The sequence below is a fragment of the Paramisgurnus dabryanus genome, chromosome 2, assembly GCF_030506205.2.
Source record: "Paramisgurnus dabryanus chromosome 2, PD_genome_1.1, whole genome shotgun sequence".
NCBI lineage: Eukaryota > Metazoa > Chordata > Actinopteri > Cypriniformes > Cobitidae > Paramisgurnus > Paramisgurnus dabryanus.
Genome location: NC_133338.1, coordinates 49,355,310 through 49,426,294, shown reverse-complemented (window position 1 = coordinate 49,426,294; position 70,985 = coordinate 49,355,310). Strand labels below are relative to the sequence as shown.

Sequence of the window (70,985 nt, the reverse complement as noted above, 5' to 3'; positions counted from 1 at the left end):
CAGATTTTCATGATATGTCCCCTTTAATACATTTTTTAAATCAAGTGTTGTAACTGTTAACATTAATTAATGCACCATGACCTAACATGAATACCTGTATTGACATTAAATAACATTAACAAGAATAAATACATGCTGAAAAACGTCTCGGTTACGTATGTAACCCTCGTTCCCTGAAGGAAGGGAACGGAGACGTCACGTCGTGACCGACGAATTGGGAACTCGCTTAGAGAGACCAATCTGCTTCGTACTCTACTAAAACGCCAATGAACTTGGCATTGAGATATTTGCATAATGCTGGCGCCGCCCCGCCAGGTGCGTATATAAGCCACAGGTGCAAATATGGAAATTAGCTTCTTTTTCGCTGAGAAAGCCGGAAAGTGTGACCGGCCGATAAACAGCAGGGAGCAGCCCTGTGGCGACGGGACGTGACGTCTCCGTTCCCTTCCTTCAGGGAACGAGGGTTACATACGTAACCGAGACGTTCCCTTTCAGTCGGTCACTACGACGTCACGTCGTGACCGACGAATTGGGAATCCCTACCAAAACGCCACTGAGGGCTGACCTCTTCCAGTGTCTGCGTAAAGCCCTCCGGTTCCACTTAAGGATAAGGAGAATTAGGTTTTAAGGCAGAAGGCCGGGCACTAGATGTTCCTTTAACCCCACAGTAGTGCCAGCGACTGGGAAGCGCCCTATCTGAGCGGTATAGGGACGCTGCGGAAGCCACCGCCCCGTTAAGGGCTATTGGTGGGCGAAAGTCAACCGTAGTTGAGGTATAAATGACAGCCGTGGCTGTGTAAGCAAAGCAGTGCTCTGCTGAGGGAAACGTGGGCTAGTAGGATTAACCCCACGGAAAAATACTCACAAAGGAACCCGGTGGGACGCAATGTGGATGCCCGAGCCAAACACAGGTTCGCGAGGATGCAGCTAGTGAGAGGCTGGCAGCGGATGCTCCGCAACATCAGGCTGCCAAGGCAGCGGAGGAAGGCAAAACAATTTATTACGCGTTTTTGCCTCGAAGGCCTTCCATACTGAGCTCAGTTTGGAGCAGCAGTCGGAGGCTGCAAGCCGACCTGCTAGCCTGTTCTCTGTGCTTCCCCTAACGAGGAAAGAACACGAGAGGAGACAGGCTCGACACGAACACTGTAAAATCTAATGAACGTATTAGGTGTCGCCCAACCAGCAGCTCTGCAGATGTCTGTTAGCGAGGAACCACGAGCGAATGCCCAAAATGAGGCTACACTTCTAGTAGAGTGAGCTCTCAAATTAAATGGACAAGGAATGCCCTGCAGATTATAAGCAAGGGCGATAGTATCAACTATCCAATGAGACATCCTCTGCTTAGTGACAGCTTTCCCTCTCTGCTGGCCACCATCACAAACAAGAGCTGGTCTGAGGTCCTGAGGCTTTGTGTGCGATCCACGTAGATGCGTAACGCTCGTACGGGGCATAATAAAGCCATGGTTGGGTCTGCCCTCCTCCGGGGAGCAGCGCTTGCAAGCTCACCACCTTATCTCTGAAGGGAGTGGTGGGAACTTTGGGCACGTAGCCTGGTCTGGGTCTCAGTGAGACAGCAGGACCAAACTGAAGGCACGAATCGTCAACAGAGAATGCATGTAAATTCCTTACTCTCTTACGGAGACCAATGCTAGCAGGGTCAGAGTTTTCATTGACAAAAACTTCAGACTCGCAGACTGCAAAGGCTCGAACGCGGAACCTGTAGTAGGGCTTCAGCACCATGGACAGGTCTCAGGAGGAATAGAGGGAGGGCGCGAGGGGTTTAGCCTGCGAGCGCCTCTTAAAATCTAATAACCAAATCATGCTGCCAACTGATCTGCCGTTAATAAGCGAGTGATGAGCAGAAATAGCGGCGATATCAACTTTAATGGTGGAGGGTGACAGCCTACCATCTAACCTGTGTTGAAGATATATAAAAGCACAATGTTAAGCATTCTCTGGGGTCCTCGCGTTGCGAAGAGCACCAGGTGACGAAAAGGGTTTCATTTAAGCGCGTAAGCCCGTCTTGTGGACGGTGCTCGTACCGCGTCGATGGTGTTAGATACCGCTTGCGATAAATCACCTAAACCTTGCGCGCGCTCAACGACCATACATGGAAATCGCACAGGTCGGGGCGCGGGTGCCAAAATGTGCCCCTTCCTTGAGAAAGAAAGTCCTTCCTCAGGGGAATTCGCCAGGGAGGGGCTGTCGCGAGGAGCATTAACTCTGAAAACCAATTCCTGGTCGTCCAGTACGGGGCGACTAATAAAAGGCTCTCCTCGTCCTGCCTGACTTTGCACAGTGTCTGTGCGATTAAGCTCACTGGAGTGAATGCGTATTTGCGCATCCCCCGCGGCCAGCAGTGTGTCAGCACATCCACGCCGAGGCTGTCCTCGGTTAGTTAATAAAACAGGCGACAGTGGGTATCGTCCGGTGACGCAAATAGATCTATCTGCGCACGACCGAACTTATTCCAAATTAGCTGGACCGTCTGGGGGTGGAGTCGCCATTCTCCGGGGCGCGCAGCTCGGGAAAGCGCGTCCGCCGCTGTATTTGAGCGTCCCCGGAAAGTGAATGGCACGAAGGGACCTCAGATGCTTCTGACTCCAAAGGAGGAGATGACGAGCGAGATGCGACAGGTGACGAGAGCGCAAAAACCGCCTTAACGGTAAATAACGCAACAGTCGCAATGTTGTCGGTGTCGGCTAATACATCCTTCCCTCGCATCTCCATAGCGGAGCGTACAAGTCCCAGATATACAGCGCACCGCTCGCGGCAGTTGGGGTGCTATGCACACCCCTGAGACTGCAAGCCCGTCATACGTGGCTGCTCATCCCGTGCTGGGGGCATCGCATGCTACAGAATGCCAGGAGACCCGACTCAGAGGCATATCTTGCTATCAGAAATGCTGGGTCTGACCACGGGGTAAAATAGAAATGACACGCAGGTGTAATGGTACACGGTGTATGCCATTGCGCCACGCTCTCCTCGAGACTCGATCGTAGAACCAATGCTGAAGCGGTCTCATATGAAGCAGCTCGAGCAGATGTCACGCCGCAGCTGCTGCCATATGCCCAGGAGCTTCTGAAATTGTTTCAGAGGGACCGCGTACTTCCCTCGAATTAAACCGAGGCAAGTCAGAACTGACTGGTTGCGCGCTCTTGTAAAACACGCCAATAAATCGATCGAGTCTATTTCCATACTGAGAAAAGGATCCTCTGCACGGGGCAAAGTTGCTCTTTTCCCAGCTGACCTGATGACTTAAACGAGCGAGATGCTGAAGCATTAAATCTCTGTGTTCGCGCACGTTTGCCAAGAACGAGCCATTATAGTTGACGTAAATATAAGCAGAATGCGAACAACGCTCTCACTCTCGGAGATTTAAATGCCGTGACTAGCACATGGAGACACGGGGAGAGAGAGAAAGCTCGAATGGTGTACTTAGTATTAGTATGTCCACTCCATGAACGCAGAGCGAAAAACGGTCTAAGGCGAGGGGAGATGGACACATGAAGTACACGTCTACAGGTCTAAGCTGCAAACCGATCTGAATATTGAAATACGAGCCTCGGCGTATCATCCTAAAGGATCAGATTTGTAGAGCCGGTGCGTAAATAAATCGGTCGTAACCCACCGCGTATTTTTGGGTACTATGAGATAAAGGCTGGAAAAACCCTATCATCATTCTCGGTAAGAGGGACCGGCTCGAAACGTCCTTCGCCAGCAGGACATCGACTTTTGCACGCAGTACATGTGCATCGGACGCTTCACTATAGTGAAACGAATGCCCGAGAATTTGGGGGAGTGCCGGTAATTGTATTACGTAACCGAGGCGGATAGTGCGTAATACCCAACGAGACGGGCTGGGAACTGAAGCGAAGCATCCCGGGACCGTACGAGGAGAATTAACGACACTACCGAAGTACCCGCGGTGGGGCAGCGAAGCGAGACAGGTGATACTGCCGGTGCGTCTGCTGTGACAGCATAAACATCTACAGTATGTGTGTGTGAGACACTGACCTGAGCCCGCTGAGGGTGACGGTCGTCTGGTCTCCTCTGCGGAGAGCGCAGACTCCGATGAGGGTGCTGGTGGTCCGGTCTGCTCAGTGGAGAGCTCGGACTCCTCAGGACACCCGCTGGCGATAGAGGAGAGGTAGGGTGAGCAGGTGTACGCTCACGGCTCTCTCGATCCTCCGGAGACCTGGAGAGGAAAGAGGAATGCACTCTTATGTGTGGTTAAGTGGGTACCGGCTGGACAGCCGGTGGAACATATGCAAACCAAGGATTTTCCACCCGACCCTCTACCGGGGGAAGGAGCGAATCACTGTCTCCTGAAGAGTGATCCTCTGCCACTCCGGGTCGCCCGTCTCTGGCCACTTAAACTCCCGATTTTCACGGGAAGCGGCTAAGCGGGCGGGGCGAGCTGCTGACGACCGGTTCCCCTGCGCTGCCGAGATGGGGTCCGAGGAGGGGAACGGAGGTGGCCGCCGCAGGACGCAAACGGCGAGAGGCAGACTGAGGAGCCGGCGTTGGTGGACCAGGGCAGCTCTCATCCGCCGGGGCACGACCTAGGAGATCGCCTCAGTCTGCGCAGCGGAGCTGTACGACTCCCCGGGCTCGCCGAAGAGGCCGGTCTGTGAGACAGGAGCATTCATGAAGTTGTTCCGTCATATAAGTCAGACATAGCCAAGGGTGGCGATCTTGAACACTGTGGTGGACATCGCACGACTGAAGGTCGCGGCTTCCCTCGTATATCTCTAAAGCCTCGTTTGGTGAACCTGCAGTACGTTAATGCGTGCAGGGCTGAAGCCGCGTCTCCGCATGCCTGATGGGCAGCGCCCGTAACCGGACGACTGTCTATACAAACACGGGAGGGAAGGGTTAGTCCCTCCAGGAGCGCAGCTGCATCGCAACCCCCCGCTCAACTGAAGGATCCCCCCTTAGCGGCTCCGTTAGTGAGGGAGATGAGGGGTGAAGCTGAACGGCCGAGACGGCCGCAAATCACGTCAGCTCTTCGTGCCGTCGGGAAAGGCAGGCACAGGAGGTGAGGACCGTAGAGGCCCGGGCAGCTCCGAAGTACCAATCATGTGGGCGGGACGGTTCGGGCGGAGAGGGATTAACCCCTCCAACTCTACCGTTTCCGCCGCTCGAGCGGGCACGGCCGCCATCTCCGGGAAGACTCCGCATCGGAGGGAAAAAATGGGCACCCCTCTGATGCTGTAGAAGTGACGGGACCAGAAGGAGGTCCAGTGGATTCGGCAGAAATCGCAGAACACGACTCTGCAGTCTCCACCGGAGCCTCAACCGGCTGAGGATGAGAAGGCCGGTAGGTGAAGGACGCATCCTCCGTCCTACTCAGCGTAGTGATGCGAAGAGCGTCCTGCGAGCGCTTGACAGCCGCACCATGGCGGCGTTCAGTACTGCAAAGGCGCGGACACCGTTCCCGTAGAAACGACAGTCGTCTCCGCAATCCAAGAGGGTTATGCTCTCACAGAGAGAGCAAAAGCTCTCCACGAACGCAGCCTCGGAGTGCTCGATGCCATAGCACGAAGACAGCGCTCGTGACCGTCACTGGAATCCCTGTACTTCTCGCATCCAAGATCGCACGGAGGAAAAGCTATCCTGAAAAGGACGCTGATCTCCGAATATACGAGAGAGTGGCTGTCTTTAAAAAGACACAGAGCTCTCACGTATCACTCTTTAGGGAAATCACTCTTAGGTGCTCAGCTGATGATGCGCACAGGGAGAGGCAACGCACACACTAAACTCAAAACAAAAAAGATGCAGAGCAGTGGAATACTGCGAGCGTCCGCTGTGTCAGTACTGCTTGTCAATCAACTTCAGCAACCGTTCCCAGAAGAGCAGAGAGTAGCTTCTCAGTAGCAGATAATGCCGGCTTTCGAAGCGAAAAAAGCTAATTTCCATATTTGCACCTGTGGCTTATATACGCACCTGGCGGGGCGGCGCCAGCATTATGCAAATATCTCAATGCCAAGTTCATTGGCGTTTTAGTAGAGTACGAAGCAGATTGGTCTCTCTAAGCGAGTTCCCAATTCGTCGGTCACGACGTGACGTCGTAGTGACCGACTGAAAGGGAACTAGGCTGTATTGTTAATTGTTTATTTATGTTAGTTGATGCATTTACTAATGATACAAATACAACCTTATTGTAAAGTGTTACCAATATTTTGAATGTTTTGTTAATGTGTTAATGTACGGAACCACTAAGGGGACTTGGAGCAAAAATGAAATAAAGTTTAGTTTCATGTGCTCACGTGAAACTTTCATGTTCTCACGCGAAACTTTCATGTGCTCACGCGAAACTTTCATGTGCGATAGTTTCACGCGAGCATGCGATAGTTTCACGCGAGCATGCAAAACTAAACTTAAAAAAAATTCTGCACATGAAGGTTTTGCGTGAGCACATGAAACTAAACTTTAGATTTTTTTTACTCCAATGTCACCTTAGGGGCTCGGTATTAATTAAAGAGGAAGTTCTGTAGGATTTTATAAATATTTTATGTAAATATAGCATCTGTATAGTCTTCAGTTTTTTTACCCACGAAAAACAACGTTACTTGTAAAAAAAAAACTTAAATAGAAAAATAAAAACGTGTACATTTAATGTACTGGTTCTCAATGGATGGGTGACACATGTCTACTCTGATAGACCTACCAACTGGTTAAAGATGTGCAAAGTTTCATACAGAAGTAAAATTAATATCTAAATAAAATTATTTCAACATTTACTCATCCTCAAAGTGTTTCAAACCTGTATTAATGTCTTTGCTCTGCTGAACACAACAAAAGAAATTTTGAGCAATGTTTGTAACTAAAAAGTCTTGGAGTACCATTGACTTAATACATTTTATTTTAGTAGAAGGCTTGTTTACTCACTATATAATAAAAAAATGTCACTTCTTTTTGGAAATATTTCAAGTCACCTTTAAAAATGTGTAGGGGTAATTTCCCGGACAGGGATTTTAACAAACATGCCTTGCTAAAACATTACTGTCGTGCATTTTGAGGCTAACAAAACATATTTTAAGATATCTCTGTGCAAGTTTTTTTTTCAGTTTGAACAGCTCTAACATTTATTTTAGTCTAGGACTAGTCTAATCCCTGTCCAGGAAACCGCCCCACAATTTAAAGTCTGGTTCCTGAAGCAAAACCACCTGCTAACCAACCACTTCTTTTGCAGTTCATCTTTGAATAAAACATTATGAAGCAAAGCCGACGTCTCTAATGCATAGATTCTTTTTTTAATGTGTTTTACTGGTTTCCATGGCAATCCTTTTACTTAGCTTTTGCTTAATGGAAGATAATTATTGCAGAAAAGAAATTGACATGGCAGAGCAAGGGCTTAATATTTCAACAACATTTCTTTTGAATGCCGCTTTGTAAGAACCCAGATTCGTTTCCTTTTCACAGAAATTTTCAAAGTGATAAAACAGATACAGTGGTCCTTAAAGTACAACTTCTAGACTTTTTAGCACTGCACACAGCTGTCATATCACCACTATAATGTGATCACACACTTTTGACTGCTCATCCCTTACTCACTTTCCATAGTAAGGACGTTCACACACATGCATGCGTTACAGGAATAAAACACTGTTTTTCAATATTTTACTATGTTCTTACCTCAACTTAGACAAATTAATGCATACCAATCTTTTATCAATGAGTGCACTTAATCTTTGTACAGCGTGCCGTGAAGGTGTTAGCATTGACTGTCCCAAAATATTTTTGACATGTGGGTGAATTTTCATTTTTGGTGCATTAATCCTTTTAATGTCCGTCTTGCAAAAATGACAGATGGTACACAAATATCTCCTTTAAAGACATCTTATTATAAAAAAACAGCAGAAAGGTTCACCCTATGTAAAGGTTGCATCCCTTGTACTGTGAAAATGAACAGATCCTGTGAAGCGTAACATTTTCCTTTTCCGCTCTTACATTCTTATTCTTTGGTCTAATGGCACTCAGTGATTCATCTGTTGAAATAGTCAGCCTTTTATTGCTGGTGCATTTATTATATCCAGTCACCAATCCAATAGCCATTAAAGTGCCCTGTACAAAAGAGCAAATAAGTCTGCTTAAAAAAAAAGGCTTGTGCAGAAGTAATTACCAAAAATTGACTATGTGCATTCAGCTATATTTGATTTATATGATGCCTGGATGCATTTTTAGGCCATTTTAAGTACTCGATGGACACACTGAGTTTTTGGATCTGTGGAGCAAAGCGTTGTTTAGAGCTTGCTGCATATAGGAACATATTGTGCAGAGGAAGAAGTGAGTCATCAAAGAGATTTAAATAATTTTTTTTATTTCTTGACTAAGCAGTAGAATTGATGAAATGTACTTTCAATCTGAAACGCTTCAGAGCAGATGGCACTTTGTGTGCTGGCTGGCAGAATGACACCGGCGGATTTCCATTATACTTTGTGTCGGCACAGTGACCTACAGAAAGGCTACGATCATCTGAGGAAGTACGAGATTCATTACTTTTAATGAGCTTTATGAATCAGCCCAACTAGACACACTGGGCAAAAGACAAACATTTATTAAATATCCTTTGTACCCTTGAGCAGTGAGCAGTTTAAAGGCTGGGTTTTTCATATAAGATCTTTTATTAAATGAGAGCCATTAAAGTCTTTGCAGGTTATAAAGGCATGCCATAGGAGATCTTCATCAACACGATTACTTCTCAACAATGACAGGAATTAGAGGAAAGTAATAGCTTCAATCTCATGTCTCAGACGAAAGATATCTCTTACTTTTCAGTGTAAAAAAGTGCAGCATTTTTGTGAAATCAACATATATTTTTCTGTTACTTTAACTTAACAAATTTAGTTAAACAATTTAAACTTGTTTTTAAAAGTTATGGGAAATTATCACAGGTCAAAACTTAAAGGGTACATATAATGTAAATCTGACTTTTTCCATATTTAAGTGCTATAATTGGGTCCCCAGTGCTTCTATCAACCTAGAAAATATGAAAAAGATCAACCCAGTAACTTAGTTTTGGTAAACCATTCTCTGCAAGCATGTGAAAAAATTGACATGTTGCTCTCCTTGTGATGTCAGAAGGGGATAATACAATGCTATCACACAAGAAATCGTACATATTTTACGAGTTGGCTAATTCATATTAATCATACGACCACATTGTGAAGTTTTGGTATGATTTGCCTTGACCTCTGTGACATTGGGGTTAGGTGTGGGGTTGGGGGTTCGGATTCATTGTTGTTGTTGTTTTCATGAGAATCGTATGATTTTGCACAATAAACTTCGTATGAATTAATACGAATTAGCCAACTCGTAAAATATGTACGATTTCTCATGAGATCAGTCTGGATAACACCAGCCCTTAATCTGAATTATCCAACCACAGCATTCCCATTTAGTGCAAATATCAACTAATTTGCATTTAAAAGGACACACCCAAAAACGGCAAATAGTTAAAAAAAACTATTTTAGTCAACTGCACTCTAAAAATGGTTGGGTTATTTTTAACCCATAATGGGTAAATATTGGACAGAACACATGCTGGGTTCAAAATTACCCAAAATTGTGTTGCTGTTAAGCAACCATTGGGTCCCAGTATTGGGTCAATTTTAGCCCAGTAGTGTGTTCTGTCCAATATTAACCCAACATGGCTTAAAAATAACCCAGCAATAATGTTTTTAAAAAATAATTACCCAACTAGATCTAGAAGTCGAAATGCTCAGAGATGCGTGTCAGAAACCCGTATTCAAAAGTTTATAACTTCTCACAAAATCTGTCGAATCCTATTACTCTTCACTGTGACATGCAATAAATGAAGATACCCCAGGCCAGTTAATACTTCAGCAGAGCAGAGCTGATGTTAAAAAAATGCTGTTAAGTCAACTCCCCAGGCTTGTTATGTAAAGCCAAATCTGCTTTCTGTATTCGTTCCACACAAATGACAATGCCAATTTTTCAAGCCGAGCCTGAATGTCACAAAAAAAGACATTCTTCTTCGTGAGGGAGAGACAAAGAGAAACAAAAACGCATCAATTTCAGTCAGCCCCAACACTGATGAGGACGTTTTTGTAAAACAATAGTAACCATCTGTAGCCATCTCTGATTTTGGCCTCTGAGGATGTTTAAGCATTTCCCCACTTTTTAAATTTTACGTAACACGCGACTTTGAGATTCAGTTATGAACAAAATATAGCTCAATCAACCTTCTATTCATTCAGTCTAAGGGCGTAGATTTGGTTTAAGGGAAGGGGTGTCAATTGTATGTTTTTCTTAATCATTTCATAATTATTGTGGTGGTGGGTTGTAAATGACATGCCTATGTGTTTTCAGTATTTCCTAGACCAACTGCTATTGGACCGAGAGTCCCCATGCATGAAATCAAAATGTTTGGATTGTATTTTTATTTGTCAAATAAAATGGCGACTAGCATATGTTTTCAATTGTTTCAAATGAAAGTGCTTTTTAAAAAAGGCTGGCGTTTTTTTTTTCGTGCAGGGGTTACTCACCATTAATATTTATTTTCTAGTCACCATTCGCAACAAAGGAAGTAACACAAGAAACTATATCCTGTAGACTTAGTGAAATGCACACACCGTGTTTTTTACAGCCTGATCTCACGAGAATTTGTACTTATTTTACGAGTTAGCTAATTTGTATGAATTCATACGAGGTAAATTGCGCAAAAACTTACGATTATTATTATTTTTTAAAACAATAACGAAACCCAACCCCTAACCCCGACATCACAGGGTTCAATGCAAATCGTACAAAAATCTACAAATGTGGTCATATGAATTAATACGAATTAGCCACCTCGTAAAATATATACGAATTGCTATGAGATAGTGTTGGTTTTTATATGGTGGTCCCTTCAAGGAAGCAATTTTGCCATTTCTGACCATGTGACATCCCGTGATTCAGTTTTAAAAATTTCACAGTATTTTTAACCAACATTTTACTTACGTTTTTCATTTGTTTCCCTTTACTTAGCCTTTAATAATGTAAAAGTAGAAGTTGAAACACACTTTAAATAACGACATTAGGATTTATTTGAGAAATAATTATTGAAGAATAAATATTTGCAATTATTTTTATATAGGAATGTGATAGACTGAAAGATGTGTAATGTGCAAAAATAATACCCAACTTTGGAAATCTTTACGTATTTGTCCTTGTCTATTCAAATATCATTAAATCAACTATTAGAAATTTTGTGTTGTGTTTAGAGTATAAACTAAAGCTTAGCTTTGCTGAGAATTAAGGCTTGGCAAAATATTAAACACAACACAAGCAGCCTCTTGAGTCAATGCCCAGAAGAATGACTTCTCAAATGTAGTTAAAAAGAACAACAAAATATGAAAAACTGATTTATTTCCTTTTAGCTGTTAGTCTTTCAATGCATTTTTGTATATGTAGAGACAGATCACAATGTAAGTGACTCTAGCAGCTCTACTTTCTCATTATTATTTTATTTACATGTAACCTTTTGCAATGAGGCTTGTTGTCTAAAAAAAAAACATACTGTACATGCAAAGTAAAATCTTCCCCTCACCTCTTTTATAATTATTTTAATTTGTTGTAACTTCCTTCCCGTTACAAGAAGAACAGCATTCCTCTTACACATTTGAGAAGTTGAAACACTTATGCAGGTCACTGCTACTTACAAAGCAGAAAGAGTCAAACTGAAACAATCACATTGAAGGTAAGTCTGATTTTAACACAAAGTCTTTCTCATAATCTGTAAAACTTGAGTGCTATTGATAAAGAAGAAAACAATTGTTTTAATGAAATCTGATATGTTGAGCAGATACATTTTCATACACACTTGAGAGAGACTTAAAATCTGATGCAGGTGATGACAAGAACCTGCAGTTAACCGGGAGAGTTGTTTGTTTATCTTCCAGAATTTAAAAGTAATTAGAAAAGTTACGTCAGGTGAACAAATTTGATCGGGCAAGTGATGTTCCAAGAGATTTCCTATAAATGGAGCAACAGTGTTTTTCTTTTGCTCCGGTATCTAACGAAGCTAAACTTCCCTCACCGGTGAGCTTGGAGTGGAAAATGGGAAGCCTGGAGGTGGAGATGAGTGATTAGAAAATGATTTTATAGGAAAAATATCAGAATAGATGTGGAGATACACATGCAAATACTAGAACTGAGTCTGTGTTAGATTGGTCAAATGTGGTTGTCAATAAACAGACCATTTATTGTCATCTTCAAAAATGTATAATATTATCACATGATGTGTTCATTGTTACAGGATGTCTTTGAGTGTGTCACAGGGTGAAGGATTGACCGTATTCCCTATCACCACAAATCCAAAAAGCAAATGGCCGACATTGTGTCACATCCTGGGTAATCTGTGCCTAAGTCCAGTGTCTTCAACACCTCATGACCTCAAAACTGCAATGTATTGCCCCACAGCAGTACTAGGGGTGAGCAAGACTCTGATACAGCTTACATTACTGTAGCGATTCAGCGGGAGGAGGGGAATAAAGTTATTTGAAACAATATAAACCTCCGACTGTAATACTACGGGGATTCCCAAGGGAATCTTAGATTTTAGCTCAAAAGGGAATATTATGTATAACTAACTGTAATTAATTATACAAGTTTATCAGGTTTTACCTGGCGTAGCAGAATTAATAATAACAATTAATTAATATGTTCGTCCACCGAAGACATATATCCATAATCGTATATTAACGTCTAAGAAATGTTAATTTCATGGCCTTTAAAATTAACCTTCTTACTGATATACAGTGCTACTCGCAGCGTGTAGCTGGATCAAAAGGCAGAAATAGTGACTTTAATTTCGTGAGCATTGAACACAGAAACAATTCAATTGTGAAAATGCAAAACCGGTTTATTAACTACAAAACGAAGTACACACAACGACTAACTAAACATACACATATACAATAACATAAAACATAGATGAGAAAGAAAAGACTGAAAAGCTAGAGAGAGAGTAAAAGATTGGCAAAAACACTATTGCTTAACATCTGCACAAACCATCGGAAAATCTCTAAGGATCGCCTTAATTTTCATAAGGGGTAAAGCTTAAACATCAGCGAGTAGAACAAGGTTAATACTTGCATTTGGCTCTTTATGATGTAGTACGACGTGTCTGGTGCGCGCGGGTGCGAGCAGAGAGAGAGAGAGAGAGATAATCCAGGTGTGCTCGTAAGTCCGTTTGGTTGTTCCGTATGGCGGAGTGTTCCGCGTAAATTGTCCGAACTCGAAGTGCAAAGTGCAAGCCAGGAAATTACTGTCCCGAAGAGTAGGACAGGGCTCAGAGAAAAGATGATGAATCCGAGGGACTCTGGGTGAGTCTCAGCGAGTTTCCAAACTGCGCTGACGGGTTACCTGAGTAACCGAGCGACTGAGCGCTCCTGGGTGATTGAGCGATTGAGCAACTGAGCAATGATGGCTTGGACGATAGGCCATTTTGACCTTTCACGCGCCCAGCCCATTTTAGGTGAAATGACCAATGTGCGAAGTGTTCGATCGCGCGGGAAACAAGCCTTTGTTCTTTCAGACATCACATTTGCGTAAATGCCAAATGATAAAAGTTTGTTTCCATAACTCTTCAAATCGATATTAAATGACATTGATGCGGCTTATGGTAATATGATACATAGAAATGATTAGGAAATAAAGAGTGGATTAATTTGATACTAGACAAGACATGGGTTTAAGATCACGTTGAATAATAATTTCATACCTAAGATATGAACCATGCTACAGTGAACAAAATCTAACTAGAGTGTTAACACACAGTTACATCACACATACACGATCATGCAGTAAAGGGATATAAAATATATACACATTTAAACAGCTCATTGTGATCTTTAAATGTGGTTTCATCAGAGACATATAGTCCGTGCCCCCCCTGCTGTGTCTCTGGCGACTGTGGATTCCTTTGAACTTCCTTTGAAGACGGCATTTGTTTTAATTGTCGCCCACTTTACAGCCTTGATAGGTGATAGAGGAGACAGGGTTATCTAATTATCACAATTTTAGGGCTGTTGAAATCCAGATGCCAAATGGCCCCAATCTGACTCCGAGCCATTTGCTACATATCCCCCCTTCATGGCCACCAGGGTCTTGAGAGACTTTGGTGGGCGATGGTTCAATAGGCGATGGTTGGACAGGTCATTTGGTCTGGATGGCAGGTGTATCTTAATTTTCTGCAGCGCTTCTGCATGCCTGCAGAGGGGTGATTTCGATGAGGTTGGGCTCTTGCTCGGCTTGTGTGTCTTGCTTCCCACGGTTCCGCTTGAAGGCTCGAGGGAGGGCAGCTGTGCACTTGTTCACTGTTTCCTGCATCCCACTGACTCTTCGGTACAGGATGAAAGCGAGGCCAAGAGTAAGGGCATATCCTACTCCTGTGGAGAGGCACAGTACCGTGTCAGCGGCGGTCCAGGCTCTGACAACAGGGAGGCTGTGCATAGCTGGCATCCGAGCAAGTGCCTGGAGGGCAGTGTCAATGGGCGTGACATCAATTAGTTGGGTCCCCCCTTCTGCAATCCTCATCTCCAGTTCAGGGTCTAAAGTGAAGTTGTGGTCCCTGAAGAAAGTTGAAATTTCCAGTTCGGTGTGGTACTCCTCACTGGGAAGGTGATAGAGTGCGAGTTCATCGATGTGAAGAATCGCATCCTTTGGAACTTGAATCCACATCGTCTGGTTTGGTAGACTGATGCGGGTGGCTGTGTCGTGTTGGTCGTAGGTCAAAATGGCTGTGCTGGCTGGGGTGTTGACCAGCCATCGGTCACCTACGATTTCTGCTTGGGTGTTAGTGACCTCGGCTCGTGGTTTAGCTGAGGCAGGACAACGAGAGGCAATCTTCATGGGCCGCAGCCCACAGATGCCGTCAGTGTTGTCCCGAAGGAAAGGTTTGCTGGGGCAGAGATAATGAATGTCTTTAGTGAGGCTGCACATGCGCAGGTTTGGTGCAAGGTACAGCTGTTCATTGCTGTCATGGTAAGCCACAACGTCGGGGGTGCGTATTCTGATGTGGGTGTTTCCCTGCCAGAAGCCAACATTGACAATGTCTTTGAGTCTGTAGATGTTGTGTGACTCAATGATTGGCAGGTTTATCAGAAAAGCAAGTTCGCCTTGTTCAGGGGCTATGCTTAAGGGAATTGCGCTGCCTAGGGAGTAGGCCAGATGAGCCTGCAGAGTGTTTGTTGGCCCTGCAGTGGCAGAGGATAAAATGGTCTGTACCAGGCTTAGGGGTACCAGGTAGGGTGGAATTCTACCCATGGCTAGACTGTCCACAGAGGAGCTCACCTCGCGCAGCATGTCTGACATCAGAGCTGTGACCAGTTGAGAATAGGCATGATCCACCTGCAGTACTGAGAAAATCTGTTTCAAAGAGTTCACTGTTTGTTTCAGTGCGACACTGTGTGTGTTGAGAATTACGACAGTATCTTTTAAGGATTTTCCCATGGTTTGCAGTGATTTGCTCTGAGCTGTCAGTTGTTCTCTCAGTTGAGGTATTTCCTCCTGGATCTCATTCACATGTCGTCTCACCGTGGCTATGCTGACTGCATTGACACTGGTGACTCCAATGTTGAACAAAGTTCCGACTGCTGCGGCGGCTCCGAGTAGGGCCCCCAGGAACCGCTTGGGGCGCTTAGTTTGTCCGCTGAGATCTGCTTGTGTGACAGTCATCTTCTGAAGCTGGTACAGCATGTGTTTGATGTCGGCCTCTGCGTGAAACATAGCGTTCTGCGCCCATCGTTCTCCTGCCCAACTGGTTTCTGGTGCTGATGCTGTGTAGTGTGCTCTGTAGACATCACTGGGGTTGAGTCGGACATAGACTTTTTGGCTATGTGTTCTGCAGTTCGTGATCAGGAGTCCAGGTTGCTCGTTTAGGACGATGCCTGAGGCTGGACCCGGCGACACGATATCAGGTTGCGACCACCCCCCTTGTAGGCTGATGTACAGGACAGTGATCCACAGCAGCATCCTGGTGAGAGAGAGAGAGAGAGAGAAAGAACAATAGGTGAGCGCTACAGGTCCTTGTTTGGTCAGGACAGCTCTCTTTCTTTTCATTAGCGGCTGTTCCCTAGGTGGCAGAGTTTTAGTGATGAGGCAGTGTGGAGGGAGTTTGGCCTGGTTAGTGCTAGTCCCCCCTTTACTGTCATGCCACAATGTTGAGTGTCTCTTGACTTGGTTCCGGTGGACCCCTCTGAAAATTGGTTCCTTCTGACTCCTGCCCATCTTGATCCGGTATGCGACGGGAGAGAGTTTGTCCACAATCTCATGAGGTCCTGCCCAGTGTGGCAGAAATTTCTTTGACAGCTGCTGGTGAGCTGTCTGAATTGGCGGGGCGAAACTGCAGTACCAGATCTTGGTCGTTTGAAAAGCGAAGGTCGTTCCCAGATGAAGTTCATCCAGATACTGGTGAGTGGTGTCATTGGGTGCTGGAAAGCATTCTACCGACTTTGTGAATTGGCAGATGACCGTGAGAAAGTGTTTGTTGCCCCTCGTTGACCTGGGTAATGGTCCAACCCAATCTATCTGGAGGTCTAACAATGGGAAGTTGACACCTCTTTTTTGCAGTGGTGCTCCATGGTTTGGGTTAGCCGGTTGGAACTGGCAGCAAACCAGACATCCCTTGATGTATTGTGCTACATCCTGCTGCATTTCAGGCCAATATGCCACCTGTTTCAGTGTTTCATACGTGGCTTTTGTGCGATGGTGTCCAGCACATGCTGTGTCATGCGCATGCATCAGTAGGACCCCCCTATGGGCCTGAGGAACCACAAGCGCAGGTGTAGTGCGGTCATCAGGGACATACCAGAGGATGTTGTGTTGTATGCACAGCAGGTGCCTGACATCGTTGAGACGTTTGGGGGTTGGAGCAGCAGACATGTCAGAGTTTGTGATAGGGTAGGTGGAGGGGTCTGAGAGGTGGTTTAACATAGCTTGGGTAGCGATGTTAAAGGCTTGTAGTTTCTGATGATCTGCATCATCCTGCATGGCATCTGCATCTTTTACATTTTGTTGAATTTGTGCGTCAAGTCCTGGGTATGGCTCTGAGTCTTTGGCTGGGTGCAGAGTGCAGAGCGGTGAACTTTTGGAGTTTAGGTCTGAGACGAAGTTCCCGCGGCTGGCTGGGGGGTCGTCCATGACCTGTGTGACCTGGCAGTTTACCTCAGATGATCTGGCTGATTGAAAGGGTAAAGGTTCTCGCACTTGAGCCCAAATTTTTAACTGTTTAAAGTCCATTAAGGGTTCAAAGCGGTCTAGCAGGTCTTTGCCAATGAGGAGAGGATATGAGTCCATTGGTGAGATGTACACAGGGTGTATGATGCTCATAGGACCGATTGTCAGGTGGATGGGAATCACCTGTTGCAGTTGAACTTCAGTCTGGCTGTAAGACTGCACATTCAGCATACACCTTTGGGGTTTAAGGGTCAAATTTTGGGCCTTAGCTCTGTTCTGGAGTCTGGTGAAAAGCTGGGATGACATCAGCGTTAGGTCAGCTCCGGTGTCGACGAGGGCTTCTAGTTCGACCTCATTTTCCAAGGTGATGGATAGATATAGCTTTTTGGCTTCTCCTCTTTCGATCAGGTTTCCCAGGAGGCTTGGTACTGGGGCTGTTGTATTAACGGGAAGGCAGTTAAAACTGGTTTCCTGTGACTCTGTAGGGAAGGAGACAGTTAACACAGCACTCTCTGGTACTTGCAGGCTTTGGTTGGTTGGTGTCTGAGATATTGTTTGTACGCCAAAGTCTTTGGTTTGTGAAATGAATAAGGAGTCGGGTTTGTCTTCGTGGTCCTGCTTGTGGGGCCTCTTTTGGATTAACTCCTTCAATATTCTCAGAATCTCTGCTGATTCAGACGTGTCTGTGTCACTCTGTTTCTGGGGTAGTTCAGACTTAGCCTTGCTCTGTGTGTATCGAGACTGATCTCTCTGTTGACTGTTTGGACTGTTACCCGTTTTTGATCTGCCAGGTGCAGGACGGTTACCTCTAGGTCGTCGGCCAGGTTCCCACGAGCCGCCACCCTTCTGGTTGTCTGATGAGTTTGGCCGGCTCCATGACCTCTCGGCGCGTCCCATTTGGTGCTTGGGACGAGCCCCTTCATGGCCGTACCATTCCTGGCTGGCTGTAAAGTCTCTTGACCCTCTGTTGAAAGGTCTTTCACTGTGGCGCGGTCGTGCGCCCTCCAGTGGTAGTTCAGGGTACAGTTCAGAGACAGGGAGAATGACAGGGTTTTTAACAGTCTTTTCAGAGGCCGCTCTTTGTTTACCATAAGCTTTATGGGCCAAGTCCCGCAGCTGCCTGGTTGTCATCGTGCGAGGGCAGGCCATAACCCCTAAGTGTTGGCTTACTGTGAAATGAAGATTTCGCAGAAAAAGGGTCCTGAAGTTAAAGTCCTCCTCCATTCCTGGCTCATTCCGTGAGCCAAAGTAAGCTCGCCTGAGTCTGTTGTAGTAGGCCTGTGGAGTTTCGTTTCTGCTCTGTTTGAGGTCCATTGCTGTAACTAGTCCATGTTCTGACTCTGGATCCGCAAACTCTTCTATTAAAGCCTTTTGCAGCTGCTTGTAATCCATCTTGACGTTTTCTGGCTGCCGGTCAAGGAAACTCCTCACCTCACGACTGGAAGTAACCCGTAGCAGATACAGTTTGTCTCTTGTGGTTACATTTGGCAGTGTTTGCACATAAAAGTCAATGTCCTGCAGGTAAGAGTGGATATCATGGCCACCTGCAGGCTCTGGGGTAAATGTTGGGATATTTCTAGCAAGCTTGTCGAGGTCTTTGGGTGCCACGCCGGGCATGTCTGCAGGTGACCTCGGGAAATTTGTTTGTTCCCACCCCTCTGTGGTAGTGAGAGGTTCTGGGATGCTGGCTGATGTCTTTAACAATGGGCTCCCGCCCCCCTTTTCAACAGAAAAGCTTTGGTGGGGGGGTGCAGGCTCACTGGTTGAATGAAAGGGAAAGGTTGCTTTTTCCCTTACTTGTTCAGCTTGCAGTTTATATGCATAAATGAGTTCTCTTTGGGCGGAGTCAAGGTCGTCCCTCGCCTGGTCTCGTTGCTGAGCCAGAGCTCGACCTTCATCTCGAGCCGCTCGCAGGTGATTCTCACAGGCCTTCAGCTTGGCATCACGTTCCTTCAGTTCTGCCTTTGCTCTCACCAGAAGATGTTCAGCCTGCTGAAGCTTTCCAGACAGCTCTTCTCTGGCTGTCTTTTCCTGTTGCTCCTTGTGCTCTGTGTCTGTGCGGAGTTTTGACAAGGCCTCTTGGAGTTGTCCAATCTCGTCCTTTAGCCTCCAGTGTTCCTCCTCCGTCGATGGGTGTTGATCCTCTAATCCCTGTGTCAGCTGATCTAGACGATTCTGCGCGTCCTCCTGATTCCTCCGTGCCTCTGCCGCTTGGAGCTGTAGAGCTGCTGCATCCTGTTCCAGTTGGGCGACATTCCTTTCGCCCAGTTTTAGCTGGATGATGAGGTTGTGAGCGATGGCACCTGTGATCTTGGCTATATCCTTGTGACTGTAGCTCCTCGTTGGGTCGAGGGTTATGAACTTGTCCAGGGTGTCGTCGAGTTGCTCTCTTTCCAAGTGTTGCAGTTCATTGGCGAGGTTGGGCAGGAGTTCAGATGTCACAGCGCTGAGCCAGGCCTCTAGCTGGTCCCAGTGGTTGACAGGGCTTGGTGATCTGGACATGTTGACACACTAATAGAAGAGAAAACACAAAGAGCCAATGCGAGTCCGCACAGTTCAACGAGCTACGGCAATAAAAAAAAGGTATATATATATGTGTGGGCTATGAGCTTATTATCAGGGCCTTTCTCCAGCGGCACAGATAATCAGTGTGGGGAAAAAAAAAAAGGAAATAGTTTAGTAATTTGTCTTTGTTAAAACCTATAGGTCGCCTTGGACATTTGGTTTATCGAGCGTATTACTAATGAATTCTCCTTATGGTTTGTGCAGTTTTGCTCTTTCAGCCCAAAAATAAAGTGAATCAAAATAATTAAAATTAATTAATTATAATGATTAAAATAAAATAAAACAAAATAAAATAAAGAATGAGGAGGATAGGTTGCTGGAAATGAAATAGGAACGGAAAAGAGAGGAAAGAAAAACAAATAAATAAAAAAAACAAACAAATAAAATGAAAATAATACTAATAAAATAAAATGAAAATGGGAATTGAGACAGCCAACAGACGAAGTCCTAAGGCTGGGAAAATGAAGAGGATAGGAGGTGGAAAAGGGGTTTCCTGTTTCAGCTTAGCAGGTTCTCTACCCTAGATTTGATGACAGGGCCTTACAGGGAGAGGGCACTATGGAGTCATGCGAGCTAGGGGAGTGGCTTAGCTAGAGTGGCTGGGCTAGACCCAACGTGAGAGGGATCTGGTGCCTCTAGTGGCTACAGAGGGGAGAAAAATGCATCTCTTTTACACTAACACCTGTTGACTATTTAAGACAACCCAGGGTGGAACACAGAGACAAGGCGCTTCCCTGAGCACGCAGCCAAGAGTGCCGGGCCTTCTGCCCTCCCCACCTCGACCGCTCAACAGTCACGCCCTTCACACCGCCAGGCCGCACTCAAAGGTGTCACCCACCAACTGGCACTGCTGCTAGGGCTTTGTGTGTCAGCTGGCACGGTTAGCGATTGGAGTGCCCGGTGGCAGAGGTCGCACTGTGTCTTGCTGCCTAAGGTGCTAAAGGAGGGAGCTACCGCAGCACCCCGACTGTACACACTCGAGTCAGTTCCGCGGGACCGGTCTCTTGTAGAACTCACCTCTGGCGAAGTCCTGATTCATCTATCAAGTGTTAGCTTTAAAGAGATGCACAGGGGCTTATCCTATTGCACCAGTTAAAACATAAATGAATTCACTGAGAATGGGACTTATGGGGCTGAATTCTATTCACAGTAAAGAATTGATTCAATTAAAATTTAAAATAAATCAAACTGCATTAAATTTAAATTTAAACTTAATTAAAATACAATCTCTACAATAGAAAAGAGAACAGGAAAGTAAGGAGCGAGAGAGAACAGCAAAAATGAAATAAAATAAAATAAATCAAAATAAAATAAAAATTAAATAAAGAAATAATAAATTAATAAAGCCACAGCACTATTAATTATTATTTATCATTTAAGACCATAACATTCAATACGTAGGAAATAAAACTACAAAGTAGTAGAATAACCCAGTTATTGAAGTAAGGCCAAAATTCCAAGTTTGACTCCTGTCATACACTTCCCAAAAGAGTTTATGAGAGGGCCAAACGAACTTTCCCCACCAGATGGCGATATTTCGCCCAACAAACAAAGAAAGCGGAAGTCAGGCGTAGAGTAGAGAAGAAGGAGAAGTGTTAGACACTCAAGACTGACATCTAGTGTTAGAACTAGGTAGTACGCTTTAAACTGACAAAGATTCGCTTCTATTCAACAATTACATCGGCGGCCGCTCCGTTGCTAAGACGACGGATGTAATTTGCTCATGTTTGCGCTGCCTATTTTAATTTTGGCTTAGTTACCGGGACACGCAATAAACAAAGAGTCCAACGTGCTTTATCGTACGTTGTGACTATAAATACTTGATCAAGTTTTCATCTCCTTAAAAAAAAAATTGAAGTCTTACCCTCGGTGCTTTCAATTAAAAAAAATCCACGTACGTGAATAAAATGGAAAAATACAATAGACAGCTTCTCTAATTGCAAATCATTTCCTGGAGATTAAACAAAAAGGCCTTATCAGATGGGAGTACTCACTCGACCACCGCTTCGCTCTACATAAAGGAATTCTACTCTTTATTAGGCGGAATCAGACAGTAATGCAGCGTATCAAAGTGTTTTTAATACGGTTACCTTAAAGACTGCAGTTAGCTATACATAACAGGGGCGCGAGTCTGTTACGTCCTGAAAATGATACAGGAAAATACATTTTCATTCATACCAATATAAGAACGAACACAGTTATAGCTGATAGTTCTTTTCATTCACACAATGCAAAACACATTTGACCTGTTAACTGTTTTTGCTCAGAAATAATGTTTAAATCTGCCCGCGCGTTCTCCACCATTAATATGTAGCGATTCAGCGGGAGGAGGGGAATAAAGTTATTTGAAACAATATAAACCTCCGACTGTAATACTACGGGGATTCCCAAGGGAATCTTAGATTTTAGCTCAAAAGGGAATATTATGTATAACTAACTGTAATTAATTATACAAGTTTATCAGGTTTTACCTGGCGTAGCAGAATTAATAATAACAATTAATTAATATGTTCGTCCACCGAAGACATATATCCATAATCGTATATTAACGTCTAAGAAATGTTAATTTCATGGCCTTTAAAATTAACCTTCTTACTGATATACAGTGCTACTCGCAGCGTGTAGCTGGATCAAAAGGCAGAAATAGTGACTTTAATTTCGTGAGCATTGAACACAGAAACAATTCAATTGTGAAAATGCAAAACCGGTTTATTAACTACAAAACGAAGTACACACAACGACTTACTAAACATACACATATACAATAACATAAAACATAGATGAGAAAGAAAAGACTGAAAAGCTAGAGAGAGAGTAAAAGATTGGCAAAAACACTATTGCTTAACATCTGCACAAACCATCGGAAAATCTCTAAGGATCGCCTTAATTTTCATAAGGGGTAAAGCTTAAACATCAGCGAGTAGAACAAGGTTAATACTTGCATTTGGCTCTTTATGATGTAGTACGACGTGTCTGGTGCGCGCGGGTGCGAGCAGAGAGAGAGAGAGAGAGATAATCCAGGTGTGCTCGTAAGTCCGTTTGGTTGTTCCGTATGGCGGAGTGTTCCGCGTAAATTGTCCGAACTCGAAGTGCAAAGTGCAAGCCAGGAAATTACTGTCCCGAAGAGTAGGACAGGGCTCAGAGAAAAGATGATGAATCCGAGGGACTCTGGGTGAGTCTCAGCGAGTTTCCAAACTGCGCTGACGGGTTACCTGAGTAACCGAGCGACTGAGCGCTCCTGGGTGATTGAGCGATTGAGCAACTGAGCAATGATGGCTTGGACGATAGGCCATTTTGACCTTTCACGCGCCCAGCCCATTTTAGGTGAAATGACCAATGTGCGAAGTGTTCGATCGCGCGGGAAACAAGCCTTTGTTCTTTCAGACATCACATTTGCGTAAATGCCAAATGATAAAAGTTTGTTTCCATAACTCTTCAAATCGATATTAAATGACATTGATGCGGCTTATGGTAATATGATACATAGAAATGATTAGGAAATAAAGAGTGGATTAATTTGATACTAGACAAGACATGGGTTTAAGATCACGTTGAATAATAATTTCATACCTAAGATATGAACCATGCTACAGTGAACAAAATCTAACTAGAGTGTTAACACACAGTTACATCACACATTGGCGTCGAAAATGGCAAAGTTCCAAAAAAACATTTTTAAGTGTAATGTAGGTATTTACATATTGTTGTGGTGCAAAGGTGCATTCAATGGACATTTTGTAAATGACGTATGAATTTGTACAAAGTGAACCTTAAAATAACATGCAATTATCATAAGAAAACAACCCCTACGTCAAAAGGGGGGAAGCAAATCTTACAAAATGTACCTAGTAAAATATGTATTAATTGTGATAGCGTTGGTATAAACTACATTGTTCTCTTATTCATTAGGTCTTGCAGATTTTGGTGGGAATCCTTAACATCATAACAGGGATTTTGTTTGCAAACTGGGGGATACATGATTACATTATGATGATTTATGCTCCATTTTGGCTTGGTGCTTTGGTAAGAATTGAGTCTTTTTCTGCTTATTCTTTATATTTCTATAAAATAAGTGAGTCCATTAAGACAGTAAATTATATGACACTTGGTTGTTTTGATTAAATTCCCACACTTGAGCATTAAAGTGCCTCTCAGTTGGATTTTCTAAAATTACCTTTATTGCGTTGTGTAATGTAGCCGTCCATCAATGTAAATGCTCTGCAAAGACGTTCATCGAAAAAGTGCACGATAAATAAAGTTATTGTGTTCCAAAAGAAGAAGTCGACTCTGAATCACCTTAACTCTTTCCCCGCCATTGACGAGATATCTCGTCAATTATGAGAAAACGCTTCCCCGCCAATGACGAGATTTTCCGTCTTTCCGCAATACCGCAACTTTTTAAAACCGGAAGTATTGCCCTATGGCAAGCGGCTGCATGTCCGTGTCTGTTTTAAAGATCGCTCTGAATCGGATCTCTATGAAAAGTCCGTCAATAAAATGGAATGATCTCTGCTTTTTGCTCAAAATATGGTGTTTTTGCAAAAACCTACCCATATTCAAAAGCTGATTGCAAAAGAACCACTAAAGGTAGGATGAAACGGTTTTTTTTTTGTTTGAAAGCAGAGGGTCTGTTCTTTCATTTGGTATATTGTATGTTTATATATTTAAAGAAGAACATTTTCTGGAAGGCATTAAACTTTGGTGAAAATCATGAAAAACGCTGGCGCTGGCTGGCAACTTTTTTTTAAAACGCTGGCGGTGAAAGAGTTAAAGGGACACTCCACTTTTTAGAAATTATGCTCATTTTCCAGTTCCCCTATAGAGTTAAACATTTGATTTTTACAGTTTTGGAATCCATTCAGCCGATCTCCGGGTCTGACACTTTTAGCATAGCTTAGCACAATCCATTGAATCTGATTAGACCATTAACATCACGCTAAAAAATAACAAAAGAGCGTCGATATTTTTCCTATTTAAAACTTGACTCTTATGTAGTTACAGTGAGTACTAAGACTGACGGAAAATTAAAAGTAGATATTTTCTCGGCAGATATGGACTATACTCTCATTCTGGCGTAGTAATCAAGGACTTTGCTGCCGTAACATGGCTGCATGAGGCGCAATAATATTACGCACTGCTCGAAAATAGTCCCCTGCTATTGAAAGTAACCAAGAAGAGTCAAGTTTTAAGTAGGAAAAGTATCAAAACTCTTTGGTTATTTTTAAACACGCGATGCTAATGGTCTAATCAGATTCAATGGATTATGCTAAGCTACGCTAAAAGTGGTACCGCCAGACCCGGAGATCAGCTGAATGGATTCCAAAATGGTAAAAATAAAATGTTTAAGCTGGAAAATTAGGATATTTTCAAAAAAGTGGAGTGTCCTTTTAACGAGTCATCAGTAATTCAAATCTTTTCGGATCTATGTCACCAAGTATCACATTTGCATGATGCCATGGCTGGTTCACCGTGAATGATTAATATGTTTGTGTGGTTCACGTCATGTTGAGAAGACCCTGGGCCCTATCATTCGTATTTTGCACCGGCGCACAGCGGGGTTTTCCCTCCACAGACGCACATCGGCAAACTAGGGAATGAACTTGCGCTCCCTGGGCGGTTCAGCGCAAAAAAGGAGGCGTGTTCCGGCGCAAACCATCCCTGATGCTATTTTGCAGTTTCAAAAAACAATTGCGCCACTGACCAGATAAAACTAGTCTAAAGTCAGTGGCGCGTTGCGCGTTGTTCATTATGCTATTTTAAGGGCGCATGCTTGACCATAATGTATAGCGTGCACAACGCGTACACACTTTGCTTATCTAATCTACACAGATGCAACAGTAATTTTGCAAATCATAAATTGTTACAATAAAAAATATTAACACATGAGATAAGGGAAATCATTGTGGTGAGCATTGTGGTGATAGTTTTTATTTATTTTGTGTGGCTGCGTTAAAAAAAGATCATGCAAATAACGATTAAAATATTTTTTATTAAACGATTAAAATAAGTTTGTTGTGTGGCTGTATTACGTTTATTTTATGTAAATAATAATTCAAATGTTTTCATAAGAAACCCCAATGTATGTGAACTTGATTTGTAAGTGTACTTTGGGGTTGGACTGCTTGCGTTTCTTGGCTTTCAGCTGTGAGGGTGGACGCAGCGATGTCCTCTGCTGGCGTCAGGTCCTGAGGCAGATCCACCTCCCGTTACACGGCGTGGCCGATTTATGCTGGCAAGCTTGGGATTCCCCCGTCTCCTGACATCATTGTAGCGCTTGCGGCGCAACGTCCTGGGGATGCCAGCTGATGAGACAATTGTGGCTATTTCCTCTCACGCCTGTTTAACTGACGCTGATTTGGGCGGGTTTCTCCCATCCCCATACAAAACAACTTCTCTGTCTTTGACTGCTCTTACAAGAATGTCGGACCCCTCGGCTGTTAACCGCTCCTGGCGTGCACCTGGTAAATCCGTCATAATAATAGCATCCCGCCATGGAACTTGCGCACTTGCGTTTAAAGGGAATGTTGGATGACGTTCTGATTGGTTTATTTTTTTATTTTTATTTTTTTGTTGAAGTTACTTTATTCTTTGTTTTATAAATCTTTTTATTGGAGAATCAAGGATGTTACATTTTACAGTGAAACAGTTCTCCAGTTTTATTTTATCTTAAACAACTAAAACCTTAGACAACCCCCTCCCAAAAAAAAAGAACCTTCCCAACACATTTGTCCAGCCCTACCCGCCCCCCATATTTTGACAACATTCCGGGAGAACAGTCTTTTTTTCATTTTGTTTGTTGCACAGTACCTGATTGGTTTATTTGACTTTACGCCCAAACCACACCTATGGATAATGAACCTACTTCAGACCAACCCCTTATTGATTTGCGCCTGGCGCAAGAGTTATTTCTCCCGCCGGGAAAATAGCAACAGCGCCCAAGATCTGCCCACAAAGTCACTTGCGCTTTGCCCTTCGCACTTGCGTTTCAGATCGTTAAAATAGGGCCCCCTGTGTTACCATATCATGTGGCGTACTCATTAAATTGGCAGAGATGCGTTTTCGTGAAACAATCAAGGTATGTAACATTATTATGGTAATTGGCATTTCGCTTCCGACAGGTGTTGTATACAAAAAAAAAACAATCATAACAAACTGGACTGGCTGGCCAATTAGAGCAGAGATGGCTCACAGAAAGGAGGGGTTTAGACTGAATCTGAACTGTTACAGCATCTTTGAGAAACTATGTGATATGATTACATGATATGAATGTATAATAACAGTGTTTTTTGACCTTGTATTCATTTAAACCTGTTGTAGGGGACCCCAAGATAATATTAGGCCACTTAAAAGAACATCTAAAGGGGCACTTTAAAGACAACACATGCTACCATTTCAATTTTGGAATGTAAAATAAACTAAACACTTTTTATGTGCTGTCATGTGGTATATTGAGGAGAGTTGTGCATTTATTTTCCTAAATGATCAGATTTTTGTGTTGCACCCCTACTTTACAGTATGTGAATCGGTTTTGATTGACCGATTTTAAACTAAACATTTGTTTGCTTTGCATTTTAGTTCCTCATATCTGCAATCACGGTCTTTCTTACGCAATGCAGTGACCGTTATATTTGGGTAAATGTTTATCAAACACATCTTACATTTATTTCATTGACACTTCTGGTTTGGTCAATGAATCTCATGCTTATGGTGTTTTTTATATTACAGGTTACTTTAGCTAACATCGTAAACCAAGTCACTGGTTTTGTGGCTGTTATAGGTGTTGCATTGTATTCATGGGATTTGGTGAGCACGAGCTATTTTTCAGCCAACGAATATTCAGCAACACTCATTCAAGAACAGATCAAAGGAGCTGATTCAATTCTGTACTTTGAGGAATCAAATATGGTAATGATTCTTGTATTTAGATGGGTTAGTTAGTGCTTCTCATCTGGTGGGCTGCAATGCAAACATTTCACACAAGAAACATATAAATAAATTAAAAATAATGGTTAAAAAATACCTCTGTATTTTTTGTTTTGATATCAAACCAAATTTGACAGTATTTTGGCACAAATTTATTTCTCACTTGGCTGCATTAAGCCAGACTAGGATGGTAACCTCACCGTATCCAAAAAATGTTCATTTGTAAACAGGGTTTATGACGATCATTGCCATGCATTTTAAAAAGCCATTTTTGTGTAATTGTGTATAATTAAAATTGTTGTGCCATGTTAGGTCTCCGCTTGATATCCAGTGTAACATCTACATCCTAAAGCAAAACCAGTTGAGAACGCTTAGGTTACTCACGTAACCCCGGTTCCCTGAAATAACGGGAACGAAGCATTGCGTCAGTTTGCTGACGCTATGGGGGAAACTCCTGTTTACTCCGTGATTGAAGCCTATTGGTTAACGTCTGTAGAAAATACAGACCAATGACGTTTGAGCCCGCGCGGGGGCGTGGCACACGTCCCTATATAAGCCGGTGAAATACGTCAAGAGCTCATTATTATTCGACTGAAGCGCGCAGCCGAATAACACTCGCTGCGTAGACGTTTGTAGCACGGCCAGCGACGCAATGCTTCGTTCCCGTTATTTCAGGGAACCGGGGTTACGTGAGTAACCTAAGCGTTCCCTTTCAATACGGTTCACTTCGCATTGCGTCAGTTTGCTGACGCTATGGGGGAACGTAATCCCATCCCGCCGTGCATACACAACGGACTGAGGTGCCCTTACCGGAGAGACACTGCATGTGGCCCTAACCCAGCATATACATAGCTCTAGCGAGCGCAAGTGTAAGCACCATATATGAAACAGTAATACGCATACAGTGAAGTTTCTAAACGCACCATGATGCATATACAATAGAGCACGAGACGGCGGGTTCCCTGAGCGCGCCGCGAGCTGTGCATGAATTATTAATAGGTAGCCATGACGGTGAGCTAGCAACGCACCGTGAAGGCATACAGAAACGCAGTCGCGTGAATCATTAAGCCGATAAGACCTGTGCTTGTAAGGCAGGGACATCCAGGCTATAAAATCTGACAAACGTAGACGGCGAGGACCAGCCGGCCGCGTTACAAATGTCAACGATAGAAATCCCCGTAGACCAAGCCCAAGATGAAGCCATACCCCTCGTGGAGTGAGCTTTTAAACCAACTGGACAATGTTCATTCAGGGAGGCGTAAGCCAAAGCAATGGCTTCGACGATCCATTTAGATAGCCTCTGTTTAGTGAGCGGCATACCTAAGGAATGTTGTGCGAAGCTTACGAACAGCTGATCTGACTTGCGGTATGAGGCAGAACGGTCCGTGTATATTCTTAACGCTCTGACGGGGCAGAGCGTGTTCGGGGTTTGTTCGCCGTCCGCCGTCGGAAGGGCGAGAAGTGAAACCACCTGAACTCTAAATGGCGTGGTCAAAACTTTAGGAATGTATCCCGCTCTCGGTCTAAGGATCACTTTGCTATCGTTAGGACCGAATTCCAGACACGACGGGTCAATTGAAAACGCGTGTAAATCGCCCACTCGTTTAACCGATGCCAACGCCAGGAGGAGAGCGGTTTTAAACGAGAGAGCGCGCAGGTCAGCCTGTTCGAGGGGCTCGAAAGGGGGGCCGCGCAGCGCTTTCAGGACCGTGGACAGATCCCAAGACGGGACCGTGTTAGGTCGCGGTGGGTTTAGTCTGCGAGCGCCTCTGAGGAATTTAATGATGAGATCATGTTTTCCCACGGTGCGACCGGCGATAAGGGCGTGATTCGCCGTTATCGCCGCCACATACACTTTAAGCGTCGAGGGCGCGCGACCGCTGTCCAGCATTTCCTGCAGAAAGGAGAGAATATGCTCCACTTCACAGGTGTTTGGGTTTAGGTCTTTCGTCGTGCACCAGTCAGAAAAAATAGACCACTTTTGGGCGTAAAGGCGCCTGGTAGATGGGGCCCTAGCTTCATTTAGAGTATTTAACACTCGTCCTGAAAGGCGTGATGGTTGCCGTTCAGAGACCAAACGTGTAGATTCCATAGCTCCGGCTGTGGATGCCATATCGTCCCTCTCGCCTGAGATAGGAGGTCTTTCCTCAGCGGTACTGGCCATGGTGCTGATGTTTTCAGCTGCCATAGGTCGGGGAGCCATGGTTGGTTGTGCCAAAACGGGGCGACCAGAATTATCGCGCATTTCGTCTCTCTTATCCTCTGAAGGACCTGTGGTAACAGGGCCACCGGAGGAAAAGCATACAGAAGACACGCCGGCCATGCTTGCGACAGGGCATCGTGGTGTCTCGAGAAGAAGATCGGGCAATGCGCGTTCTCGTCTGACGCAAACAGATCGATCTCCGCCCGGCCGAAGACGGTCCATATTCTCTCGACCGTCTGAGGATGCAGTCTCCATTCTCCCGGCGGCGGACCGTTGCGCGAGAGAATGTCTGCACCCGTATTGGCTACACCCGGTACGTGAGTCGCTTTCAACGAACGTACGTTCGCGTGAGCCCATAATAAAAGCCGTCTCGCCAGCCTGGATAGGGGGCGAGATCTCAGCCCTCCTTGGTGGTTTATGAACGAAACCACCGTCATACTGTCCGACCGCACTAGAACGTGTTGATGTTGGAGTTTCGGTCGAAAGTGTCGTAGCGCCAAGATAACCGCCCACATCTCGAGGTGGTTGATATGTAGCTGAGACAACTGGTTGTTCCACGCACCGAAGGCGAGCTCGCCGTCGCAGTGAGCGCCCCAACCCGTCGCAGACGCATCCGTAGTCACCACTTTCCTCCTGCTCACGGAGCCGAGCTCCGTGCCCGAGAGGAAAAGGTGAGGGGATGTCCATATCGAAAGCGCTTTCACGCAGCTGTACGTGATTTTGATTAATAAGCGGCCTGACAACCAAGCACGGGGCGGAACTTTCGCTTTCAACCAAAACTGAAGCAGCCTCATGAACAGCATTCCCAACGGTATTAGTGGGGATGCTGCTGCCATCAGACCCAGCATTTTTTGGAATCGTTTGAGAGGGAGGTGTGAACCCGCTTTGAACGATGCCGCCTCGCGTCTGACCGTGAGCGCGCGTTCCTGTGTAAGCCATGCCCGCATCTTTAATGAGTCGAGCGTCGTGCCTAAGAACGCGATTCGCTGCGTGGGGGTGAGCAAACTCTTCTGGAGGTTGATTTTGAACCCCAAATTCTCCAAATGCTGGAGTACAACGGTCTTGTGCGCAGTAATTTCCCTCTCTGACTGTGCTAGAATAAGCCAATCGTCGAGGTAATTCAATATGCGGATGCCGCTCTGTCTGAGAGGGGCGAGAGCCGCATCCGCACATTTGGTAAATGTGCGTGGTGCCAGAGATAATCCGAAGGGCAGAACTTTGTACTGGTATGCTGTCCCGTCGAGCGCGAATCTTAGGAACGGCCTGTGACGTGGCGCTATCGGAATGTGAAAGTAAGCGTCTTTCAGATCCACTGATATGAACCAATCGCCCGGTCGAATTAACGCCATGATTCGTCTGGCTGTAAGCATTTTGAACGGCCGTTTGGCAAGAGCGCGATTCAAAACGCGTAGATCCAATATCGGTCTGAGGCCGCCGTCTTTCTTTGGAACGAGAAAATAACGACTGTAAAAGCCTGATTCGCTTTGATCCGCCGGGACCGTCTCTATCGCGTCTTTTAGTAATAAAGAACGCACCTCTTCCCTGAGGATCTGCATACGATCGTCTGGGACAGTGGTGTAGAGAACGCCGCGAAACCGGGGTGGTCTCCGGGCGAATTGAAGTGAATAACCGTGTTGGATTACGTTTAGAATCCAGCCCGGCATACCGGGGGTGGATTGCCAAACGTGAAATTTGACGGCGAGCGTCGATATGCTTATGGACGTTAAGCCGTGTGTGTGTGTTTGTGTGTACAGAGGAGGAAATTTGCTCTTTTTGTGAAAAGGTAAAAATTTGTGTTTCGCTGTTACAGCGAGGGTGTGTCCAGCGCCCGAGGGGACTGAAACACGCAGAACTTTCGAGGGCGGGCCGGCCGAAGCGGGACCAGAGCCTCTTTTCCTCCTCAGACTCTCTTCAGGGAGGCGGCGCCGGCGTCGGGTCCAGCGTAATCCGAGGACGGGGACCGCGGCGTCGAGGCGGGCCAGCCGATCGTGCAGGACGCTGGCGCTTGACCTCCGGTTCAGCTCTCTGCTGGGGCTGAGCTGGTGCTGGCTTAGGGCGCTGAGCTGGCGGCGGTTTTGGGCGGCCGGTCTCAGACGCTGAGGCAGATCGTTTTGGTAGAAAATGCCGCATAGCCTGCGACGATTTCTGTGCCTCAGTGAAGCGCTGGGTGAACCCCTCCACAGCGGAGCCGAAGAGCCCCGACGGTGACACGGGCGAGTCAAGAAGGGCAACCCGATCCGTGTCCTTTATCTCCGTCAAGTTCAGCCACAGATGTCTCTCCAGAACAACCAGGCTGGCCATGGCTCTTCCTACAGCCTGAGTGGCGACTTTAGTGGCGCGAAGGGCCAGATCAGTCGCGCTGCGCAGGTTCTGAAAGGTCGACGGGTCCGGACCTGTCTCGTCCATGTCACGGAGGAGTTTTGCCTGGTATACCTGCAGCACCGCCATCGTATGGAGAGCGGATGCAGCGTGGCCGTCGGCGGCGTAAGATTTCGACGCCAGGGTCGATGTCAGGCGACAGGGCTTTGACGGATGGTTCAACTTAGCCCTCCATCCGCCGGCTGAAGACGGGCAGAGATGGGCGGCGACAGTTTCCTCGAGCGGCGGCAGCTTGGAGTAGCCGTGTTCATCGGCGCCGTCCACTACGGAGAGGACGTGGGAGACGGCGCTCTGAGCTCGGGTGGAGTGGGGAGCACGCCAAGATTTGGTGAGCTCCTGGTGAACCTCAGGGAAAAACGGCGCCTGCCGTTGGCGGGACGATTGACGGCGCCCGGGCTGCAGAAACCATTCGTCCAACCGGCTGAGTTGAGGCTCTGACGGCGGCGACCACTTAATGTTGAGCTCCGCCGTAGCTTGCGTCAAGATGCGGATGAGCTCAGAGTCGTGAGGACGCGACTCGGTAGGTTCATCAGCGGCGGCTGCGTGGGCGTCGTCATCCGAAGCCGCCCAATCCTCTAACTCCTCAGAGGATGATATCACTTCCAAGTTGTCACCGGACCCAAAGGAAACCATGCCGCTAGCACTCGGCAGGGGGCGTAGGTCCTCATGGGCGAAGGTGACAGGGTGACGGCGGGGAGACAGAGCACGCGGGGGGTGAGCCGGCGTGGACTCGGTCTCAGGGCGTCTTCCAGCTTCACGGCTCCGCTGCTGTTTAGGCGGGAGAGCACGGGAAGCCTTCCGTTTAAAGATCTCGAGGCGGGAGCGCAGCACCGCGATAGGAAGGAGCTCGCAGTGGGCGCAGCCCGCCTCAGCGAGTACGGCCTCGGCGTGGGCAGGACCCAGACAGATGACGCACTCCTTGTGGAAATCCTCCACAGGCAAAGGGGCTCGGCAGGAGCCGCAATGCCGAAGCGACATTATCTCAACGCGCTTCTGCTCTTTTAGATAACTCTTTTTTAGGCTCACCGGAAAGCGGCAGGGGAACACGCTGGTGTGTTGTAGTCCGCTGCAGTGCTTGGATCGACGGCGAGTAAGGGCTTCTTCTTCGGAGCAGCGAGAAGGTTCGCGCTGAAGGAGAAAAGTAATGAGCTCTTGACGTATTTCACCGGCTTATATAGGGACGTGTGCCACGCCCCCGCGCGGGCTCAAACGTCATTGGTCTGTATTTTCTACAGACGTTAACCAATAGGCTTCAATCACGGAGTAAACAGGAGTTTCCCCCATAGCGTCAGCAAACTGACGCAATGCGAAGTGAACCGTATTGAAAGGGAACCTCTTGTGTGGAAATTTGCTAAATGTTTTTTATTCCTAGACTCACTGACCTTTTTCATTTTTAGATGTTTCGTAGGACGCTAGATGTCATGATGATAGCTTTTGCCGTACTTCAGCTCTGCCTAAACTCCATTTTTATTGTTACACCTTGAATCGGGAAAAATGTAAGTGCAAAACTATAAAATCTCACCACAATTAAAACACAAAAACACAAACCTACTGTACAACATCACAATGTCTGAAATCTCCTCTGTGGTTTTTCAGTCTGCAGAAGACCTTCAACTTCACAAACTGCTCCCAGAAGACACCACTGGCAATCCTGCATGTTAAAAAAATAAGAGACACAAAAATATAAAACATCATTTTATTTAAATCAGTTTTTTCTCTTGTATTAGAATAGCAGCACTTTAAATCTAAAACACTACAATTGTTCATGTCTATCTCCGTTGATTCATTTTTAACTCAAAATTGACTCATAATGAGGATACCTGTATGTTTTATTTGTGACCCTGGACTACAAAACCAATCATAAGTTGCATGGGTATATTTGTAGCAATAGCCAAAAAAAATCAGGATTTTAACTGAAAATCATGTTCCAAGAAGATATTTTGTAAATTTCTTACTATAAAACTATCCAAAAATGTATTTATCATTAGTAATATGTGTTGCTAAGGACTTCATTTGGACAACTTTAAAGGCCATTTTCTCAATATTTAGATTTTTTGCAGATTTCAAGAGATGTATAAATGACATTTTGAAAAATGTACCATTATGGTTTGCGGTCCAGGGTTCTACAGTCAGCCATCACAATGACATCCTTTAGGGCAGGGGTGGGGAACCCTGGTCCTAGAGGGCCATTGTCCTGCAGAGTTTAGTTCCAACCCTAATTAAACACACCTGAAAAATCTAATTAAAGCCTTCAGGATTACTTGGAAATGAAATTCAGGTGTGTTTGATTAGGGTTGGAACTAAACTCTGCAGGACAGTGGCCCTCCAGGACCCAGGGTTCCCCACTCCTGCTTTATGGGCTAAAAGTATCTGTTTATGTATCTGTAAAGTAGTGTATGTGTACTATACATTTATTTGTCACAGTCAATGTCTGTGATGTCTGTATCACTCTGTATTTATTTAGTTGCTGGTAAAGGAGAGCAAAATTGGTTTGAGACTTTATCACAAGGTCAGAGACTGCACACTTTTTCAAAGCTATAACAGCCACACATTGGTCAAAGTGACTTGCAGAAACCAATTAAAAAGACTGATTTTTCATGATTTTTTAATAGCAAACACTAAACCGAAGTGCAGTCTCCTACAGGAAGTCACTGGCTGAAATGGTGCTACTGTACCAATTAATGGAGAAGTGAGAAAAAAGGTGGCTAATACAAATTTTTATGTCTGTTTCCTTTTAGTCTTTCATAAAGTAACAGTAAGCTAAAATGCTTGTTAAATAATGACACAAGGGCATTTTTAAAAAATTGTAATTATATATTTATTTAACATTGGTTTCCAACAATTGTCTCATGGGCCGTTGTCAGGGGCGTCAGTTTGTGTTGAAAAGTGGTGGTGACAAAAAAATCAGATGAAAAAACATTACCGCAGGACGGGAAAAATATTGAATAACGGCGCATCAAAAATGGGCATAGTGTAGGCCGGTCAACAACACAAAAATACTCAGCATAAAATCCTCAACAATGTCGACTGCATATGTAACAGTCCCTACAACACCAGCTCAACCGAACAGTGCCAAAGCACCATACTGTAGAAAACAGCAGAACGTTAAGTCAATGATTACAATGAAATTCATTACATATGTAAAAGAAAACACACTATAAGCACAAAACGCAACATATGTGACCCTGGACCACAAAACCGTCGTACACTGCAAAAATTATAAAAAAAAATTTCTTTGTATTTTTGCTTTGTTTTCAGTAAAAATATCTAAACATTCTTAAATTAAGTTGCTTTTTCTTGAAAAATAATAAAATAAGTCTAGTTTTTAGATGAAAAATACCAAATTTAAGTGATTTTGTGCATAAAACAAGCAAAAAAATCTGCCAATGGGGTAAGCAAAAAAAAATGAGCATCTTAATTTAAGAATTTTAAAATATTTTTACTGAAAACAAGGCACAAATACCAAGAAATTTTTTTTCACATCAAGAAAAAGCATCTTAATTTAAGAATTTTTAGATACTAAGAAATTTTTTCTTGAAAATCTGACTTTCTAACTTAGTATTTTGCCTTGTTTTCAATAGAAATATCTAAAAATTCTTAAATCAAGACGTATTTTCTTCATGAGCAAAATGACTGAAGAAAATAAGTCTAGTTTCTAGACAAAAACTATACAATTTAAGTGAATTTGTGCTTAAAACAAGCAAAAATATCTGCCAATGGGCTGAGAAAATTTTGCTTAAATTAAGTGTTTAAGAAAAAAAGAAATCTTATTTTAAGATTTTTTTCTCACCCCATTGGCAGATATTTTTGCTTGTTTTAAGCACAAATTCACTTAAATTGTATACTTTTTGTCTTAAAACTATACTTATTTTCTTAGGTCATTTTGCTCATCAAGAAAAAGCATCTTGATTTAAGAATTTTTAGATATTTTCACTGAAAACAAGACAAAAATACTAAGTAAGAAAGTCATTTTTGCAGTGTAAGTCGCACAGGTATTGTTTGATTTTTCAGAAAATTTTTACCAAATGCTTTCAAAATGTGGTGGGGACAAAATCAGCCATTTCAAAAAGTGGTGGGGACATGTCCCCAGCGTCCCCAGTGTAAATGACACCTATGGCCGTTGTTTTTATATAGTAATCACAGCCTGATCTCGTAAATATTTTACAAGTGTGCTAATTTTTATGAATCGAACAATGTTAATAGTACAAAAAACTTACGCTTATGATTTTTACATGGAAAATGATTTGATTCAATAATAACAACACCCACCCCAACCCCAGCATCACAGGGGTCAAGGCAAATCGTATAAAAAATTACGAATGTGGTCGTACCAGTTGTAAAATACGTACGAATTACCATGAGATAGCGTTGGATAGACCGCTGGATTTGTTTACTTTGCAGATCGAAAAGTAGTGGGTAAAAGTGGTGTCCAACTTGGACACCTATGTCTATGTCTTTGCTCTTTATTTAAATAAATGAACTTAGATGTATTTGAAATTTTGTATGCGTGTTGCATAATGACTGAAGTATAAACTGAATTTCAGCTTTGAGTTGTAATTTAACCTAAGATGGGTTGATTTAACCCAACATCCTGAATTGTTTTAACTCATTGTTGGGTCAAATATAAACATTTTCTTGGTTAATTTAACCCAAAAGCTGAGTTTGTCCCTTTTTGACACAACACTGGATTAAAAATAACCATGCTATTTTTTTATACTTTTTAGGTAACTCTAGCAGCTCAGCATATGCTACATGTTTTCATAATTACTTTATAATTTACATTTAATTTGTGCATTGAGACTTAAATTGTTGTTGAATTTGTTAAAGGGATATTAGCCAAATATGAAAAATCTGTCATCTTCATGTTGTTCTAATCCTGTATGAATTTCTTTTTTCAAAGAAGATATTTTGATAAATGATAATAAGCACACAGCAACCATTAACTTCCATAGTATTTGTTTTCCTACTATGGAAGTCAATGGTTACAATCAGATGTGTGTTTATGTGTCATTTATCAAAATAGGCCTATCTTATTTTGTGTTCATCAGAAAAACGAAATTCATGCAACATGAGGATGACAAAATATTGACAGAATTTTTATTTTTGGGTAAACTTTCACTTTAAAGTCGTCTGCAAAATCATGCAAAGTGGAAACCCCCCACAGGTATTTATTTACATTTACAGTAACATCCGTAACTTCCTTCTCACTACAAGAAGAACAGCATTCCTCTTACACATTTGAAAAGTTGAAAAACTTACGCATGTCACTGTTACTGTAAAAGTGTATTTACAGAGCAGAAAAGAGTCAAACTTTACTGAGACAATCACATTGAAGGTAAGTCTTTCTCATACAATCTGTAAAACGCACATGCTATTGATAAATGAAATCTGACATACGTTGAGCAGATAGTTTTTTATATCAAGACTTGAGAGAGACTTAAAATCTGATGCAGGTGATAAGAAACAGGTGATAAGTTAGCAAATGTGTTACTGTGGCATAACCCTTTATGTGCTATTTAGGGTCTTATATGTTTGTACATTTGGCACCAATATGTACCTTTGATATCCTAATATGCACTTTTTAGGTACAAATGTGTACTTTTTTGAAAGGGAACTGCCCCAGTCACAGCTAGAGACCATTTTTGGCTATTTTTCTGACAGTGCACAGTTTGTGTTAGAGTAGAAAAGTGGTTAATCTTATGTTTTAATCCAATAAACAGACAGACAGACCGTTCATTGTCATCTTCAGAAAGGTTTAACATTATCACTTGCATGTGTTCATTGTTACAGGATGACTGTTAGTGTGCCCTTCAACGCAAATCCAAAAAGCAAATGGCCCACATTGTGTCAAATCCTGGGTAATCTGTGCCTCAGTCCAGCGGGTTCAATACCTCAGGATGTCAAAGGTGCAATGTTGGACCTCTTAACAGCACTAGGGGTGAGTCAGACTCTGATACAGACATGACAGCTGACAGTACAGTGTGGCCCTAACACGTTTTCGGACACCTAAGGCACACTACAATTGTGAGATTCATGGCGCAACATGTTGGTGGTTTATAAACTTGTTCTCATATTTATTAGATTTTGCAGATTATAGTGGGTATCCTCAACATCGCAATCGGGATTTTGTTTGCATACTGGGGGATACATGATTACATTATGACGTTTAATGGTCCCTTTTGGCTTGGTGCTGTGGTAAGAATTTTGCCTTTTTCTGCTTATAATTTACGATTAAAGGGATAGTTCGGCCAAAAATGATATTAAACCCATGATTTACTCACCCCCAAGCTGTCCGAGTTGCATATGTCCATCGTTTTTCAGACACACATTTTCAGATATTTTAGAAAATGTTTTAGATCTTTCAGTTGATTAAATGTAATGTTACGGGGTCCACGACCTTCAAGTCCAAAAAAAGTGCGTCCATCCTTCACAAATTAAATCCAAACGGCTCCAGGATGATAAACAAAGGTCTTTTGAGGGTAATCCATGCGGTGTTGTTGTAGAAATATCCATATTTAAAACTTTATTAGCGAAAAAAACTACCTTCCGGTAGCGCCGCCATCTTAGACTCCTTAGACTCCTCTGTATTCAGGAGAGAGTATTAGCGTAGTGTACGCACTTTTCTTAGTGACGTATGACAAATTCGGAGGGCGGGGGCACAGAGCAGCAGCAGAGTAGCCTCCGTAGGCTGCATAAGCTCTCATCCTGAATGCGGACTCGACTAAGATGGCGGCGCTACCGGAAGGTATTTATTTTTGTCAAGGATGGACGCACTTTTTTTGGACTTGAAGGTCGTGGACCCCGTATCATTACATTTAATCAACTGAAAGATCTAAAACATTTTCTAAAATATCCGAAAATGTGTTTGTCTGATAAACGATGGACATATGCAACTCGGACAGCTTGGGGGTGAGTAAATCATGGGTTTAATATCATTTTTGGCCGAACTATCCCTTTAAAGAAATTATAGATGATATTTGGTTGTTTTGTTTAATTTCAAACATTTCTTTGCTTTGCATTTCAGTTCCTCATATCTGGAATTATGACTCTTCTTGTAGGCTGCTGTAGTAGTATTGTTTTGGTAAATGTTTATCAATCACATCTTACATCCACTGCATTGACACTTCTGGTCTGGTAAGCAGAGTTGTTTTTGTATTACAGGATATTTTATCTTTGATCCTAAACCAAGTCAGTGCTTTTGTGGGTTTTATGGGTGTTGCATTGTATTCATGGGATTTGGTGAGCGCAAGCTTTTATTCAGCAACACTCATCCAAGAACAGATGAAGGGAGCTGATGCCTTTCTGTACTTTGAGGATTCAAATATGGTAATGATTCCTGAATTTAGATTTTAGTATTTATTTAGGACTTCTCAACTTGTGTATAATAAATTGTCTCCTCTTGATATCCAGTGTAAAATCTAGATCCTGTAGCAAAACCAGTTGAGAACCTCATTTGCTTTACAAAACTGCCTTTATACCAAGACTCACTGATCTTTTCCATCTTTAGATGTTTCGAAGGACGCTAGATGTCATGATGATAGCTTTGGCTGTTCTTCAGCTCTGCCTAAACGTCTATTTTATTGTCATATTAGTGAGAGTATTTGTCGAGAAGAATGTGAGTGGATAAATGTGAGATCATCACCACAATTAAAACACAAAACAGACAAACCTATAAATGTCTGAAATCTTCTCTGTGGTTTTCAGTCTGCAGAAGAACCTCAACTTCACAAACTGCTCCAAGAAGACACCACTGCTGATCCTGCATGAGAGACACAAGCATAAAAAGATCATTTTATTTAAATCAGTTTCTCTTTTGTATTAGCAAAACTGAAACGCTATCATTATTCATGTCTATCTCTGTTGATTTTTTTCTCCTAAATTTATTACTCATGATAAGGATATGTCTTATTTGTGTTCTGTGGTTGACCATCACAGTGACATCCTTTAGGGTCCAAAGGAGATGAAAATATCACGAAGCCAATGTTCCTATTTGGAAAAAACTAATATCTGTATTTATTAAGTACTGTATGTATTATTTTTACTTGCTGTCACAGTCAATGATGTCACTTTCTTTATGAATTTAATAGTGAATAAATGTTATGGTAAATGAAAGCAAGAATAACCTACTGGTTTGAGACTGTAAAAATTCCTTCTTCTTTGTCGAAGTTATTTCAATCTTACTTTTTATCCTTTATAGCAACTCCTCAGAAGTCAAGAAAGTTGAAATGAATAGTAAATTCAAGTTGATTAAACTTAAAAATTTAGGTGCAACAAGTAATAGTTTGCCCACATTTTCAAAGCAATAAAAAACAACATTCCTACACATTTGACAACTTGAAACTTATGCATGTTACTGTATGAGTGTAGTCTATAGACTGTAAAAAAAAATTAACGACGCGACGTCGCCTCCTTCCATTGTAATGAATTGAAGCCAAAATGGCCGACCATGGGCGCCGCCTTGTTACGTAAAAACGTCTGTTTGGAGCCAGGGCATGCGCAGAAGGATTCGTCCGTGGAGCCTGAGGCGGAGCCGCGGTATCAAACATCCACCCAAATGCTTGCGCGCAGTCAACCACACCCCTCGAACATTGTCTGTTAAAATAAGGTTAAAAGTTAAATACAAATACAACTAACAACTTAAATTTCCAGACACATGCATAGGGCTGCACCGATAAATGCCGATATGCACTAAATATACGTGGCGATAATTATTCTGAATCGCGCAGCCGATATTATTCACAGCTATTTCATGTACTACGGCTTTTGATCAGTAAGTCCTTATCGATTTGAAATCACTGTTAGTTTGAGTCGTTTATAACGTGCATTTGAAAAAGCAACACTCATCAAACATAATCATTATACTTATTCTTTATTATAACGAAAATACCTGAAAAGGTTTGAGGAACAGCAATATAAATATATCCTTAAGGCATTTCCTGGAGCTCCATCGTCCAATCCCACAATTCTATGTGTGTGTGCGCATGGGGAATGTGATTGGTCGAGCATGGCTGAGTTCGAAAAAATAAAATGGCGGCCAAGAAAGCGACTGGAGCACAAATTTAGCGTAAATAAATGTATATTTTCACACATTTTAATTGCATTTCTAGCAAGAAATTACTATTGTAGTTTTAAAATATGTGATTTGTTATCACAAAGGTGCTCTCTGTTTATATTTTAAACACGCTGCCTATGAAGTGTGTCCGAAAGCATTTCTATGAGCTGCCTGAATTCCTCCATGCCTCCAAAGTCATTGCCTCATGAGGAAGCAAGGCAACTTATCTGCTCCATAAGTTTTTAGACGCAGCCAATGTAGGGGGTGTCTGTTTATATAAACTTCCCTCGTTCACTTGACGACACTGTTTAGGGAAGTTCCAGAGTGCGTGTCTAAACTGGAGTGAAACGCAGCCCCGGGTTAAAGAGGGGAAGAGAGTCAAACTGTACTGAGACAATCACATTGAAGGTGAGTCTTATTTTAACACAAAATCTTTCTCATACATTTGTAAAATGCACATGCTATTGATAATGAAGAAAACTATTGCTTTAATAAAATCTGACATGTTAAGCAGATTGGTTTTTATAAAGACTTGAAAGAGACTTAAAATCTGAAGCAGGTGATAAGATTTAGAACCATTGCAATGAATTAATGTCTACTTAAAATGTACTTTTCTGAAGGCTTGTTTGTTTATCTTTCAGAGTTTTATAGTAATTGTTATACAAAAGTTAAGTCTGTAGATCAAATAGAGGTTTCATTTTGAGCATGCGTGCCTTCGTAGACAAACCTTTCACTTTCACTTCATGATAAACGGATCAGTTTTCTTTTGCTTCGGGATCAAATAGAGCAAAACTTCCCTCTTCTCTTATTTTCTTTGGACAAAAAATACTGTCATAATTTTGACTGAAGTGCAAGTTATTCAATATTGTTCACAAAACTGCTGTAAAAACAGGTTTCATGCTTTCAAGCAACAATTCATGCTGTTGATTTATATGTTAACACTTTCAGAAAAATGGTCCCCATTTTGTCACTGTGGCATAACCCTTTATGTGCCATTTAGGTCCTAATATGTACCATTTAGGTACAGATATGTATACATTTGGCACAATTTGACTAATATGCACTTTTTAGTTACAAATGTGTACTTTTTTGAAAGGGCACTGTCCCAGTCACAGCTGGAGATCTTTTTTTTTTTGACAATATTTCTAACAGTGCACAGTTTGTGTAAATGTGGGTTCACACCAGATGGGAGTTCAACGATTTGCGCCAGATTGCATACAAAGTTAATGCAAAGACGCAATCAGACGCGTCCTTGCATGAGGTGATGCAAATGACGTGATATGGAAAAAAACACACGCTATTTGCCTCAAACGTATCTTCGCCCAAGTTGAAAATATTCAACTCGAGCGAAAAATTAGCATGACACGAAATTAAATCCCGCGAGCCAAGAGCGAGTAACGCAATGTCCCGCATTTGGTGTGCACGTAGCATTACTGTGGGTTCACACCAGATGCGAGTTCAACAATTTGCGCAAGTAGATTACATACAAAGTCAATGCAAAGACGCGATCAGACGCGTCCTCGCGTGGGGCAATGCAAATGACGCGATATAGGCGGCGCGTTTGCTGCGAAAACACGTGCTATTCGCCTCAAACGCGTCTTCGCATAATGCGGCACCAAACGTGGGGCATCGTGTTACTCACTCCAGAATTCTTGTGGGATTTAACTCCGTGTCATGGAAATTTTTCGCTCGAGTTGAATATTTTTAACTTGGCCGAAGACGCGTTTGAGGCGAATAGCCCGTGTTTTCGCAGCAAACGGCCACCCATATCGCGTCATTCGCATCGCCCCACGCGAGGAGAGTCTGATCGCGTCTTTGCATTGACTTTGTATGTAATCTACTCGCGCAAATCGTTGAACTCGCATCTGGTGTGAACCCACAGTAAGTTTAAAATATTCAACCCGAGCGAAAAATTTGCATGACACAAAGTTAAATCCCGCGAGTAATCTAGAGCGAGTAACGCGATGCCCCACGTTTGGTGTGTACGTAGCATTAGAATGGTAGTAAAGTGGTTAATCTTATGTTTTAATCCAATAAACAGAAACACAGACCATTCATTGTCGTCTGCAGAAAGGTTTAACATTATCACTTGCATGTGTTCATTGTTACAGGATGACTGTGAGGATCAACACAAATCCAAAAAGCAAATGGCCCACATTGGGTCACATCCTGGGTAAACTCCGTCCAGCGGGTTCAATACCTCAAGACGTCAAACGTACAATGTTGTACCTCATAACAGCACTAGGGGTGAGTCAGACTCTGATACAGACATGACAGCTGACAGTACAGTGTGGCCCTAACACGTTTTCGGACACCCAAGCCACACTACAATTGTGAGATTAATGGCACAACAAGTTGGTGGTTTATAAACCTGCTCTCATATTTATTAGATTCTGCAGATTATAGTGGGAATCCTCAACATCGCAACAGGGATTTTGTTTGCAAACTGGGGGATACATGATTACATTATGAAGTTTTATGGTCCCTATTGGCTTGGTGCTGTGGTAAGAATGTTTCTGCTTATTCAAAAAAAAAATTATGTTATGAAAGTAAATTATAGATGATGGTTGTTTTGTTTAAATTCAAACATTTGTTTGCTTTGAATTTCAGTTCCTCATATCTGGAATTATGACTCTTCTTGTATGCTTCTATTTGAGTAAAGTTTTGGTAAATGTTTATCAAACACATCTTACTTACATTAATTGCATTGACACTTCTGGTCTGTTAAGTTTGCAGACTTGCTGTTTTTGTATTTCAGGATATCTTAGCTTTGATCCTAAACCAAGCCAGTGCTTTTCTGGCTTTGATGGGTGTTGCATTGTATTCTTGGGATTTGGTGAGGGCGAGCTTTTATTCTGCAACACTCATCCAAGAACAGATGAATGGAGATGATGCCGTTCTGTACTTTGAGGATTCAAATATGGTAATGATTCTTGTATTTAGATGGGTTAGTTATTGCTTCTCAACTGGTGGGCTGCAAATATGTCACTAGGAACATCAGAGACCATCATTTGTTTTGTGCAATACTTCTTGTTTATTGTATATAATGAAAAATGTTGGACCATGTTAGGTCTCCACTTGATATCCAGTGTAACATCTAGATCCTGTAGCAAAACCAGTTGAGAACCTCTGGTGTAGACATTTGCTCAAGACTCACTGATCTTTTCCATCTTTAGATGTCTCGAAAGAAGCTAGATGCCATGATGGTAGCTTCGGCTGTTCTTCAGCTCGGCATAAACGTCTATTTTATTGTCACGTCATTGAGAGCATTTGTCAAGAAGAATGTGAGTAGAAAGATATGAGATCAAAACACAAAACAGACAAACCTATAAATGTCTGAAATCTCTGTGGTTTTCAGTCTGCAGAAGAACCTCAACTTCACAAACTGCTCCCAGAAGACACCACTGGCAATCCTGCATGAGAGACACAAGCATAAAAAGATCATTTTATTAAATCAGTTAGATCAAATCAGATACCACTAAAATCCCTTTAAACCGCAACCTGTGGAGTTTTTCGTTTTGTATTTTGTGCATATTTCACGTTTGGATTAGTTGTGATTCTGAGCACCGTGCATAACAATAAACACACTTGTTTTCTGGGCTATTGTGGCAGAGCCATTATTTATTCTCATTAAAGCGCACGTTATCGTCTTCCCTCACATGTTTGCTCGTATAAAAGAGCATCACAAAAAGTTTTTGGAATACAGATAGCTCTGTGTCCTTATCTAATGAACAATACTGAGGCTCTTACATTAGAATATTAAAGTAAACAACGTCAGTACTGTGAGGAGGTTCTGGTTGTAAAGCCAGGTTCTGCAAAGCACAACTACCTACAAGTAACATCTCTTGCATTTCTCAGGCCGCTTTTACTTTTTCATGATAGAAATACTTTTTCATGTCAGAGCCGATGGTGTAGTGGGCAACGCTCCGACATGTGGTGCTTCCCGGCTCGTGGTCATTTGGCGATCCCATATCTCTCTCTTCTCCCTGTACTTTTCTGTCCTTTCCTCACTTAATGTTCAAATGGCCAAAAAAATATAACTTAAAAAAATACTTTCTCATGTTACACAGGTGGTGAAGTGTTTTTTTATATTCTGTTAATGAAACTCTTCTTTGTGAATTCATTGAATAGATAAATATTAGCCTGTTGTGTTCTCATGAATGCCTCTCTGATATTGATCTCTTTCCAAAACTGTATAATCACACATGCAGTAGATGCACTTTAATTTGTTAAACACTTTTACAAACATAAATGTGTTTCGCTCATTTTAAATCCCCATTAAATCAAAGAAGTCTGATTAAACGTGCTGTTTTGATTCTCTTATCAATGTGACATCACACTGATATAACTCCGCCCACGGTCACTGACTGACAGTCCTACAATACCATAGTTTGCGCCTTTAGCTAGTTGTACGCTGTCTGCAGTGAGATACCATTGTCTCAGACTATTCACACGAATTAGATATATTTTAACTAGTGATGGGCGATTTCGAAGCACGCTTACAAATCTTTTGTTTCGAATCATTGGTTCGGAGCTTGTTTCAAACTGGCCAAAGTCACGTGATTTTAGCAAACGAGGCTTCATTATGTCATTACTTCGAAACGTTTCAAAAATCTGATGATTCGCCACCAGGGGGGAGTTGATCACAAATGACCAGTGTAAGTGAACTCGGGTCAGTTTTATTGTAAAGGTTGATGAAACATTCATCCTTCTGACTAATAACACTACCATTTTGTATACTTTTACTTTATAGGCAGATTTAATGACAAAAATGTGCATAATTAAAAAGTGAGTTTGTTTTAATGATTTGTTTGCCATAAATAAAAACACAGAATACACTTTTAATTATGTCTTAATTTAATTAAATAATTTATTTTTCTTAAAAACATATTTTTAGAACAATCTTGCTATTATGTTATAAAAAGTGTAAAATGTTTAAACAGATCTTGCTGCTTTTACACTATTTTGACCAGCAGGTGTCGCCAGCGTGTATGGTGTTTCGAACGCTTCGAAAAACTGAATCAATTTACGAAGCAATTGGTTCAGTTGATTCAAAGCTTCGAAAAGCTTCATTTCTTCCATCACTAATTTTAACTCAAAGCACTCACTGTTTTGTTCATAAACTGTAAAAAATGATGGATGACGCCCGTTCGCTCTCTTCCATTGGTGAAAAGTTAAACCGACAGTGTCTCGATACGGCACAGACATCTTGGATCTTGCGTCTGCGCAGTAGTGAGCAGGAAGTAAAGCTGCGAAATCAAGGCCCTGCCCTCGCTTTCGCAGAATGCACATATTACAGCTTATTTTAAAAACAAACACTTGAATGTACATCAGCGTGATAAAAACTGCAGTAAATGACAGAAACCAGCTTCGGAAAAAAGATAATTGAAGTGTAATTAAATTGATTAGTTGGTCTGAAGTCCCATTGAATAACATGGGGAGGTGGGGTTTATGAACTATAATAGGACCGGTCACTGCGGGGCGATTGAGACGATTTGGCTTCACTTTTGAGGGCTTGTGCAGCACGCTTGGTTTTGGTAGCGGAGTGGGGAACAGTTGCTCATTTGCATTTAAAGGTAAACACATGGAAACAACACATTTTTGCCATAACAAATGATATGTAGGGGATTTATTTTGAGCTAAAACTTCACAGACACATTCTGGGCACACATGAGACTTGCATAACATCTTGTAAAAGTAAACAAAATAGGTGCTCTTTAAACCCCTTGGGCCCTATTTTAACGATCTGAAACGCAAGTGCAAAGCGCAAAGCGCAAGTGACTTTGTGGGCGGATCTTGGGCGCTGTTGCTATTTTCTCGGCGGGAGAAATAACTCTTGCACCAGGCACAAATCAATAAGGGGTTGGTCTGAATTAGGTTCATTATTCATAGGTGTGGTATGGGCGTAACGTCAAATAAACCAATCAGAACGTCATCCAAAAACGCAAGTGCGCAAGTTCCATGGCGGGTTGCTATTATTATGACGGATTTACCAGGCGGACACCAGGAGCGGTTCACAGCCGAAGAGACCGACGTTCTTGTAAGAGCAGTCAAAGAGAGAGAAGTTGTTTTGTATGGGGATAGGAGAAACCCGCCCAAATCAGCGTAGGTTAAACAGGCGTGAGAGGAAATAGCCACAATTGTCTCATCAGCTGGCATCCCAGGACGTTGCGCCGCAAGCGCTACAATGATGTCAGGAGACGGGGGAATCCCAAACTTGCCAGCATAAATCGGGCACGCCGTGTAACGGGAGGTGGATCTGCCTCTACACAGGACCTGACGTCAGCAGAGGACATCGCTGCGTCCACCCTCACCGCTGAAAGCCAAGAAAGGCAAGCAGTCCAACCCCAAAGTACACTTACAAATCAAGTTCACATACATTAAGGTTTCTTATGAATACATTTTAATTATTATTTACATAAAATAAACGTAATACAGCCTAGGCTTGCCGCGATAGTCGGTGAAACGGTGATAACCGGTGCTTCAGCCTCTCACCGGTTAGATCACTTGCCCACCGCGACACCGTCTTTCACCGTCGTTTTGATATTTTCGTGTAATTAAATCATTTAGTTTCATTAGAGAGAGCAAACACTTACAACTGAATGTGTCTGTTGTCTGAATTTAGCGGAGCTGAACGCGCATCACGTCACAGAGCAGCCGCAGGTGTCAGATTTCATTTATTTCTGTCAGAGTTTGCGAGACGAGCTGACTGACCAGATGATGACAGAAGCCGCGTGCTTACTCGTTTTTGTTATAATATACATATATGATGTTTAATATAAGCGAAATCATTTTTGTTGTTGTGTTTTTCATCAAGAAAAATAATAAACCCATCATTCAAGCCGCGCTTTATGGAGAAGTAGCCGGTTGCTCTGCTTGGGACTGGCGGGTTCTTTGAGAATTACCTGCCCACATTGACTCAAGCACTTAATTAAACCAGCTGTTGCACTCGCATTGCATGCAAATTCATACGCGATTTAACGCAGCGTACCCAAGCACTGCATTTAAACAGTTGCGTAATTCAAAAGTGAAACTAAAATGTGCACATCTGAATGCGCATTTATAAGCCCCTCCCACACGGTGAAACCGGGATCACCGGCTTGTGACACGCCGATTAACCGGTGGGAAAATTCTGTCACCGCGGCAACCCTAATACAGCCACACAACAAACATATGAAAATATTTAAATGGTTATTTGCATGATTATTTTTTAATGCAGCCACACAAAATAAATAAAAACTATTATCACAATGCTAAACCCCAAAATGATTTCCCTTATCTCATGTGTTAATATTTTTTATTGTAACAATTTATGATTTGCTAAAATAACTGTTGCATCTGTGTAGATTAGATAAGCAAAGTGTGTGCGCGTTGTGCACTCTATACATTATGGTCAAGCATGCGCCCGCATAATGAACAACGCGCAACGTTGTTGTTTTTTGAAACTGCAAAATAGCATCAGGGATGGTTTGCGCCGGAACACGCCTCCTTTTTTGCACTGAACCGCCCAGTGAGCGCAAGTTCATTCCCTAGTTTGACGACGTGCGTCTGTGGAGGGAAAAACCCGCTATGCGCCGGTGCAAAATACAAATGATACATGCGTCACTGACAAAGTCAATTGCGCTGGGTGCAATATAAGGCCCCTTGTTTTTAAGAGGGTAAGAGTCTATAACAATGAAGATACAGAGGAACAATGTTATTGGGATCACTTTTTCCAGCTGATAATAAAACATACTGCCAAATAGTTGGTGCTGATCAGACTCTTGAATAATGTGTGTTTTTTATCTTCTTACACAATGTCTAGGATGCTTAAATTGATAATGAGTATGAATTAAACTTCAACAGAAATTAACTCCCTCAAAAGAGTGACAATTTCTCCCAGCATGTCTCGTGAATTTCGTGGACCTAAAAGTGTCTGGTTTACTTTTGTTTCTGTGTGAAATGTAAAGCAACAGCAGGTAGACTACATCTATCTTCATGACTGCAGTGCACAAGGCTTTTAATTAACATAATTAGGACATAGCTCACAGTCCCATTACTTGCACACACACCTTGCATACCAACACAAATACTTAATGCACTCAATGCTAATTCAACCAGGTACAATGAACATCTCCACTTAAAGTTATAAATATTTGGGTTTTGGTTGGAAGAATAGCTGAATTTTGAATAACCTTAGACCAAAATTGGGCTTCTTGTTTCGTTGTAAGAAATGCTATCCCTTTGAAGGAAGAAAAAGTTAATATACAAATTATACAAAGTTGCCTCTCAATTTTAGATAATGGTGATGTATTAGATATGAATGCAAGTTCAACCTCATTAAAAAAGTTGGATTGTTTATATCATGCTGCCCTGTATTTGAAGCATATAATCATTCACATATGAGCTATACCCGACTAGTCAGTAAATGCCAGACCAGTTGTTTTACATGTATGCAGTAGTCATGTCAGTGCATTTCTGATATACTTACTATATATGGGTAAAAACCAAGTTTTATTGCTTTGCAAATGTGAATTTTAATGAAATAAGTTTACATAAATTTCACATAACGTTTACCTCCTGTATGATTTTGATTCTTCTAACTCCTGTTGAGCTGAAGCAGAGCCACATCCTCACTAAAGGGGAAACATGCTGTGCACAGTACATATCACAACACAGCAGCTCTTCAAATCATGTAAGCCTGCTAAAAACAAGCTTAGCTAATATATTCAGATATATTCAGCAGTTTACAGCACACTGGAAAAGTTTAACAACAAAACCAGCATCATCTCTCAAGCCGAATACGAGAAAACCACACGCGCTTGAATTAGAGAGGCATTACAATAAGTAGCTCTGAAAATTAAAATGACTTGAGATTCAGTTGGTGGTCTTAAATGTATGACCCATTTAACTCTTATTACAATAAATAAATGAAGTATTTTGTTCATTAATGCATTCATTTATTACGCTCATTGTAAAATATTCATGCATGCATGGCTCTTATGATTGAAACAATTAAATAATGTATGCTGAAAAGTAGTACAAACTTAAAATTATAATAATTAATTGTGCATTCAAATGAAGTGATATTTGGTATCACTTTATATTTGTTAACATTATTAAATGCATTAGCTAACCTGATCCTGAGCAATACAGTATATATAGTTGATGTACATTAACTAATGTTAACACATACAACTTTTGATTTTATGTATTAGTAAATGTTGAAATTAACATGAAATAAAAGAATAAATGCTTATATGTTTATTCGTTGTTAGTTCATGTTAGCTAATGCATTAACTAATGTTAACAAATACAACCTTATTAAATAATTAAATAATAAAAACAAGAAAAATTGATTTATAGTTGTTATGACATGAAGTGCTTCCAAACACATCTTGAAAAGCACTAAAAGGTCTCACGAAACGCCCTTGGCTGAGTGTATATTGATTTTATCTTGGATAAAAATGTGGGGGATGTACTGTACACATACAGTTTATATAACTCTCTTGGCAGTATTTATTTCTATTTATTGCTTAAACTTGAATAGCTTTCAAGGTTTCTAAGTGCTGTGCATATTCAAGGTGAAACTGTTTTGGACTTCTGACCTTTATATGAAAAAATCTAACCTGATATGATTCATCAAAACACTACTTTTCGTAAACTTTACCTCATATAACGACAACTTGTGCGTGATCACAAGTGTTTACATTAGAAGCATTTATAAAGTTGAGAAATTGTTGCACCCATGTATATATATTATACTTTATAAGAATCACTTTATTTTAAGCCATAAAAGGCATTTACTTTATTGGAAATTATATTTTATTACTTTTCTAGACTAAAATTTTTTATGCATTCTGAAATGTATACCTGCTCTTTGAAATGTTAAAGTCCTCCTGTAGTTGATACATTTTATAATTTAAAACTAATCTTTGAGCATCAAGACAGCATATGTAAAAGTTTTCATGTGTCAGTACATTCTTCATGTTTTTAAACAGTTTGAATGCAACTCTACACCATTCCCTCAGATAGTATACGCAGATTTATAAATATGCTAATTAGTCCCCGCCTCCACTATTTTGCACCACTACATTCGTCAGTTTAAGATGCATAACAGCTAAGTCCGGTTTCACGCAACACGTATGTGTGATTGGTTAGATGTTTATGACGTAGGAAACCAAAACGATTTAAAACCACGGGAATGAGATCGTCATTGTAAAAGACAAAATAGAAAATACTCAGCAATGGTGTTGAATAATGATTTGGACATGGTTTGTCTTAAAGCATATTGAAAACCCCACATAAACAACAATAAAATTTTTACTACAGTAGGACTTTAAACACAGTTATATATTAGATAAATTAAATAAAGAAGAATGTATAAACTGGCCTGATCTAAACATGATGTACACACAAAATGGGCATAAAAATTTCCATATACCACGTATTTAACACATAAAACTCATAAAAAAAGTTGTGTAATAAGTGTACACAGTACAGATGCTACCATGCCAAAGCAATCTTTTACTGGTGAACTGTCAAAATAATAGTCTATAAAGGGTGCCTAGCTGTCACTGGGTGGAACTGGGGTGCAATGATGTACTAAAAAGTTAATATTAGTACCTCAGAGATCAATATTGGTACCAAATGTATACATATCTGTACCTACAGTAAATGGTATTTAGGACTATTTTAAAGGGACATTCCACTTTTTGAAAATATGCTCATTTTCCAGCTCCCCTATAGTTAAACATTTGATTTTTACAATTTTGGAATCCATTTAGCTGATTTCCGGGTCTGGCCGTTCCACTTCACTCTAAAAAACAAACGGTGCTATATAGCACCAAAACAGTTGCTTTGGATCGTAACGATAGAAGAACCATTTTTAGTGCCATATAGCACCGGTGAAGAACCAGTGAAGCACCAGTGAAGCACCTGTGTAGAACCATATAGTGCTATGTAGAACCATATGTGGTGCTATATGGCCCCTATATGGTTCTACACTGGTGCTTCACTGGTGCTTCACTGGTGCTTCACTGGTTCTTCACCGGTGCTATATGGCACTAAAATGGTTCTTCTATCGTTACGATCCAAAGCAATTGTTTTGGTGCTATATAGCACCGTTTGTTTTTTTAGAGTGTAGCATAGCTTAGCATAATCCATTGAATCTGATTAGACCATTAGCATCATGCTAAAAAAATAACCAAAGAGTTTCACTATTTGTTTTTCTTAAAACTTGACTCTTCTGTAGTTACATTGTGTACTAAGACCAACGGAAAATTAAAAGTTGCGATTTTATTGGCCCATATGGTTAGGAACTATACTCTCATTCTGGTGTAATTATCAAGGACTTTGCTGCTGAACCATGGCTGCAGGAGGCGCAATGATATTATGCAGTGCCCGAAAATAGTCCCATGCTTTAGAAAGTTACCAAGGGGACTATTTTCAGGCACTGCGTAATATCATTGCGCCTGCTGCAGTATAGCAGAAAATATAGTCCTTGATAATTATGCCAGAATAAAAGTATAGTTCCTAGTCATAACTGCCAAGAAAATCGCAACATTTAAAGGGGACAGAGAATGAAAAACCATTTTTACCTTGTCTTTGTTGAATAATGGTAGTCCACCCGCATTCACGAACATACAAAAAGTGCTAGACATGCTAAACATCTCAGTCTCATAGAAATTCCTCTTTTAGAAATGTCAGCCAGAAAACGGCCCAATCTGAAAAACTGATGCTTATGACATCACAGGCATCTCACTGCCCCTCCACTTTAAAATAATTGGCTACATTTTTTGAGTGGCATCAATGTCAGCCAATCGGTAATGAGATTGCAAGTTAAGCCAGTAGGGGGAGCCAAATAGGTGCAAAACCACTTGTTTAAAATCCCCCACCCTAATAGAGCTATCTGAGAGAGGTTTTTAGGAAGCTTCTAAGGCATTACAGACCCAAACAAAAACATTTTTGTCTACATGTCACATCACAGAACAAGGATAAATACCCCGTTCAATCATTCTATGTCACCTTTAATTTTCCATCAGTCTTAGTTTACGATGTAACTACAGAAGAGTCAAGTTTTAAAAAGGAAAAATATCGAAACTCTTTGGTAATTTTTGATAGTTATGCTAATGGTCTAATCAGATTCAATGGATTATGCTAAGCTATGCTAAAAGTGCTAGCGCCAGACCCGGAGATCAGCTGAATGGATTTCAAAATTGTAAAAATCAAATGTTTAACTCTATAGGGGAACTGGAAAATTTGCATATTTTCAAAAAAGTGGAGTGTCCCTTTAGCCCTCTTGTTATGTTCAAATGTTAGCAACACTTTTTAAAAGCAACACTTTTAATGCAAATAGTTTAATATATGCTAAATAACTTAAAATTTAAAATAAAATTTAAGGTTCAAGACAACTAATTTTTTTATACACAATTCTTTTATGGATTAATTTTTATATATTTTGTAACACATATATTTAGTGTATATTTAGTAAAAAAATAAATAAAAGTAGTAATGAAAATAATATAACATTTTTTAATTTGAGAACAGTTTTACCAGTTTTTCACATATTAACAGTAAAAGGAAAAGTATCAAGGAAAAGTCAAAAAGTAGGTTTAAAGGTTTAAAAACACAATTAACACATTTTCCAGAGATGTCAAAGTAGCTTTGGAGACAATCTGACCCCAAACATAATAGGAGGGTTAAAGGCTTTTGCCCCAGTGACCAATTTTTGACCATTTTTTCCTGACTGTGTGTAAAGAAAAGTAATTGAGTATCTGATTGAGTTTCATAAAGAAATTTTGCGCAGGTTCTGGCGTACATCTGAAAACTTTGTGCCAACATACGTAAAGTTTTATACACCAAGTGCCAGAACTTTCTATTAAAGAAACAATTAAACATTTACTTAGGTCACTTTGAACCTCACACAGCAAAAGTGGAAAATATATTGCCGAGCTTCAAAAAGCATTACACAAGGAGCATGTACATTGTCCAATAACTGAAGCCAAACAAGATCTATGTGCGAGGAACAGACCAAGATCGAATTCATTGTTTCCTGATAATCTTTCCTCTCTCAGATCTCATTAAATGTCATGTCAAAAAAGTTCTCCACAACTAAGTTTAGCCGTTCATTCATTTGTAAAGAAGTGTATAATGGGTTTGCTTTAAGTCTGTTGTCAGATGTAGATAAACAGGGGTAGTCCTGGAAGGACCATACCCATTACTCTGTTAAATGGATCTTTGACAAATTGAGTTGCAGACTGCCCTTGGCTTTCGCGTTCACAGATATTATTTATCCTGGTAGCAATTTGTCTTCAGCTTCTAAATGTCGGTCATGCTATTTATTTGCCGTCTTTCCTTGGTTTTGTTCGCTTGCTAAACCCTTAAACACAGCTCAATTAGAAACATTCGCTATAAGGAATGCAAAATAATTTATACGCACAAGCTGTTTTCGGTCTTTTTATTCTCTTTTTATGGATCACCAAGAACATTAGACCTATACCATTACTTTTTAAATGCTTGTTTTTCACTGTTTGCTGTGACTGCTCAATAAAAGCCATTAAAGCTTGACGAATGTTTTCAGCCTGGCTGTCCTGATGGTTATGGGCTTCAATGACATTGTGATTATAGCTGTCTCGGTCTGTTCTTGGTCACGTTGCACATCATTCTCTCCTTGTAACAGGCTGTTTACAGTCTGCAAATTTTCTTAAAAAGTAGCGTATGGCACTGATCGGGTATTTGGATGTGGTCATCCATATAGGTCGCTTTGTCCCTAATAAAAGTTGTGAATTGTGTCTTTCGGTGTCTTCTCATTGGCCAGGGTTCACTTGAGGCACATGGAATTTTTCATCTTACTGCTAAAAAGAGGACACAGAGCTCTTATACCAGACGGATGAGTCCACACCGCTCTTTTTTGAAGACCATCTAGGTTCCTTAGTTTTTCAGCTCACCAATAATTTCAGAGTCACCACAAGGATTTGAACTTACAGCAATTGCAGCAATAACAGCTAAGACATTGGTTTCAATTTCACTTTGAGATGTGATAAATGTATGCAGTGCAAAATGAGAAACTCTATTCAAGTAATGTCAACCACCATTGTATATTTAATTTGTAAATCAAAAAACACTACTCTAAAAACCAATTCGATATTCCTGAAGGAAAATGTGAAATGCTGTTTCTCTTTTGGACTATAAACCCAACAGCTTATTTTAAAGGAGACATATCATGATAATCTGATGTTTTCCATGTTTAAGTGCTATAATTGGGTCCCCAGTGCTTCTATCAACTTAGAAAATTTGATAAAAAACAAGTAACTTAGTTTTGGTAGACCATTCTCTGCATGCATAAGAAAAAGTAGGTCATTGAAAATTGGCTCCCCTTGTGATGTCAGAAGGGGATCTTATTGTAATAATACCACCTCTTAAAGGGATAGTTCAGCCAAAAATGATATTAAACCCATGCCCCCCCCCCCTTCAAGCCGTCCGAGATGCATATGTCCATCATTTTTCAGACAAGCACATTTTCGGTTATTTTAGAAAATGTTTTAGATGTTTCAGTAAATCAAATGTAAAGTTACGGGGTCCATGTCCTTCAAGTCCAAAAAATTTGCATCTATCCTTCACAAAATAAATCCAAACGGCTCCAGGATGATAAACAAAGGCCTTCTGAGGGTAATCCGCGCGGTGTTGTTGTAGAAATATCCATATTTAAAACTTTATACTCGAAAATAACTAGCTTCCGGTAACGCCGTCATCTTAGACTCATCTGTGTTCAGGAGAGAGTATTAGCGTAGTGTACGCACTTTTCTTAGTGACGGATGACAAATTCGGAGGACGGGGGCACAAAGCAGCAGCACAGGACCCTTCATAAACCACAACTAAGATGGCGGCATTACCAGAAGCTAGTTATTTTCGTTTATAAAGTTTTAAATATGGATATTTCTACAACAACACCGCACGGATTACCCTCAGAAGCCTTTGTTTATCATCATGGAGCAGTTTGGATTTATTTTGTAAAGGATGCATGCACATTTTTTGGACTTGAAGGACGTGGACCCTGTAACTTTACATTTGATTAACTGAAACATCTAAAACATTTTCTAAATATGCATCTCGGACAGCTTGGAGGTGAGTAAATCATGGGTTTAATATTTTTGGCCGAACTATCCCTTTAATCTGCACTATCCAAACACGCCACTGCTATTTAGTGCAGAGAGAAACAGAAAATAATTGCCACACAATTGAGTTTAAATTTCAATAAACCACCATTATGGCGATCAGTGTTTGCGTTTCATCAGCTCATTTGCATTTAAGGGGACACACCCAAAAACGTAAAATTTTTGCTCACACCTACAAAGTGGAAATTTTAACATGCCATAATAAATGATCTTCTTAAAACATTAAATACTTATTCTAGGGACACCAAAGATTTATATATTTTACATCTTAAAAAAGTCTTGTAAAATGTCCAATTTAAAATGAAACCAAGAGCTGTGGAAAAGCAAACAAAGAAACCAAACACATTTGAGTTATACATATTCAGCAATAGTCTACCTGTCTCTGCGGTGATATGGATCAATCTATTTAATAAATATTTGCATGTTGTTTCAACCATAATGGTTATCCTAAATTGTTTTTTTTATATTTACACTCGCTGTATTCAGGAGGCTGTCTGATAAATAGGACAGGGTGGCACTGATATGACTGAAGGTGTTTGTTTTGTCACAAGTGATTTTGTAATGTTTAAACAGTGTGGGCGCACACTGATGTGTGAATGCTTATTCAAGCCATTTCTATCTTAGTTAGTTTAACGTTTTCCTGCATCTGGTATTCAAAGCAGATACCACACCAGGTAAGCACAAATAATTATGAGTTAAAATTATACATATGATTTTTTCACTTTATTGCTATTATTTTACTGTCTCCTGATAAACAAAATGAGCTAGCAGATAAGACAGCATTTTCTGCATTAGTAAAATTAGAAATGGTTTCATAAACATTTATGATTTTAAATACATTTTGGAGCATTGCATTACACCCTTACCCTAAACCCATCCACTTCTCTACCATATAAAACACAACATGCAAGTTAAATACAGTCACTTTTGGCAGCAGTTTGTGTGTTATCAACGGATTATAGCTGGTGAACCCTTTTGCATCTTCTCCTCATATAAATCGGTCATTTGACCTCAAAAAAATTTGAATATTTTGTCCTTTTTGGAGAAAAAAACTCTGACAGTTTTGTATGCTGTGTTTTATAATATATAATAAATAAATAATAATTATTAAAGGGATAGTTCAGCCAAAAATGATTTTAAACCCAGGATTTACTCACCCCCAAGCTGTCCGAGTTGCATATGTCCATCGTTTTTCAGACAAACACATTTTCGGATATTTTAGAAAATGTTTTAGATCTTTAAGTTGATTGAATGTAATGTTACGGGGTCCACCCATGGTCCACGACCTTCAAGTCCAAAAAAAGTGAATCCATCCTTCACAAATTAAATCCAAACGGCTCCAGGATGATAAACAAAGGTCTTCTGAGGGTAATCCGCGCGGTGTTGTTGTAGAAATATCCATATTTAAAACTTTATTAACGAGAATAACTACCTTTAGGTAGCGCCGCAATCTTAGTCGCGTCGGCATTCAGGAAGAGAGCTTACGCAGCCTACGGAGGCTACTCTGCTGCTGCTCTGTGCCCCCGCCCTCCGAATTTGTCATACGTCACTAAGAAAAGTGCGTACACTACGCTAATACTCTCTCCTGAATACAGAGGAGTCTAAGATGGCGGCGCTACCGGAAGGCAGTTATTTTCGTTAATAAAGTTTTAAATATGGATATTTCTACAACAACACTGCGCGGATTACCCTCAGAAGACCTTTGTTTATCATCCTGGAGCTGTCTGGATTTAATTTGTGAAGGATGGACGCACTTTTTTTTGGACTTGAAGGTCGTGGACTATGGGTGGACCCCGTAACATTACATTTAATCAACTGAAAGATCTAAAACAGTGCCTGAATTTAATATAAATACAATTAATACTGGTGGGTTAATTGAAAATCATATCCCAATACATGTCATCATTGCAAAATTATACCCCAACATACAATTTCATAAACCAATATATTAAAGGTCACGTTCTTCCTGATTCCGTTTTTAAACCCTATAGTGTGTAATGTTGCTATACTAGCATAAATAATACCTGTAAAATGATAAAGCTCAAAGTTGACTGCCAGGTGATATATGTTTTGATATATGCTTTAATGACGTCAGTAAAACAGTTTTTGAATAAACTCCGCCCACAGGAATACGTCAGTCGGCAGCTAAGCTAACGGAAAGCTAAGCTGCTATTGAATCACAACACACTAAACAAGCTACACAATCATTCATCATTAATTCGATACGTATTTCTGAAGGAGGGACTTCATAGAACAAGGAAGACATCAGCCCGTTTTTAGGACAATGAAAACAGCACTATAGAGATAAGTAAATTGTGTCAAAAATCCAGCGTTTTTTACACGTAAAACATGAACACATGTTATATTGCACACTGTAAACACAATCAAAACTTCAAAAACACAGAAAGAATGGGACCTTTAAGTTTCACCTGCTGCCAGTACAGGTGCAAATTTAGTAAGTGCATCCATGGGTCGTATTTGAGAAACAGTCTAAACAAACATATGGGTCGGAGGAAAGAATGGAATTTCTCTACCCCATTCCTAAAGTGTTTTTTCACTGAGCTCTTCACAATGTATTCTTGGCAGAGGATTAATGCAATGTGGCCTTCGCATTTGGCCAAAAGAAGGTTTAAAAGAAAAACAGCTTTGACGTCAGGAGTGTGACAACAATGCCTTACAATAGTGCCTACGTAAGCAGCTCACTAGATTTTGGTACCGAGCCATTCTCATTAAGCAGCTCAGTAGTAACTCTTTATAAAATACAGCGACAATTGGTATTTTTCAGTGATGTGGATCAAGGATTCGACGCAGGAAAACGGAACTGAATTAAGCCTGGCCCTGCATTGACTCGCAAAATGAATGGTCAACAATGATTCGCCTTTTCAGACTTTTGGTTCATCTCTGAGTGGGAAGTAGCAGCGAGAGTCTGACTTTAATTTAGTTTTGACCTTGAAGACTCTGCAACTCAGCGCATCTAATATTTAAGCCAGCAGGAGCCTGTAATCCTCTATAGAGACAAAAATGAGCTTCATCATTCACCTCTATCCATTTACCTGGCACAAAGAGGGCTTTTCAACAGATTGAAATTGTATGTAAGGATGTTGATTCTGCACTCATTTATAGCTTCAGATTTTCGGGAGATTGAAGATGCACACGAGGCCCTCGGGGGCCCCTGGAACACAGCGTGATCCCTTTATAGAACGAATCAATTGAAGCCTATAGTTGCCTGCTTGCTTTAACAAATAGCTCTGAACAATAAACAGGTATTTGCCTTTGCATCCACTGAATATATTAATTTAAGAATCATCTTTTCACGGCTCCTTCCGAACAATGAAACGGTACATAAATTACTTATCATTAAATGTGAGGTGATTTTTCAAGGGCAGAATAATGATCATTTTATTGGCAATTCTCTGAGGTATGCTTTGCATTACAATGTTTCCTAAATTTCGTGTTATTTGTTATTGGAGATACTGTTGTGTTGCAGAATAGCTCCTTTCACACAGTGCATTGATCTCAGAAAATTGCCATAAAATTGCCTGCTGTGCAAACGCAAACACATCCTGGGATAAATCCTGGGAACACTCCCAGAATGGTTTTCAGGAGGCAGGAACAATGCCGTAAGGTGTGTCACTTTGAGAGTTTGTCACAACAACACGTTTATCATTCAGCTCGTTGTCATGGGGTTTGAAATGCCAGTTTGCAGACATTAATTCATTGTGAACGTTGATTTGCAGAGATCAGAGAGCTCCTCATTATTCACGTTGAAGCTGACATTATTCACAAGCTTAATGGAAAATCCACAATGTGCACGATTACAATCACATTACATGTCACATGTTTTTACCGTAAAATTTGTGGTAATTTCCTTGTCAATTTTTTTACAATATTTTACCGGAAAAGTAAATGTAGAATCCAGTTTTTATACCATCGTGTAGATTTTCACCATAGAATTTACAGTAATTCATACATTTTATTTTCAAAAAACTTACATTTTACTTTATTTCACTGTAAAATACAATGTAATATTTAGTTAAATATATTACAGTTTTTAACTGTAAATGTCAAGGTTTTTAGAAAAGTTTTTACCATAGCATTTTTTATGTTAAAATTACTAATTTTTTACAGTGTTTGTATTTTCTGTAATCTGTGTATAAAAAGGGCAAATGTGTTTGGTACCACCACTAATGTTTTAGCATAATGAGCAAACAGCAACAACAGCTGTAGCTCTATTGTTTATGGCATTATATCAGCTGTACAAATGTCATTGGTTTGAATACCAGGGAACACACATATACGAATAAAATGTATAACTTGAATGCACTTATAGCTTTAGATGAAAGCGACAGTCAAATGCATAAATGAATAATAAATACGCTTTTCAAACAGATTTCTCCAACACTCCCTTTGTATTTTGTAATGTCAGACTGTTTGGAGTGACACGCTTCATCTTCAATTAATTAACTTTAAAAAGGAGAATATTGACACAAAAAATATCATAACCATAAAATACAGCCATTGTTAAAATGCCACCTATTCAAACAGATACATGTGAATCAGGAAATGAAATCTCTCTAGACCAGCGCATCCCAGATGCGTTTCCTTTCAACAGACATTGAATTTCCTGCCATTTTATCATAGGTTTGCTTGCAAGCGTCTTGACATTCTAAGCATCTAGGAAAATGAATTGTCGTGCATATTTATGCTTCATTATGCAGTGATATATGCCGTGCCACATACATCACACCTTCATCTTACGATACAGCAGTCTGGATGTGTTAACCGCCACACAGATCTAAAACTGGCAGCTTTATGAGAAAGCTATAAATTCATGACTTGAACATGTACAGGTAATGGCATATTTTAGTTATTTGAATTTTATTTGCGTAAACTTGCTTTATCCTTTCAAGCCCCTACAAAAATTGTTGATTTTGTATTTAATACAGCTCGAAGTCTGGTTAAATAAATGGAAAAATAATCACATTAACAATCTAATAGCCATCCAATCACAGCCCAGATGTCTAGGCTAAAACAACACAAATAATTAGACATCTAACTATAGCCCAAAAATGAATTGCATAAAATTAAATAAATGAAACCAAATACCTTGTAATCATTGTTAAATTTGCTTACATGATGGAATATCATACATCTCACAAGCTAATAAATTTAATTTAATTTTGCCTAGAAGTGGGTTAAGCCCAGGATACACTGCATGACTTTTTGCTGTCCCAGATTTGGCTGTCAAGATTGCCATCATGAAACAATCATGGCGGTTTCTGTGATTGTTGCTCTTCTTTGGTGATACAGTGAGAGAGGTGTAAAGACAGCTGTTTTCCAGGTCTTGCGTCCAAAGATAGCCTACGATAGTTTTCTGACTGTGTAAGAAATTCATCACGATCAATTCAATTCAATTTTATTTGTATAGCGCTTTCGACCATTGGTAATTGTTTCAAAACAGCTTTATATTAATAGAAGCAGGGGAAACATAGAAAAATCGAAAGACAATATAAGTAGCAAAATACAGTGGCTATGAATAAACTTTACAAGCGAGCGTATTAATAATGTCTCTTATACAAGAGGGTGCTAAGTTAAGCCAATGTCGGCTGACTCCCCGGGGTTGAAAACACCCCTAGGAGAAAAACCTCTTGGGAGATATATATACTGGCAGTCCTTCAACATATATATATATTGACATTATTTTTATATGTATATTTATTTGGGATGTAAACGGTATGTAAACGGATAAGGAGATAAAACGGTTCCGTCGGTGGTCGTTGGTCAGGCATCGGCTGGGCATCACGTTAAAGGACGGCCAGTAGATCAGTGGTGTGTTGACCTCCACGGCAGCCAGAACTGGGTCTGGGTCGGGTTCGAGAACGAGATAAGGAGAGAGAAACAAAATCCTATTAGAGTAGGGGCTGTTTGCATGTAATGCAAGTGTCACACAGTGTTGTATTTTAATATATGCTCGCATATCAAAGCACAGTGTGTTTGCTGCTACGACCTGCGTACCAGTTTTTGTTTACCACTAGCGCATGAGGGTGACATTGTGCTAATGTGTGTCAGAGCCGTCAAAGCCTCCGATTCAATAGGTGTCATTATCGTACAGTCTACATGCTTGTCGTACCAAAGTTTAAACCACCCATGTTGCACAGTGTGGTAAGGTAATGATAATGATCTTATAGACGGTTTTAGAAGTAACAACAAATAAAACAGCTTTCGTAGTCAACGTGTAACTTCCGGTAAACTATGCTATGAATAAATAACAACAAAGTCTTTTTAAAGTAGTTAATTTATATAACAAGCAAAATAATCAACACGTAGATTACCTAGAAACCGAAAACATTTGTTATTTTGGATGAGGTATTTGTTTAAAAGTTCCGTTTCAGCAACTAGTCAGACCATTAAACTAACAGAAACCGGAAGTAAAGTTCGGACCAGACGAAAAAATCGAGTCCGATGAAACGGTCTATAGGATGCCAAAAATCATATGTATCCCGGGCTTTACTCACAGCCAGACTATATCTGGTCTATAGTAAACCTCAACCCAATCTCACGGCAAGTCATGTTATAGTATGGAAATATTTTAATAATTTATTTGCTTTCATGGCACGATATTCTGCTTTTTTTATTGCCATTGAGCATGAATGTCTTTTTCGTGTCACTCAGCACAAATTAAAAAAAATTGTGTCTGTGGCACAACTTTCTTTTCGTGTCATTTTATGTATTGTTTTCTCATAGTTTTTTCCAATTTTTTTACCATTGTCGCTTGGGGTTGGGGTTAAAATGACTTTCTGTAACATATCAGACATCATAACCCAAACCCCAACTTTAACCCCAATCTCAAGCGAAAATAGTTTTAATAGAAGAAAAACATGCAGAAACCAATACATAAAATTACATCCTAACCCAAACCCCAAATCTAACCCCAAGCGTCAATGATTTAAAAATCAAGAAAACAAAATATAAAATAAACGATAAAGAAAGTCGTGCCACGGACATGAAAATTCGTGCTGAGTAACACCAAAAAGACATTCGTGCTCAAAGGCATGAAAAAAAATCCTAAATATCGTGCCATAAACACAAATAAATTAATAATATATTTAGTGACTATAACACGACTTGCCGTGAGATAGGGTAGACGGTGAAATGACGGCTATTGCTCGCTGAGTTCTGCTTTCATCACATCTACTTTCATTTGTGTACGACATTTGACTTCTAGAAAGAACTTATTAAATAAAATTCTGTTGATTTACAGAACGTTTATTTAAAAAAAAATTAACTTACAAATTAAAGTGTTCGTGCCTTAAAATTGAGTTAATTCAACTTAATAAATATATTGGTTTACTTAATATTTTTTTTTGTTAAATAATACTTTTATTTTGAATTAACTAAAAATTTTATGGCAGCATGAACACTTACTTTTCTGCATATTGTAACATAATTGGATTTATGTTATCAATAACGTGGCTAAATACGTTACACGGACATTACACCCACCACATTATGTCCGGTCGACATCACAGCGAATATTTCAATTACACGCTCTCCGGTTATCAGAGTCTTTTGTCTGTTTGAATTATGTTTGACACACAAAACAATAACAAACAGACTGTTCTCCGTCTATATCAGTCGACTGATCAAACGTCTGCCTCAGCAAGAAAATCAGCAACAAACATAATTATTTTTCCATTACTTTTTGCGCTAGATAAGAATGGAGCGATTTATATCTGCCAGAGCTGCCGAGAAGATCTAAACAATGAGGCATGAAAGAAATGTCTGTGCCGCACGACTTGGAAAGTAGAAGTATCGCCCTGAACGAAGCAAACAACTAATCAACTACGAGCGTAGTGCTAATGAACAAATTTGTTGTGGTAGAAATACAAAAACAGACTGCCGAGAAAATGAAAAATTTGGTAATCATATATGAAAAGAGAGCCAATGCCTGTTTTGCAAAGCACATGGTGATTATATGGCAGCCATGCCCTCTTGGTTTACAGGCTTAAACCTTCATTTGAAATATTTCATGCTTAAACACAAAACAGAGTAGAATCAAAATTTATTTTATGTGCCTGAATTTACTTTGCATATGTGAATATGCAAATGAAGCATCAGTATCAACACGGAAGGGTCCACATGTGTTAGCGTCTCCAAAACGGAGGTGAGCCATGCATGCCTTTGAGGTAGACTCTGTCAGTCCTTCCAGCCCCAAAAGAACCTGAATATATTAAAGCTTTTGTCATTTCACTGTCTCGCACAGGAAGCACCCGCGCAATGTCATCCATCACAAAGATCGTTTCATGGCCTGGTCCTTTATCGGAGCAGATTCACATTTAAGATGGAGCGTTTATGTACTGACATTAAGCTCATATGATGGATTACAAAGCAAGCACAGCCTGAGCGACAGTCTTCGGTCATACAGCTACCATTGCCGATTTAAAATGTATCCACATTTCTGTTTGTCAGCTGCAACATTACCGTTATAATATCCTTCGATTGCACATCACCGTGTTGTATATTAACAGCAGCGAGAGCTTCCCAGAACCTCATTGATCTGCTTGGAAATGTTTGATTAAATATTCCTTCTGTGAATTATAGTTCAAGGCAACTATAGTTCAAGATTTTCCATATGACTGTCATTGCTGAGCGAATGCTCGAGGGAAACTTGCAGAAAGTTTGAACACCCATAACAAATGCAGACAGTGACCTGTGGTTGTCATTCGCTCGTGCACATTCAATCATTTGGAGCTGATGTCAAACATGGTGCTGTGGCAAGTGATAATATGCACATGCATCTATGTGGTATGTGAGTTTGTCATTTATTTACACAATGCTTCTGGTCCCAAACCCACCATCAACCCCCGTGCCGTACATTTGTCATCCTTTAATCTTAGTCCACCAACTAAATCAGGTGCGCGCAAGGCACCAGACCTCTGTGATGTTCTTTGTTTTGCTTGTACCACTCATCTCAGAGGTAATACTGATGGGATTTAGGGTGTATAGAAAGCTACAATACATGAAATAATGAGACACGCAGGCACAGGAAATTATACAGTGTGTGCAAATGCACCACTCCGGATAATTTGAGCTGAGTTTGGCACCACATTCACTTCACAACTCGATGAGTCCAATTGTGGGCCAAATGTACACCGCATGCTGGGCCAAACACAATGAATAGTTTGAAAATAAAATCAATTGGCAGCGCAAAGTCCATTCAGCCAAGTTCTTCTAAAAATGTTTTACTTGTAGGAAAAAATACTGTGATTCGTGTGACAATGTGCTATCCATAGGGTTTCCTAAAGATATGAACAATCACTCACACTGTCAGAAAAAAAATGGTAGGAAAAAATTGTCACTGGTGGGTACCCTTCGAATGTTTTGCACCTAAATAGTTTACATACTGTTACCAAGAGTGCATATAACAACTTCAAATGTATATAGGTACCACATGTAAATGGTACATATTAAAAGCCAATTTTTTTGAACATATTTTTCATGACATATGTCTGTAAAAACAGGTTTATGCCCTGAGGACCTGGCATGAGCCTCATTAGTTTACACCATAGACTGTAAAAAAGATGGACGACGCGACGTCGCCTCCCTCCATTGTAATGAATTGAAGCCAAAAATGTCCGACCATGGTCGCCGCCATGTTACGTAAAAACGTCAGTTTGGAGCCAGGGCATGTGCAGAAGGAATCGTCCGTGGAGCCAGAGGCGGAGCCGCGGTATCAAACTTCCGCCCAAACGCTCGCTCGACCAATTCAACCACGCCAATCATAACGACATGCCCCGTTTCTATAGCATCAAATTATAAGCTAAAATGAAAGTTATCACAAAAATGAACACTTGAACATATATCAGTGTGATAACAACTGCTTAAAAGGACTAAACCTATCTTTCGGAAACTTTTATTGGAAGTGTAAATTATTTTTTTATTTAGAGCAGAGTCCCATTTGTTTGAATGGAGAGGGCGGGGTTATGACTTGTACTGCAGCCAGCCACCAGGGGGCGATCAAAGAGCCAGAGGCTTCACTTTTCAAGACTTATGAGGCACACCCGGTTTATACCTATGAGTATGGTTGTTCCGATTCCAATCCTAGAAATAGAAATGCAGCTACAGTAAAACTACTAAAAATTCTGACATTGGAATCGGCAAGTACTTGAACCCATGTACCAGGTATCGGATCAGCACTCGGTATCGGCCGATACCCTGAGCCCAGGTATCAGAATCGGACATCTCTACTTTTAAACTCTTTTGCAGATGTTAAGCTGCCTAGTAATATTTCATTATTGACACTGACATGAAATCTGTTATTTTACTGTGTTATAATTTGTATTCTGATCATTTTAAGTAATTTAAAGGGACCCCAAGCATTTTCCTTTGAAACAACAGACATAAAATGTAAAGACTGTGTTGTCCAGGAAAATTACAGCCATCTACAGGTATATGATAGCCCAAGGAAAAAAGAAATTGATCATTGGAAAGTACTGTTTAGCCAGTCAATGAACAATGCCCACATGAAGAATACTGTAGTATACTTATATACATATATTTACTATAGTAAACCGCAGTAAAATGTTTAGATATTAGTTTTTTTTGGACTTATATTTACTTATAGTTACTACACAACTCATTAGGTAATATAAAAGCTGTGAATAATTTGAATGATGAAATAATCTGTATCGATGCATAAAAATATAAATATGTGTAAATAACTATCATACATCTCACTTTCCCCTTCTCTCTCTCTCTCTCTCTCTCTCTCTCTCTCTCTCTCTCTCTCTCTCTCTCTCTCTCTCTCGATGAGTTCAGTTTGTGCACAGGGAGCTATGGGGGCTGTTTAAAGGTGCACTGTGTAACTTTTAGGAAGATTTCTTGCCAGAAATGCAATATAATATACATAACTATATTATCAGTGGTGTAAAAAGACCTTACATAGTGAACTGTCATGTGTTCATTACCTATAGAATGAGATGTTTTGATCCAACATGATATCATTTGTGTCCTTGGCACGAAACTTAGATTTTTCTATAAATAGTTTTTCTTGCCCGTGGCACGACGTTGTTTTCTTTTTTTTCTATTTCTAAATCATTATCACTTGGAGTTGGGGTTAGAGTTGGGATTTGGGTTAGGATGTCTAAAAATGTTACAGAAAGTGATTCTAACCCCAACCCCAAGCGACAATGGTAAGAAAATAGGAGAAAACAATGAGAAAACAATACATAAAATGAAACGAAAAAGAAAGTCGTGCCATGGACACGAAAAACGGTTTATAGAAAGAGTGACACGAAAAAGACATTTTGTTAAAAGCTAAATTTTGTGCCATAGACACAAATAAATTAATCAAATTTATAACACGACTATAACACGACTTTCCATAAGATCAGTCTGTTTTTATCTACATACACCACGGGTCCCCTTACATGGAAGTCGCCATTTTGCACTGCCATGTTAGACAAAGTGCTGTATAAAGTGCTGTATAGAGCGTGTTTTGTCATTACGTTATTTCAGATGGCTAAATGTTTTTCCTTTGGTGGCTAGCTTGTCTATGCACTTTAAAAGGGAGGGGTGAGCTGTGGACTGAGCCATTTTTGCAATTTGCAACATGGCTGGCCCGAGACATCAGCGAACTAAGCGGCTGCTTGGGGCCCCATGGCTACCAGGGGGCCCCCCAATCATTTTTTACAATTAAATAACTTAAACAAGTAATATAAATGAATGAATGAATGAATACGAATGAATAAATGAATAATTCAAGACAAAAAAATCGAATTTGCAGACAACTGCTTTCAGTCATGCGCAATAGACACCTCCTGTGCATTGACTATTCGTGCCGGCATGCAAGTTCGCGTGTGTACTGTAATGAATCACTTCTGTAGCTCTAAAAAATAATAATCATATTTAATTCATACAATAAAGTGTTATGATTCATTTGATTTAATTTCTGTACCTAATGCTAATTTTAGCCCTTACTTAATGTGCAACTTTGTTCTTTTTAAAAATGTTTGTAATTTCTTTATTTTTCAAATAAAAAAACTGATGAGAGGAGGCCATCAAACAAATTCTGCGTGGGGCCCCTAAGAGGCTCTGGTCGGCCCTGCTCTACACACAGCACCTTTAAAGCTGTTGAAAGTTGTTAAAAGATTTTAAAAACACTCGCTGTGGTAAGCCTACTAAAATATTTTCTATGCGGAAAAATAAAGCAAAAATCTAATTTTCCATTTGGTAAACAAAACAAACTTTATCTCATTCCTTATTTTCAGATAGGGTATGAAACTGCTAAAACATTAATCTTTCTGATAACTAAAAACCTGCGTACATCCTAATGTGAGAATTGATCGTAGCCACTGCACATGTACATACTAATAAATGCTGAATCTTATGCCAAGCATTCTCATGTATTCTTGTTTCATAAATGAGGCCCAATGAGCCTGTCCCAAATTTGCACTTTTTACCTATGCCTGCAGGCCACAACACTAGTAGTTATCCCACAAAAAGTTATACTCCTATTTAGTTATATCTCCCTCTATAAGAGTATTTGCCCCAGTTATTAAACAGATAACATGATTGATCTGCATCTGAACAGGTATTATTTACAAAGTGCTTTTGAAAGATGAAGTACGGCAACCGCACTGGTGAGTAATTCACACTCCTAACCGTTTCAAGTATTTGAGTGAAAGGAAACAACATATCTGGAATTTGTATGAGAGGTCGGTAATGATATCCAGGTGCTTGAAATGGAAAAAACAGCTCAGGTGAAATCACCCAATCTGTCGTTATGTCTCTTGAAGGGCTGCCTTTGAAACAAGTACCCATTAATGCTTCTAGTACCCTGGCATTTGGAGTTTTCAACCGTTGGTAGACGAGTCTTTATATTTACCGTATATTTAGCTGCAGTGCTGAAGCATCGGGGAAATGAAGAGTGTCTCAATGCAGATGTTCTTCCACATCATGGCATCAGGCAAGCAGTGTCATTTTGGAGCACCAGGTGGCCCAGTTTTGTTTTTTTGGTAAAAAGGTAAATAAAAAGACAGGTCTTTGAAGTCCTGTGTGTGTTATGGCTCACCTAATAGTGTGTCGTGGAACTCGCCAGTGCATATTTATCTTTGACAGTCCACTGGTGTGGATAAATGTGGACCCGATAGCTCCCAACAAGACTTTGGCACTGCTGAGCTACAGTCTGATGACGAATGGGTCACCAGGGAAATCTGAAAGAGTGATAGACAGTCATATTGCCTAGGTCAGTGGTTTTAGGTCATGCCTGGTATCAAAACAAGATCAAAACAGAACAGCCATGTCTTTTCTCCATACTTTGAAAGAAAACTTAGGAACTGTGTTCAACATCCATAAAATGCCATTATTTTATTTAAATGTACACATTTGGCAGACACTTCTAAATAAATCAGAATAAAAAATACATTTTATATTTATTTTTAAATGATAATTTTAGGTCATGTTGCATAACTGCTACAGTTAAATACGTCCTGTCTAAGAGAAGCTCCTGCACAGTGCGTTAGCAGCGCAACAGGTCATGGTTTCGAACCCTAAAAATGTATGCCTTGTAATGCACTGCAAGTCACTTTGGACTAAAGCATCTGCTAAATACATAAATATTAGTGTGAAGAGGAATCTAAATAAATAAATAAATATATTTTTAAAAATATTTTCTAGAGATGCACTGATATTTGGGTAATTAGTAAAATAAAAAATTTTCACACTAATGGACATCGGCCAATTATTCATGTCGATTAAAAGGGCGCAGGAAACATATCAAATTTTAAAGTTGTGTGTAAATCATGTGAATGTTATTAATTTATAAATCTGTTTTAATATTCTGAATTTAGTTAATGTGAGTTAAAAGGCACCTATTGTCCGATTCACGATTTTTCATTTCCTTTGGTGTGTAAGTGTGTATTAGTACATGTTAACGATATGCATAAGGTAAAAACAGGGGCGAAGTGGGACCAAAAAAATCTACCGGGAAATTTCGTAGACCATCGGCCCTCGGTGATCAACAAATAAATAAAATATATGGTTGAACATGCTCATAAACAGGACAAAATAAATGGAATAATGTGTGCATCATCATTTTTGTCATATAAAGTTTTGAGAGATAATAATGTTGTGACTGTGAGGATATCATGTGAGACGTTTATTGCCGTTGAATACTTACGTATATAATATGGAAATCATATTAGTAGGAAACATCTTGGGCCCTATTTTAACGATCTGAAACGACGTGCGTTTGTGGAGGGAAAAACCCGCTGTGCGCCGGTGCAAAATACGAATGATACATGTGTCACTGACAAAGTCAATTGCGCTGGGTGCAAGATAGGGCCCATAATGTGGTATACTGCAAAGTTACCCTACTAATTTTTATCTATGATATATGTGGAGATAAATAAACCTTTGCAAATCTGCTGATTTGATCCATTCATGTCCTGACCACCAGGCTAGAGATTTTAAACATCCTTAATCCACACTTACTAGTCTATCAAATAATATCTAAATA

General features: G+C 40.9%; 3 protein-coding genes across 4 annotated transcripts; all 3 read left to right on the top strand.

Moving 5' to 3' along the window:
• Positions 1–11,634: 11,634 nt before the first annotated feature.
• LOC135743892 (uncharacterized) lies at positions 11,635–34,423 on the top strand. The gene is made up of 7 exons (XM_065261784.1): positions 11,635–11,710; positions 12,269–12,443; positions 23,665–23,778; positions 27,331–27,387; positions 27,481–27,660; positions 33,658–33,756; positions 33,857–34,423. The coding sequence occupies exons 2-6, from the start codon at positions 12,270–12,272 to the stop codon at positions 33,742–33,744; spliced, it is 612 nt and encodes a 203-aa protein (XP_065117856.1). The 5' UTR covers positions 11,635–11,710; position 12,269; the 3' UTR covers positions 33,745–33,756; positions 33,857–34,423.
• A 3,056-nt stretch (positions 34,424–37,479) lies between these two features.
• On the top strand, positions 37,480–40,414 carry LOC135743976 (uncharacterized). Of its 2 annotated transcripts, XM_065261890.1 has the most exons (7): positions 37,480–37,595; positions 38,051–38,198; positions 38,342–38,455; positions 39,285–39,341; positions 39,422–39,586; positions 39,768–39,875; positions 39,965–40,397. In XM_065261890.1, the coding sequence occupies exons 2-7, from the start codon at positions 38,052–38,054 to the stop codon at positions 40,025–40,027; spliced, it is 654 nt and encodes a 217-aa protein (XP_065117962.1). In that variant the 5' UTR covers positions 37,480–37,595; position 38,051; the 3' UTR covers positions 40,028–40,397. The 2 variants fall into 2 exon arrangements, with proteins under 2 accessions (XP_065117962.1, XP_065117963.1); XM_065261891.1 differs by lacking the exon at positions 38,342–38,455 and having other exon boundaries at positions 39,965–40,414.
• A 1,105-nt stretch (positions 40,415–41,519) lies between these two features.
• On the top strand, positions 41,520–44,913 carry LOC135743688 (uncharacterized). The gene is made up of 7 exons (XM_065261463.2): positions 41,520–41,720; positions 43,424–43,559; positions 43,703–43,816; positions 43,923–43,979; positions 44,071–44,235; positions 44,489–44,596; positions 44,671–44,913. The coding sequence occupies exons 2-7, from the start codon at positions 43,425–43,427 to the stop codon at positions 44,731–44,733; spliced, it is 642 nt and encodes a 213-aa protein (XP_065117535.1). The 5' UTR covers positions 41,520–41,720; position 43,424; the 3' UTR covers positions 44,734–44,913.
• The last annotated feature ends 26,072 nt before the right edge of the window (positions 44,914–70,985 follow it).

Coding starts and splice junctions, on each gene's coding strand:
- LOC135743892 (XM_065261784.1), top strand. CDS start 12,270: ATGTCTTTGAGTGTGTCACAGGGTGAAGGATTGACCGTATTCCCTATC. Junction 23,779..27,330: donor CATTTTGGCTTGGTGCTTTG/GTAAGAATTGAG, acceptor TTTGCATTTTAG/TTCCTCATATCTGCAATCAC. Junction 27,661..33,657: donor ACTTTGAGGAATCAAATATG/GTAATGATTCTT, acceptor TTTCATTTTTAG/ATGTTTCGTAGGACGCTAGA.
- LOC135743976 (XM_065261890.1), top strand. CDS start 38,052: ATGACTGTTAGTGTGCCCTTCAACGCAAATCCAAAAAGCAAATGGCCC. Junction 39,587..39,767: donor ACTTTGAGGATTCAAATATG/GTAATGATTCCT, acceptor TTCCATCTTTAG/ATGTTTCGAAGGACGCTAGA. Junction 39,876..39,964: donor GAGTATTTGTCGAGAAGAAT/GTGAGTGGATAA, acceptor TGTGGTTTTCAG/TCTGCAGAAGAACCTCAACT.
- LOC135743688 (XM_065261463.2), top strand. CDS start 43,425: ATGACTGTGAGGATCAACACAAATCCAAAAAGCAAATGGCCCACATTG. Junction 43,560..43,702: donor ACCTCATAACAGCACTAGGG/GTGAGTCAGACT, acceptor CATATTTATTAG/ATTCTGCAGATTATAGTGGG. Junction 43,817..43,922: donor CCTATTGGCTTGGTGCTGTG/GTAAGAATGTTT, acceptor TTTGAATTTCAG/TTCCTCATATCTGGAATTAT.